This window comes from Ascidiella aspersa, chromosome 8 (genome assembly GCF_963924565.1).
Source record: "Ascidiella aspersa chromosome 8, kaAscAspe10.2, whole genome shotgun sequence".
NCBI classification, from domain to species: Eukaryota; Metazoa; Chordata; class Ascidiacea; order Phlebobranchia; family Ascidiidae; genus Ascidiella; species Ascidiella aspersa.
This window is the reverse complement of record NC_139454.1, coordinates 24,824,398-24,896,207: the sequence shown is the minus strand read 5'-3', so window position 1 is coordinate 24,896,207 and position 71,810 is coordinate 24,824,398. Positions and strand designations below refer to the sequence as shown.

The window sequence follows — 71,810 nt, the reverse complement described above, 5'->3', positions numbered from 1 at the left end:
AAACTAAATCATTCCCCCATCTGTTGGTTCACCCTTGAAAAAAATCCATTGACCCTGAGATGAATCATTCTCCAGTTTAAAAATTACTATTATTGGGCGTAACGCAATAAAATCTAATTTGAATCCTTGTCAACTCAAGTTCTTTGCAAAAACTGCGAATCGCACTTTTGTGAAAACAAATAATTTGGTGAAAGCACAGCAATGGTGAAAAGCGGAATAATCCAACCGCACGCTAAACCTACATCCCTTAGTTGTCTTTTTATATGTTTCAATCGCAAAACGCAGGCCTGAACTATTTTGGACAAACCACCCTGAGCATTGAATGTCACTGCTGAATATCAATAGAAAATTGAAAAAAGGGTGCAGTGCCGCGATAAATAATTTAGTTGCTAAATCAAATTAAAACGAAGTTGCAATCAATAACACTTTGACAAACCATTGTTATGGATTCGCAGTCACATTTTATCTTGCAGTTAGTTACGTTTTTTATTTTAAGGGTATATAACGTATCAATGATAAAACAAATAAAAGCTAGTTTATATCGATGCTAATTGCTCTAAAGCTCGTTTTATAATAGAAACAGCTTGTACGCAGTGGTTCTTAACCTTTGCTAACCTGAACCCACATAATATTCTGCAAGCTTTTGTGGAACCTTAAATTATTTGCTTAGTCTCCATTCCCTTTATTCGCGGAGTCAAGATTTTTGTTTAGGGATGGCAATTACATCTTTCAGGGATTACGTCACACAGTTACGTCATAACGTGACGTCACAAAGTTACATCTAAAGCAGTTTAGGAGTACGCATATCAACAGATTTAGTGTCGATAATTACTTACTTTATTGTTTCTGATAGAAAATACCAATAATTTTTTAAAATGAAATCGCTGGTATTGCTTTAAGTTGACTGCGTTAAAGAGGACGTTCTCACCTAACCCCTGAAACAGAACTGTTGAACCACAGTGGTTCGATCGGAACCTGCTTAAGAAGCACCGTCTTAGAGTGTCCAAATTACATAAACGTTTTTTACGACCTTTAGTAAATAAGATAAATAATAAACGTTCATGACGTAACAGTTATCGCATTAAAACTTTCCGAAAGATGTGAACAATCGTAAACTTTTTGATCACGCTGACAAAAGCAGCATTGCAAGAAACTGTTAAAATCAGCCATAAAGGCCCAGTTACAATCTAAGTAAAAACTTAAAAGTTAAACGAATTACGTACGAGAAAAGAGTTTATTTGAGAAAAAAACTCTTTCACGCTTTTTCTTAAACATATTAGTACTTCAGTTGCACAATAATTGGATCAATAGCAGTAGGTTTCCTAAGTCTAAATAACTGATGACGCCATCTCTTAAAATTACACACCCACCTTGGTCCACCAGAGCCTCCCCTCTAAAAAAACATTTAGGGGGTACGTATTGAAACAGTTTCCGAACCACTGGACTGGCCAAAGGATGTTTTCTAACTTTCCTCAAGCAGCAATCTGTTATCTTTTTTCCAAGGACATCGTGCAGAATTTGCAACCAGTTTGAAATTATTTTTGTGATCCCTTAAATGAAAAAAAGTTTCCGAACCACTGCACTGGCCAACTACTGTCGCATGTTTTCTAACTTTGTTCAAGCAGCAATCTGTAATCTAATTACCAAGGACATCTACTCCGTGCAGTCAAACGACACTCCGATGAAGGTTAATGGTTTTGCGAACCGCAGAGCTCTAAGACAAACTTGCAAGTCGGACGCAAATAGCGCGACGTTGTACGGGTGGAAATCAACTTACGCCTCCCCCCTGGGACATCGCGCGCTCACGACAATCGATTGCCGCCGAAACGCTTGTGACGTCACAATTCCCGGGCGACCAGTCTCGCGATCGTTGTCGCTTTTCGCGCATTTGGACGCTGCGTAGTGACGCAAAGCTGGGGCTACTAGGAGTTTGGTTTTAATATGTTGGCTTATGGTACTGGCAACATATGCCATATTTTTATAAGATTTTTTTTCTTCTGGATTAAAAATAGTATAGTAAAACATAACTAGCCAAACAAACATAAACAGTAAGAATTTTCATCTTTTTTATAGAAAAAAAAAATGGAATTCCTAACAAGTACACTAAAAATGCACTAATGTCCTTTTTTTAAATTATTTTTAAACAAAACAATAAATTTATACAACTTTTCGGTAGCACTATTTGATGTCAAGTCCAAATACTCTTTGGTGACTAGATTTCGTATTACACATTGATTGATGTGTGCACCACAGAAGTGCGGTGCACACATCAATCAGTAATTTCACAATCGAAGGCGTAAAACAACAAAATATAATACACATATTAGAAAATTGTAGTTTCTGAGTATTTTGCTACATAGTAGATAGCGCTATTTTACTTAAACTGATCGATGAAGTACAAAACTACGCAACAAAATTTCATAAACCATTGTCATAAGCCATATTCTTAGTGTTTGGCTATGCAACCAAACACGATAATATTTTCTTTACTTACTCACACTTGTTACTTACTGACTAATTCGGCATATAACGGGTTTCTGCTTAACTGTAGCATTATTACCGAACCTCTAACATGCCAAAAAATATTCCAATAAGCAAACTTTAGGAAAGACAAAACTCACTAAAATGTCCAAAGTTGGTGTTTTTCGTCGAGAATTACAACAGCGCGAGAATTATCAGAGCCTAAATCCTACAAACTCGAAAGTGGGAAAATCCCTGAACTTTGCGTCACAGCCACGCAATTTGACGTCAGCATTAAGCGTAGCTGATTGTACAGTTTGTTACCAGCACGTCTAACCACTACGAATAGGGGGAAAGTGACGGCTGATTGCGTAGCTTAGAAAAAACTGCACACTCACACGATTAAAGTAATGACGGGGAGGACACCAGTGTTGTAAACAAGGCATTTCTAACTGACATTTTAAAGTCCAAGTCAATTCAATTATAGTCCCAATTCATCAGTTGCCCAAGTCCCAGTCAAGTCACGAGAACAAGTCATCTTCAAGTCAAGTCACTGATATAATAAAAGGACAAATAAAATGAAAATCGCTTAACTCGTCCGATTAATATGAGCAACAATAATTTAACTAAAAATAACAAAAAACAATATGTTGCAATCTATCGCTTTACGTGGAAAACTTGAGATAATTAGCTTAATTTTATGATAAAACGTTTAATAAAATCACTTGATGTCAACCAAAGTATTTTGACTTATTAAAGCCCAAGTCAAGTTATTTTACAAAAACGACTCAAGTCAATTGAAAACAATGACTTAAGTGCACTCAACGCAAGTCATTAAGTCTAGTAATTAAAAGGCTTTGCTTTGGCAGAAACCCTACTATTCATACAGATTAGTATGAGCTTTTACTGATAAAGTAATTGTAATAATAATACGCAAATTCCTGTTAAAACTGTAATGTGATTGCGTGTTACTTTCGTAGCCCTTAAATGCATTGGGTTGTTTCCGTCTAACAATCTGACTCTGACTTGGACACTGGTAGATGTTTGACTGCCTGTCTGTATATAAGATATACAGCAAGCGGAAACACCTAATGACTTGTGTATCACATACCAAGCTCATATAAACTGTTGCTATCAGTCATAATTTCAAAAAAATAGCTCCTGTTGTAATTATTTTAGTTCCCAAAGGTTTGGACGTTCTATACAGGTCGCCTTCTTTAAGATAAATGACACTGAACGCTATTTTTTCCGACCCAATCTGTATAAACTTTGTGATGCACTACAAACAGCGTTCTGTGGTATTTACCCTCAAGAAAGCTCGTGTGTAGGGCGTCAAAACATTGAAGAATAAAAATAATGACCAGAGTATCTATTTTGATTAAAGCCGACTTCACACTAAGGTACTAGCTCGCAAGTCATTTCTGCTCAGCCAATGTCAACACACTACGCAAACTGTTCAGAAAACTTTACAGAAGGCGGCAAAAATAGTGCCGGAAAAGCTAATTTGGTCCAACAACTGCAACTGCGTCAAGCTGAGTCGTTATAGCGCCGGGTGACTCCAAACAATCACGTGTTGTGAGTCACCATCTCGGAAACGTTGACGACCAATACGACATATGTTCCTTTGTGCCTTCTCAGCCATTCAAAGTGCGGGGAAATTCCGAGAAACGCTACAAAACTCTCCATTGGGCAAGTCAAGAAAAACTACTCTCACGCGCACAAATTTCACCAGCTTTAGATATTTTAGGTATTGAACTTTGAATGGGTCGGGAACCTATGGCCTTTTTTGTGACGCCATATGGCTCTTTTGAGGAACGAATCTTGCTTGCAGATAAATCTAAGCTATCATTTCTCAGCATGACCTGAATAAAACTGCACGCAGCCAATTTCCTTTGCTTTTGCTTTTTATCACATATAGTAGCATTTTAGTCGCTTTGCGCGAATCCTGTATGTTTTTTGAGACTGTTATCCCGTTTGGGAAATCTCCTAAAATCCAAAAGGTCCTATTTTTTCAACAGAACTTCGTAATCAAAGTTTTGCAAACTTGCCTAATTCATTTTTCGTGTCTATCATATTCTGTCCTTAATAAACGGCCCTGCTCAATTTAGCCTACTATTTTTTTCAACCTATAACTAGATGTTAAAGAAGTATTAGATGGCTCTCATGGAAATACAACCAAGAATATTTGGCTCTTATGGCTCCCTTGGCTAAAAAGGTTCCCGACCGCTGCTATAGATGCTGGCAATCTGCGATCACTTAGCTTTAAATGCTGATAAAATTAGATGCGAAACTGCAGGGCGTTTTTATGCTCATAACACGCGACAGGAAAAACTAAGAGCGAAGGCCTTTCGATCTTAAAAGCGCAAAGTTTCAGTGGCCAAAAAGCAAGACTACCCAATAAAGTCAAGTCACGAACGCCAACAAAATTTAGCTGAGAAATAAAAGGAAGTGATCGACACGAATATAGTTGGTGTATGATGACTGATGAGATCTCGGGGTTATTGTTTGGACTTACTCCAGTTCACACAGTTGCCATTCTAGATTATTTAATCTAGATTTATATGTTTTGATTTGATTCTAGATGTAGCATTATACAATCTAGAATCCAGATGTTAGTTTTTTAGATTAATATGAAAAAATATTGTATGATCTAAATTAGTGTCAGATTCACTATCGAGGATAAATATTTCAGTAATTCTACAAGTTATAATTTTTACAAATTGAAAAATAAATAATTAGGTATAAAATCAAAATTTCAGTACTTGGTCATGTTCAGTAAAATGTTTTTATAAAACAGAAAATCTTAGATCAAAAGCTTCAAACAAGACCCTTTATGCAACTTTATACGGCAATACGCTTTAAATGCAAATTGTTTTGTCTTATTTATTTAATATATTAAAAATTCCTGTTTAGATTGTTGTTTAGATTTCTCTATAATCTAGATGTTTCTAGATGAAATTTATTGTAATTCTAGATCAGGGGTTCTTAAACTGGGGTCCATGGACCCCTTGGGGGTTTTAGTTTTAGGGGGTCCATGAAGGCCAAATTGAAATATTAGTGTATATTTAAGAAGTAATCAGTTTTTCAAATAAAACAGTTTAATTAAAACTAAACGGTTTTGCACTGACTGTATTAAAACTTCATTTCACTTTCACAGTTTTCAGAACGAAATCATCAGATTTATGAAGTTTGTTTGTAATGTGACAACAATTTATGACGTCATTTAAAAAAAAAAATTGCCTATCGTGGTCTACGTGAAGCCAAAAAAACATTTTAGGGGTCCGCGGTAAAAAAAAAAGTTTAAGAACCCCTGTTCTAGATTTTTACCGTAACAAAAAAAATGGCAACTATGGGCCAGTTTCTCCACAGGCTGCATCTAGATTCACCAGATCCGACTACTTTGGGTGGGTTCAAGCCGGATAGTAAAATTCCTTCTTTGATCTTGAAGTAAATAGCTGCTGATATTGTGGTAAACTATAGGATACGACTTAATGATGTCACGCCATTTTACACGCGATAATTATTTCGACAGAAAATGTACTTTTGACCAGCCGTCGACAAAAGTTGCAAATCGATGTTCAATAATACCCAGAAAAATCAAATCAAATGAAGTAATACATACATTGCTTTTTTAGAACGCCGCTCTATAGAACCTAATTTTGAATAAGGCTATTTCTTCATGGTATTAAAATGAATCTTAGCCCAGGTACCTCGGTTTAAATAATTGTTAAACCATCATATAAATTTGGGTGTAAGCTTTGGGTTCAGGTAGTGTCAGGGTTTGTATTTTTAAGTTAATCTACTCCAGCTCTGCAGTCTATTTCTAATTTATGCCCCCTTAACCATAAATGTGATGCGTAATTATTCTATGAGCTCAGTTCAGCCATCCAAGTGTAACTGATCGCCTGCCAGTTCTGTTATTCCTGGATAAGCAATTTAAAACCAAGTTAAGTCTTTTTTCGTCATCATTCTTTCATTTAGTGATTTCTAGAAAAGGTAAGCTGTTGGCTAAAGTACGAAGTTCGTGTATTTATGAGAGCATAAGGTCAATTACGTTGTACTGTAAAGTACCATTTAGTTGTTCAATTATGTGTAGGAAGTTTTACCAAAATATTGCCAATCCAAACATTAAACCACGTTGTAGTTGCATCTATGCTCGAATCTAATTCTACCCTTTCCTTAGCAGTGAAACAAAACGCACCTAAACAACCAAATACTGATCTACTAAAGACCACTCACAAGTACTAAAATTGATATTTCAATCGCAATATAAGTAACTCGACTGTTGGAAAGGCTCACATAAAGTGTTAGTAAACATGTGGCTTGCGCTGGTCGACTTGAAATCCGCACAAACGGAAATGAAAAAGCAAACCACAGAACAGTTGGAAAGCATGCCAAGACTTATAAAGGAAACGAATTCCTTTACCGCGAACGGAATTCAACTTATTCCCAGTGGGGTAAAACAATTTTGATTTCGAAGTAGCATTACGCATGGTGCTGGTATGCCTGTGGAATTTAAACGTTAAAAGCGGGGACTATTACCTTTTAATGTCACGAAACTGCAATTGGTGTTTAAACTGCTAACTTTCCAATAACGCTTGTTCCGAAGGGATTGCATTTTTTCTTGGGTTCTAATTGAAATACGTAGTGGAAATACTAGCAGACCAAAACTGCAGCCATTTCGATCACAAATGTTGTTTTCTGTGTTTTGGTTTCAGCAAAAGGTCAGAAATACCGTCACAAAAACAGCCTGACTGAAGAACCTACTATTTTTGGTAAAACTTCAGCGCTAATATGAACTGAATACGTGTCTCGTCTACATACATTCAAGAAGAAAGTGGCTTAGCGTTATTTTTTTGGATTTATTTGGTTTCCTTTCCATAATTTTTCTTTTCTACAATATGATTTTAATAAGGCCTTTATAATCTCCCGAATCTAATTAACGTAGACCCGAGGGGTCCTCGGACCCAAATTTGCCTTCAGGAAGATTCTGGCTTAGCGCTATTTTTTTTGATTTCTATGCTTTCCTTTTGACAATTCCTTCCTTTTTAATTTTTTTACAATATAATTTTAATAAGGCCTTTCCAAATCTAATTAACGTAACCCCAAGGGGTCCACAGATCCGAGTTTGATAACCACTATATCAACGTTTCTTAAACTGGGGGGCATAAACCCCTTGGGGGTACGTTAACTACTTTAAGGGGGTCCATAGAAGCCTAACTTAAATTATGGTGTAAACTTAGAAATATAAAACGTGTAGAAGAGTTCATAACAGTCCATCTAGCTTGAATGTATATTTATATTTAAGTTAGGATTTAAGAAAAATAACAAAACTGCTTACTTCAGCGCTTTGATCTCGGAGAATGACGATATTTCGTCAAAATTTCTCGAAAATTTCATGAATTTTGAACTTTTGCAGTAGACCACAAGCGCAGAAAGAGATTTGGAAAGACTGTTTTTTTTTTATTATTTTAGTGTCGCGCGGCAAGAATTTCGACAGCTGCTGTGTTGGAACAACTTATAACTAAAGATTACTAGTTTTAAAACATAATTTCTAAAAATCCCATGCCGAACCTGGTTCACGCGAACCCATTTTTAGCTGATCCGCGTTAAGTTTAAGAACTTCTGCTTTATACTATAGGTTCGGACCGACCAAATTGTAGGGCAAGCATGGGTTGCAGTTGATACGAAGCCGATTCTTCGCAGCTAAACTATGGGAATGCATTGCGCCTGTTATAAATTATTAATTACTAAATTGCAGGCCAACTGGAGACGCACTTTGGTGCGAAGTGTGAACAACAAACCTATATTGCCACGCTAAATCATGGGACAGACAACCGTGTTGCTGTGACTTAATTAAAGGACTTGACTTAAGTCACTGTTTTCAATCGACCAAACTTAAAAAATAACTTTACTTGACGTGGACTTAAGTCATTATATAAAAAATAACTTGATCAAAATTGAGTGTTTTCAACGTTTTTTAATAAAACTTTGCAGCGGACCTTCTGTGTATTGACGCACAATTTATTATTCGACCGAACCGGACAGATTGCTTTTTAACTTGCACGTACAACGATTTCATTGCTTTATATTAGGTTTTTGTCACTTTTAATTATAACTTATAATCGTACGGCTAGTTTTATACGTTAACGTTTTATTTTATGCAATTTTTGCACTTGAAGTTGACTTGCTCTCATAATGACTTGGACGGGACTTGATTTGTGCAAATAATGACTTGGACTTGAATTTAACAAGTTTTATTGTAAAAGACTTGAGTTGAACTAATGATATTATTAAAATGGCTTGACCGGGACTTTAGTCATTCAAAAATATGACTTGTTTACAACACTGGTTGAAAAAGGCAGTAAACATGTTACATTGAATAAACAGCATCTTCTGCCATGTGGAGTTTTGCATGGCATCAGTAACAATAAAGAAACAAGAACATAACACTGTGCTCTTGACCGTTTAACCACAGGGAACGCCATCATCCCTTTAAAAATATGTTGGCGCTCCGCACGAGAAAAATGAGCGCGATATGGTTTTTGTGGTTTCTGCTTTATCTCGAATTTCTCGCACGCTCGATTACATCTCAAACTGGGGTTCGCGGTCCTTTTGGGGTCCGCGAGACAATTTTCGGGGTCCGCGAAGCACCTAACAAAAAATCAACACGACGCTCCTGATGAAGAAAACTTTTTGTGCAATAAAATTTTCAGGCAACTTACTTTTTTTTTTAAATTTGCTGAGGGGCCGTTGCGTAATTAAATAAAAGTATAAAAAAAGGCTTCAATATTTCATTTCTTTTATATGGCGAAATGCATATTTAACTTAAAAGTTTTAGACCTTGCTGACTGATTGTTGTTCGAAGCTGTGCGTGTCTCAGGCTGTTAGGCTTCCATATGATAATAATTTTAAATTACGTTAACACGCAGTAGCTATAGTTAAAAAAATAAATCTGTAATTGTCAAAATATCATACAATTGTATAAGCTTAATTAACGACTTACAAAATTAAACTAGCCATTATTAAAAAAATGCATCAACGTTCCACATTTGCGCAGTGGAATTTTTTTATTTTAAGATACGATGTGGTCAAAAATATTCATTTAATAAAGCGAAAGAATCCGGAGAATACAACGAGCATTTGTCGTGCCCAGGGTTTTCTGGAATTGCCGACATCGCCTTCCACTAAAATCCCAATATCTTTTTTAAAACATGCGTTTCCTGTAACTTGGTGTGATTTATTGGTTGGCACGGACAACTTATTATACACTGTAGTCTGCATTAGTTGTCGTTCAACCCACATAATGAGTTTCTATACGTAGTAAGAATCTCAAAGCACATACAGAAGTAGGTCTTGAACGTTTCGAATAACTCTTTATTCATTTCAAACATAGTTTGACCTACTTCTGTATGGGCTTTAATACTCTTATTACGTCTTACTACAACCTCCAACGCTTCAAGCACTGTGTTGGCCGCCTGCGAACATTGTCAGTAAGTTTGCCGATTAAACAGAACAACTTCGAATTTGTCAAATCACAATTTGCAGCCCATATACATGTAACAACTTGCTTCCTTAATTTTTGACAACCTATGTAATACTATGGTTGGGCACTGGTCTTCAACCATAATATTTCGAATAAGCTACCAGTCACTAGAAATTGGCTTGTGCCCTTTAAACCGAAACGTCACATTTGCAAATTGCAACGCACAGACGCCTGTTTTTGCATTTCAACCGTCAACCAAGTTTCAAAACAAAATCAAACCACAGCACATTAAGTCATGCCTGCCAACAAATCGTGATCGACAAAAATGCATACAAACGGGTCTGTAGTTTGTTCTTTCCTGACATTAGGTCTTAAAAACAGATACTAAACTGAATTAGCTCAACAAACGAATTTATTCCAATGTGAGTGTCTTACTAATCGATTACACATACTCTACAAAGCAGCTTGGCTGCTGTGCCTTATTCAAAATAGGTAAACGATTGCAACTCTCTTGTTTACACTTGTTAAAAGCAGCTGCGCTAACCAGAAACATCAGTGTTGTTGAAACAGCTATGCTAGCCAGCCTGCTATTATTATTCAGTTGCTGGCGCCGCTGTTTTGCGGTCATGCCTGAGTAAGTCGGTCACGTTTCACTGAGCGTCGTACCAAAGCGTGACTGTGGACTAGGGTGTCATAAAAAAACATCAATACTTACAGGCCATTCACAGGGTGTTTGCATAAAACTTAATAAATGTTCTATTTCGTGTGTACTTTGTCATTAAACAATATGTGCCCGTTTTAATTTACTTTATAAATCTGGAAGCCTCACTAATTATGCACTTAAATAGATTTGCAGTACACTACTAACATTTAAATCAAAACTGCTATATAAATAAAGTTAAAATACTTCTAAAAAACTTACTATTGCTGTTTTTTTATGCTCGTACAGCTAAAACATAATTTAAATAAAATTAAAATCTTGTGTCATTTTTCAAGAAAAAAAAATCATTCTTGGGAAGGTTTCGACGCGAAGTAAGGCGTTGGTCTAGAATCCTACCACAACAAACATTATTTGGGTTAGGGTGCGGGTTAGCGTTTGGGTTTTGGTAGGTTAAGCAATCTTAATAAAAGTGACACTCGACCCACCCAAACCCAAACACTAACCGTCACCCTTACCAAAATATTGTGCGTTGCTTTACTAATTGTAATGACAAATAGTGCGGTGATAATTACGCCATTAACCTTCATTAATCTTTTGCGGCCAATAAACAGACGCTTTTGGTTTTAAAAGCTCCAGGACGAAATACTACATTTGCCCAAGTTTCAGATACTTAGCAGGTTTAATATTATGTGCACCTTTTTAACTTTTTGGGGGAAATAAGGTATCAAGTTGTCCTACTGTCGTTGCCCGGAAATGTAAGACAATTACTTTTGCAATAAGGTTTATAGTTTACGGGTAAACCAAATTTGAGCACCATATTGCGCCATCCCTGTAACTTTTGTATATAAGCAGGGCTGCGGAGTCGGTTGAAAATAACCCGAGTCCGACTCCGTTCAAAAAAATAAACCCGAGTACGACTCCGTTTGAAAAAATAAACCCGAGTCCTGAGTCCGACTCTTGTCAAATGTGCGATTTTGTCGAGTCCCGAGTCCGGCTACAGCCTGTATTTCACCAATTTAAGTAACTAAAATATCGTGGATATTCAGCAATCCACTTATAAGGGTTTCAAATAATTTATTCACTCACAATAAATGTTTGAAAAATATCCACCATATGCTATTCCACCTTTACAATTTCTATTTGGCGGCCAAATCGATTTTAAAATTTGGTACTGCGCATGCGCATGTCGGACTCGGGTAGTTTTACAAGGTCTTACTCGAGTCCCGAGTCCGACTCCAGCAAAAACAAATCGACTCCTCGATTCCCAGTCCGACTCCAACTCCGCAGCCCTCTATATAAGAAACGTTACTTACCATGTATATTTTACTGCACATTTGTTAAGCGCTGTAAAAAGAAATAAATTTACAGGCAATCATTAGAGAAAAAAGAAGAAAAAACATACAAACCTACCGGCTGCAAATACATATATTAACACTTGCAACTGTAGAATGACTTGGTTAATGTCCGTTATAGACTATATAGAGATAACATTCTTATTTCAGTACTGTAGACTCTGTACCAGTGCTGCGGAGTCGGAGTCGGGACTCGACGGAGTCGGTTTCTTTTGCCGGAGTCGGACTCAGGATTCGGGACTCGAGTAAGACTTCGTAAAACTGCCCAAGTCCCGAGTCCGACGTGCGCATGCGCAGTATCAAATTTTAAAACTGTTAAGGCGGAAAACTGTAAGTTGTAAAAGTGTAATAGCATATGGTGAAATATTTTTAAACCATGTAATGCGGGTGGATCAATTATGACACCAATATGAGTGGATTGCAGAAAATCCACCTTAATTTAGTTGCGTAAATGGGTAAAATACAGGCTGTAGAGTCAGAGCTGGATTCGGGACTCGACAAAATCTTACATTTGGCCGGAGTCGGACTCAGGTGTAATTTTTTGGCCGGAGTGGGACTCAGGTTATTTTTACCCGACTCCGCAGCCCTGCTCTGTACATATAGTGTTCCGCAACCCTTTGCCACTTGAAACAGAATAATAAAGTTAAATTATTCGGCGGCACACCTCTAAAGACATAGAACTTTGTCCAACTTGAGGGAAGTCGACATCACACCAGCGTTGGTTGTAACTTAAAAAAAAATCTCATTATGTCATTAGCCCACCAAGTTTAAATTTTATTAACCATTAAAAATTTCGTTGTCTATTTTTTAAGTTACGTCTGGTATTCAATGCCTTTCGGAAAATTTCGGAAATACCGACCCCTTAAAAATGTTTAAATTTTAGTGTTAGGTTGAACCTGGATTTATAGATACTGTAAAAATAACTGGCTTGTATAGCAATTTTCGGTTACAGCGTACACCAGTTGTGGAGCCCTGCTGTACAGTGTAAGATAATATCAAACACGCCACAGCATTATTTAGGCGAGTCGTGGCCAACTAATCAAAGATCAAGAGTCACATTTCCTACACTTTATTAACCGCAAAGCCATGCTCTGTATTGGCAGAAGGCAAAAATAAATAATTTTGATTTCAAAGTAGCATTACGCATGGTGCTGGTATGCCTGGGAAGTTAAAAACGTTGAAATCAGGAACTAAAGCCTTTTGATTTCACGAAACTGCACTTGGTGTTTAAACTGCTAACTGCTGAATAACGCTTTTAGGGGGTCGATAAAAGCCTAACTTAAATCGTGGTGCAAACTTGGAAATATAAAACGTGTATAAGAGTTCAATTGAAAAAAATGCGTTGGCGCCATCTCCTTAAATGTATTGAGACTTAGTTTCAGTTTTGTTTGACAAAAAACAGTATGTTTCTAAAGATTACTAGTTTTTAAACATAATCTCTAAAAATCCCATGTCGAACCTGGTCCACGCGAACCCATTTTTAGCTGATCCGCGTTAAAAAAAGTTTAAGAACTCCTGCTTTATACTGTAGGTTCGGACCGACCAAATTGTAGGGCAAGCATGGGTTGCAGTTGATCTGATGCCGATTCTTCGCAGCTAAACTATGGGAATGCATTGCGCCTGTTATAAATTATTAATTACTAAATTGCAGGCCAACTGGAGACGCACTTTGGTGCGAAGTGTGAACAACAAACCTATATTGGCACGCTAACTCGTGGGACAACAAGCTGACAACAGTGTTGTTATGACTTAATTAAAGGACTTGACTTAAGTCACTGTTCTCAATCGACCTAACTTCAAAAATGACTTTACTTGATTTGGACGTGAGTCATTATGTTAAATAAATTTGTCAAAATTGAGTCATTAAGTGTATTTTTAACGTTGTAGCGGCTCTTCTGTGTATTGACGCACAATGTTTTATTCTACCGAACCGGACAGATTGCTTTTTAACTTCCACGTACAATGATTTCATTGCTTTATATTAGGTTTTTGTCACTTTTAATTATAACTTATAATCGGACGGCTAGTTTTTATAGTTAAACGTTTTATTTTATGCAATTGTTTTGACTTGAAGTTGACTTGCTTTCATAATGACTTGAATGGGACTTGATTTGTGCAAAGCAGTGGTCGGCAAACTGTGGGCCGCGGCCCAAATGTGGGCCGCAGATCCATTTTTAGTGGGCCGCGAGTTACTTTTGAATAGCTTAGTGTTCTCATGTGGTTGTGGGCCGCGTGATAGCCGTACATCCATTGCACAATGTTTTAAAATTACATGTGGCTAAACGTTTTTATATTGTCTCAGCGTAGTTCAGACCCATGTGCCAAATGTGGTCCTGAGTAGCCTACCTGTCGAACTATGTTTTTTGGCCAACTTTAACTATATGTAAACGCAAAATTGTTTGCGCCCGCGCGTATATTTTTCGTTTTACAGTATCTTTTACATTATGGTGGCAGTCACAGTGTTTTGTCCATCAAGACGCCGTTTAATACTCCACCTTCAAACAAATATTCCGAATCCGCCACTGTTTTCCTAGTAGTTTTAAATAGTGGGCCTTCAATAGCTCTGATAAGTGTACTTTGGGCCGCGACAAAAAAGTTTGCCGACCACTGGTGTAAATAACGACTTGGACTTGAATTTAACAAGCTTTTTTTTGTAAAAGACTTGAGTTGAACTAAAGATATGTTTAAAATGGCTTGCCGGGACTTTAGTCATTAAAAAAATGACTTGTTTACAGCACTGGTTGAAAAGGCAGTAAACATGTTACATTAAATGAACAGCATCTTCTGCCATGTGGAGTTTTGCATGGCATCAGTAACAATAAAGAAACAAGAACACAACGCTGTGCTCTTGACCGTTTAACCACAGGGAACGCCATCATCCCTTTAAAAATATGTTGGCGCTCCGCACGAGAAAAACGAGCGCGATATGGTTTTTGTGGTTTCTGCTTTATCTCGAAATTTTCTCGATTTGTTATTCACGTCAACGTTCCACATTTGCGCAGTGGAATTTTTTTATTTTAAGATACGATGTGGTCAAAAATATTCATTTAATAAAGCGAAAGAATCCGGAGAATACAACGAGCATTTGTCGTGCCCTGGGTTTTCTGGAATTGCCGACATCGCCTTCCACTAAAATCCCAATATCTTTTTTAAAACATGCGTTTCCTGAAAAACAGAAATTCAAGCACCGCAAGTCAATAAAAAAACAACAGCCGACAACAGTTCAAGGGAAGGGCAAAAAGGAAAATAGGTAAGACATATTGTGCACAAAGCCAATTTACAAGGTGATTTGTACAAAGTGCGGTCAACCGGGCCACTGTAAAGCAATTGACCCTTTTAAAAGCGGTGATGATTCATATTACTCCTACTCACAATGCTTCAGGGGTAGGCGCAACTGGCAGCAAGCTCGCGGACTAAAATATTGCTGATTGCCGGTGACCGCCCATGTCTGCCTGTCAAAATCATTTCGCTGACATTAGCGGCGCGTGTCCGTTTCATGCTTGGACTGCATCGCGCGTAATTGGATATGCAGGCGCTTATAGAGATACTTCACTATTGCTGTGATTTATTGGTTGGCACGGACAACTTATTATACACTGTAGTCTGTATTACCTGTCGTTCAACCCACATAATGAGTTTCTATACGTGGTAAGAATCTCAAAGCACATACAGAAGTAGGTCTTGAACGTTACGAATAACTCTTTATTCATTTCAAACATAGTTTGACCTACTTCTGTATGGGCTTTAATATTCTTATTACGTCTTACTACAACCTCCAACGCTTCAAGCACTGTGTTGGCCGCCTGCGAACATTGTCAGTAAGTTTGTCGATTAAACAGAACAACTTCGAATTTGTCAAATCACAATTTGCAGACCATATACATGTACCAAATTGCTTTATCAATTTTTGACAACTGATGTGTTACTGTGTTGTGAACTGGTCTTCAACCATAATATTTCGAATAAGCTACCAGTCACTAGTAATTGGATTGTGCCCTTTAAACCGAAACGTCACATTTGCAAATTGCAACGCACAGACGCCTGTTTTTGCATTTCAACCGTCAACCAAGTTTCAAAACAAAAATCAAACCACAGCACATTAAGTCATGCCTGCCAACAAATCGTGATCGACAAAAATGCATACAAACGGGTCTGTAGTTGTTCTTTCCTGACATTAGGTCTTAAAAACAGATTACTAAACTGAATTAGCTCAACAAACGAATTTATTCAAATGTGAGTGTCTTACTAATCGATTACGCATACTCTACAAAGCAGCTTGGCTGCTGTGCCCTATTCAAAATAGGTAAACGATTGCAACTCTCTTGTTTACACTTGTGAAAAGCAGCTGCGCTAACCAGAAACATCAGTGTTGTTGAAACAGCTATGCTAGCCAGCCTGCTATTATTATTCAGTTGCTGGCGCCACCCGATTCGTGCGTTTATTGGCCATTTAAAAAGATTTACACTCGAGAACAAAGAACGCACTGGCGCAAGCAAATTACGTAACACGGTTGCATGTTGGAAAACACATTTTAAAACGAAGGTTTGGTAACAAAAGGCAATTGCATCGAGTCGAACCAAGTCGGTCACGGTTGGTTGCTCACAAGTGCAACAAGATTATTTCACGTCACGACGTTGACAAATTGGCATTGTGATGTCACAGGCGGGCGGAAGGGGGTGCGAGACAAGTTTCTCGCTTGTTGTGTTGTTTTGGCTGTCTTTGCTTGTTTTCGTATATCCCACTTAAGGCTGAAAGCGATTAAGGCCTTGAAGTGAAACAAACATTTTTGCAAATAACAAAAATAGTAGAAGTACGTGTCAGAATTAACATAAAAAAATTGGCTCTTAAAAAGTTTACACACCGGCTTCAAAAAAGCCGAAATTGTACTTATTTGGAGCATATATTTAAATAGATTTTTGAACTTAGCTATAGTTGTCCCTGCTTACTCAATTTTGTTATTATATGCGCTCGCAGAAAATGTTAAAGGCCTATGTGTTAATCAAATTGTTGGGTTTCATTTATTTCGGATCACCCTGTACATTGACTCAAACAGATATCAATGAGGACCCTTTCAGGCAAAAACTACCGTTTTTTATTGATTTTTTCATTCCCGTTTTATAAGTGACGTATCTTGCTATTTTTAGCTCAACAGCTGCGCGGCCCTATTCAATATTAGCGGAATTATAGAAAGCGCATTATACAGTGTTCGGAGAAACACCGAATACCACGTGCTGCTATAAAACGCAGCATTGTGTAGTCAAACCCACGCAAGGAAAAAAGAGCTCTTTAATTTCGTTTTTAAGTCGGGTATTTTTCGCTCAGTTAGCCTATTTAACACGCTCGCTCGAATTTTAAAGCCAGACGCAAAGTCGACCTTTCGGTGCTATAGCTCAGACCGCGCTTTAACGTTGTGTCGTTATATTTGTTTGTATAGTTGTAATAAAGGCTCGACATGTGCTATACTAAACCTCGTTTGAATTTCGTCGTTAGGTGTGTAACTGTGTTAAGCGTTTTCAGGTCGATGTTTTTTGGGTAAATGTATTACACCCTTAGGTCTTAGATGCACTATGTATGGATAAGCTTGAAAATGAATGTCAAAGCCGAATAGTTCGAGTGATTGGGCACCTTGTTAAATGTTTCGATGCGCACTTGTATCATCAGCAGTTAATGTGATCATGAACAAATGCGCGTCAAAACGTCTTTTGAAGAACTATTTAGCATAGACATTTCATTTTCAAGCTGCATTACAACAGACACTGAAGCGGTTGTCGATTAAATTAGGGTGGCCATTTGCAATCAGCCAGTGTTTATAATCTAGTGATGATTCTCTAAACGTGTCGAGTCGATCTAATTGCCAACAATGGATTGTTGCTCATGTGTGTAGGTGAACAAACCGCAGTTGTTTGATTGTCCTTTAATGCTTATGAAAATAAACTATTCGTTTTACTCGTAGCCATGTAAGCAATCACGTAAAACATAAAAGCACACTATCAGGTTACAGAAACCGATATTATTATGTTATTTATATAATTGCTGTGCAGTATTGATGTTAAGTTTTGGTAGCAATGTTTTGTTGGAGGTGTGCCGCATCCTTTTTTTTGGTTTTTCTTATTGTGTCGTAAGCTGAAAAAGTCTGAGAACACTTCTCTAATGCCGAGCATCAAGTGTTTGTAATCGAGTTTCCCAATAATCTCAATCTGCTAAATGACAAATTGTAGAAAAAAAAAGACCGGATTTTATTATTTTGATTAAATACCAATTACGTTTTGTCAAGCGCTGTTTTAAACTAGATTGTCTGACTAAACTACATTAAACGTACTTTATGTAGTTCAATAATATAAACGAGAATCAGTTTTGTCACCACCTTGTTGTTTTAGGTCGCAAAAAGTGTTATTTCTAACACGAAGGTGAATCTAAATGGGCCTGACAAAACCGGTGAAACTTGCATCGTGTCTTTGCTTCATCTACTCCTTTAAAAATCTCCCCTCGATTATACAAGGACAATCTTCTTTCTTTCTAAAAAACCATTGAATTCTTTCAAAATGACAAAAAGTGTAATAACAAGACATTTGGAATTGCAATTGCACTTTATCATTAAGTGTATTAATATTTGTTAACCCTTTGTACCACGGGCCACCAAACTACAGTAGTTGACCAGATGCGACCCGCGGAGGTAATTTTGTCGACACGCGGCTTATTTGTCTAATGAACATAAAACTCAGTTGAAATGTTGTCGTAGTTTCATAATGGCCACAACAGTTTTATCAAATAGTTATTTATATTTCCCTCTCTTAACGATTAACGAGGTAATAAATTTCGCCTCAAATTTTAAACCTGGTCTGCGTTTCCAGGACTTACATTTATGCGGCCCTTTATTAAAAAATACTTGGTCACCCCTCATCCACGATCGTTAGCACCCATAGTTTTCCAACCACAGCACGCCAAAACAACTTATGTTGACAGGAATAACCTTCCAGGTTTGCCAAATTCATTACCGTCAACTGGTGCTTCGCACGAATATTTTGGGTCTTTCCAGTAGATAACTAATTGACTGTGGAGTCGTGACGAACTTGGCGTTCACATTTTTACTGAGATTTTTTCGCAAACTTTTCGTTTCCACAAGCCTGGTATTTTTTCCCTGTGCGTTCATTTCTGAGAAAAGAAAACCGCAACAGAGTTGTTCGTTAAAATCAGCTTTCACTGTAGCGGTTGTTGTTTGTGTTCTATACCCTTTTCTTATATATTTTCTGCAGTATTTTACTTGGTTAGGATTTATAAAAGTTATTTCTAAGCAAGATTTTAACAAAATGTAGTAAAAATGCGCAAGTAATGCGGAGATATGGATTACTTCAATCCAATTAGCATTTTCTCATTTCTGTTGCATACTTCAAGATTACAGAATTAAACTGTTTGAAACAAAATCAATTGTGACTAATGCCTTTTAAAAATGGCATATTTAAAGTACAGTTTTCGAGCAAACTAATAAGTTTATTTCTTTTTGTTTTTTGTGTTTTGACTCACTTTATATATACCTTTCTGTAAAGTTACAAGTTTATTGCCCTGAAGAAGGTTAACCACATAGGTAATTGAAACGTCGGCGCTGAATACATATTTGTCAAGAACCCTTTTATAATTGAAGTATATTCTCACTGCAAAGATAAGATACCCCCTAACCCCGCCCAATTGAGTTCTATAGCAATGGGAGAACCAATATAAAGTTGCTCACCTCTGTTTGAACCGGAACTCGAACGCACACGCACACGCACACGCTCACGCTCACGCTCACGCTCACGCTCACGCTCACGCTCACGCTCACGCTCACGCTCACGCTCACGCACACGCTCTCGCTCATTTGCAGTTCAATTATTCATTCCAGCTGGTGAGAGCTACATGGTAAAACTCTCGTACCTCTATAATCCTGTCAGCTTATTACGGGTCAATGCACGGGTCAATGCATTGCAAGGACGTGTTTGAGGTAGTTCGATTTGACTCAGAATTGTTTTGCAGGGAATTGTAAATCAGTGTGGCATGTTTCCTTTAATTGAAGCTGTGGCCATTTTAACGGTTGCTTTTAATAAGACTCCATGTGAAGGGTATTTTAGTTAGTAATAGTTTTACTTTATGCAATATCCAGCTTAACAACTGCCTGATTATGTGCGCTGTTTTTTTATTAAGAGTAGTAAGCTTTGCATTGAAAAAACAATCACAAAAAATGGTCAATGTATATTGTTTTGCAATATGTATAAATCTATTTAAAGCACAAAATAATTGCAAGCTCAAATTTCTTTACAGCTGTGATATTTAAAAGAGTAATTTCGCTCTACCCAATGTATGAGACTTAAATGTGATTCTTTGCAAAACCTACAATAATGTCTAAAGTGATTACTGCTGCTCTGTTTGTTATTGTTTTGGGAGTCTTCAAAGAAATATCAGCTCAAAGTAAGTCAAACAATTTTACGTATACCGATTGCTTATTCCAAAACTTTCTCACTCACATTCTTTTATAGTGAAATGATTTACATACATTCAGTAATAACAACTAATACAGATAGCACATTTTAATTTCCCAGCAGGCAATCAACGAGTTGTGTAAAAATGTAGGCCATATTTAAAATCAGCTAGGGACAGTTTAAAGATAATTTCGACCTGTTGCGAGTGCAATGATTTGCAAACATATCACACACGGTAAATGTGGTGGAACCAGGGCTGCATTATGAAGGGAGGCATCGGTACGGATATGATAGCAAATTGACATATGACTTTCAGTTAAGGTTTACGATCCACAGCCTATTCCTTATTTTACTTATCTATTTTACTTTAAAATATAGTAACGTTTACAACTGAAGTTTACTAAACATTTTAGTTCTAAAGAAACATTTGGTATACAACTGACAAAATATATTTTCATTTTTAAATTGTTTTAATTTTGTTTAGTTAAAAGACGTCATTTGGTATTAAATCTAAACTTTTTGCCGGAAATACCAGGTATCGGTATGGCGATATAACATGACATCTTGTACAACCCTAATTAGCAACATTATCAACAAATCAATGTTTTTCGTGCAGAAAATTGCACCGCCATGCCGAATCGTACCATCAATGTGTATCGGGGATGGCCGTACCTGCTCAACTGTGACGATTTCATGACCTTTGTACAAGCAAAACTGGAGGACGATTATTCCCAGTCACCTAATACGACGGTTAGAGTAAGCTATATACGAGACATATATCTCGACTCGCTACTCTCTGAACCTGTTTAGCTCAGTTGGTAGAGCGACGGTCCCGGTATGGCCGAAGGTCGTGAGTTCGAACCTCACCACTGGCTATAGTTGTTTTTCTAGCCCGCCTTGCTTGCATCCTTGATCGACAGATTCGGTGAGTCTGCAATGGCTTTCGGTGTACTAATTATACCTAAGCCGCAATCGTTGGTCAAAAAGCAGCTTCAGAAGGGCTACATCGCTGATGTTAACACACACATATGTGTGTGCATGTTTCATTGAATACCAGACATAAGTAGACAATTTTCGTTCAGGCCAAGTCAATTTGGTTAAATATTTTAAATTAGTACAATTAATTTAATTTTTTAAATTAATACGATTTTCTTGTATGCTAGGGATTAGCAAACTTTTGAAAGTGTAACTGAAGGATGGGCGTTTGCCGGTCGGATGTAAAATTTTGTATTGACGTTATTTGGCTTGATTATCATAAAAAGAATAAAAATATTGTTAAGTATCTTAAATTAATACAATGAAATTTGTCTGGGAAGCGCAAAGCGATTTAATTATTCCTGTAATCTAGGGATTACCAAACTTTTAAAGGATCAGATATCTAAAGGATGGACGACAGCCGGTCTGATATATAATTTTGTATTGACGTCATTTGACTTGATTATTATAAAAAAGAATAGAAAAAATAAAAAAGTGTTTATCAAAATTTAATTTTTTAAATTAATTTAACAATGCACAAGGCGATTTAACTATTCTTGTATGCTAGGGATTACCAAACTTAAAAAAAAAAATTTGTATTGACGTTATTTGACTTGATTATTATAAAAAGAATAAAAAATATTTACCAAATTATATATGTAAACGTTATGAAACTTTCTTTTTAAAATATCCAAAAATTTAGCTTAGTTTTGCATTTGACAAACATTCCTGTGACCAAACTATTGGGAAATATCCAGCTACCAGGAAGAATGAAACCGGCAGGTCGAATTTGGCGGGCCCTAGTTTGGTGAAACTTGTTCGAATGGATTTTTTTTATTTAAAAAAAATAGATTTCCCAAAAAAATAATTTATCAATTTTTTTCTCTACTTTAGTGTGAGTTGATTGACCTTCAAACTGGAAAGTATGTCCTTAACGTATCAGACGTCTACTCGGACTACTTTTAATTTACTCAAGTATATAGGTTAATGTACGACTCCACTATAGCTCTAATGGTGCAACTTTGATTGAGTTATATGACGTAGTATTGTGACGTCATCTTATTTCCTAAGCAAATCTTATCGCTATTTGTTAAATGAGCACAGGGCTGCACGACTTAGAAGAAAAATAAATTATGTTAAATTCACAAATTTGCATAATTAAACGTAGATTATCATTTAAAAGAACTAAGAAATTAAGTTTCCCAAAAAAGATATTTATCATATTTATTCTTGTTTAGTGTCAGTTTATTGACCTTCAAACTGGAAAGTATGTCCTTAACGTATCAGACGTCTACTCGGATTTCGATTACATCATGTCTGCTCATTATACGAAGGACATCAACGTCAACTCCAGCTATCAAGTGATAGTGGTAGGGTTTAACATTTATAAATCTAGTAAACCATTTTTATTGAGCTTCTAGCATTTTGTGTCTTTCAATTGCAATCTCCGGTTATTTATCTCAATTTGTGCACGTACAAACATTAGCTTACTATATTTCCAGTTTTTGTTATTTTTAGTTGTGTTTGTGGTCACAATCAGACGAGATTGCCCATTGTAATAGTTAAACGTTTAATTCTTATGACAAGGACTTGCTTGGAATTGACTTGCTCTAATTATGACCTGACAATTAAAGTGACTTGACTTGGACTTAGGTTTGTTAAAATAAGGCATTTTAAGACTTAAAAATTTTTTAAATTTTATAAGAAATTTGTTAAAATATACTATTTATTATATATTTGATATAAAATTTCTATGATTTGTATATTATTTTGTCCTTTTACAAAAATAACATAAATTTGTTCTTTATTATACCTAACTAAAACACACACATTTTCTTTAAATTGAATGATCAAAAAGATTCACATATAACTCTGAGAATTGCACAAAAATTAATGGGAACAATTTTCAACTCCCTTTCACTTTCAACACTTTTGATTGCTGCTTTTACCATTTGGTCATTTAAAAAAAAATAATTCGTAAAAAATCCGAAAATAGCTTAAAAATTTTCAAATGTATTTCATTTTTACCGCAAATTATATGTAAAATCTAACACAGTGCTTATTAAATTTTTTGGTTTTGTTCACCCCTAGCATCTTTCTCCACATTTCATTCACCCTTGGCTCATCATATGATAAAACTATCTCGTCTATATATAACAGAACAAAATGATTTTGGTTGTAATCATCCTTTCTGACGGTTCACCGTTATTCACCCCTTTTGGTTGGTTCACCCCTGCAAGAATTTTGATTCACCCTGGGGTGAACCACTTGATTAAGAAACACTGACTTACATACAGAATACGGCTTTATTGCGACCTTTTGATTTTAGGCGCAGGCACCAACGCGGGCTCTGGCTATAACGTTATATCAGTACCTCTTATAATAACGGTGTGTAATGGTTTCAATAGGACGTTTTGGACGATGTCTGTCAGACAACAGTCGTCCAATTCAACGTCAGTGACCTTCCCAGACAAACTTGCCAAGAGGCCCTTGCAAGTGATGTTACATTCTCAAATAAAAGAACCTTAAATCAGCAATCCGCCTTGTCCTGTGATTGTAAGTAACTATAAAAAGACTAGTGTGTTGACGTTATAGAGCTGAGATAAAAGTAGAACAATTTTCTTTTTTAGAGATGATTTTATATAGGTATGTCATAAGGTTAAAAACATGCACGTCAGCTATTAAGCGCAGGTATAATAATGCGAAGATAGTAATAATGGCTAAGTGAGTAAATGAAACGTTTAAATATAAGAATCATCACTTCCCTTGTTGAGCTTATTAGGTGTAAGTTGGCTGTATAATCGTAAAAATATATTCTTGAGCGTTTCAAATGCAATGTTTTGGCATCGGATCAGACCGAGATATATTTTCACCAAACACCATCAGCCATTGAACCTAATGGTTAAGATCCCTAATGTCTACCTACATTATTTTTCCAAAAGTTCCAGCGATAGGTATTCTCACTCGGACGCGTGTATCAAATATTGTGAGACATTTCTAGTCATTTGCAAATAAACAAAACTGGAACAACTGTAAACAACGTAGGAAGGTATAAATGGATTTATTCCATTCTAATCTTACACAAAAAAGTTGTAACAGTTGAGCAAAAATCAGATTCTTAAAGATTCACAAATATCTCTCGACACCCTTGAGCATTAGAAATGGCATCCCAGGGGGTCACGGCACCCCGGTTAAAAACCACTTCCCTAACTTTTTCCACTTGATTTTTCTTGATTGTGAAAAGCTGAAAACGTTATTTCACCTGTTTGTGTCACGCTTTCAGCTCCGAGCAACGCAAAAGTTTACCTCCAAACCCAGCACAACTTTACCTCCTACTGGCTCTACAACTGCTCCCGGAACCTTCCAAACAACACGATCACTCTGCCGAGCAGCAGTTCTCCATTTCACCAGGTGTGCCACGCTAAAATCATATTCAAAACACATCATGGTGGAACAACTCGCAAAGCGATAATGTAGAACTAAAATGGTTTCAATGCTTATCGAAAATCATGGCTGTCGCTTTTGATAAACTGATATTGCTTTTCTAAAAAAAATCATACCGAGTAGTTTTCCAGAAACATACTCTAAGGCTGCTTTCTTAGGGTCCTGAATAAATTCTTAACTTAGAAGTAAATTACAATGTAAACCTAGTATACAAGTTTCCCAAAGTACGAGTAAAGAACAATGTAAAATATAAATATTTTAAACCTAGCTATAGTAGAGTTCTATTTTTTTTTCAAGTGGCATCGTCAGTTCCTTAATTTTGAATGAAAGGAACTGACGATGCCACTTGGCGAAATATATTTTCCTTTTAAACTAAAAGTCTGATCCTGTTTTTACTCATGTTTTTAACTGTGTGTTTTACTTGTTAATATTCGATTATATATTTGCGCTAATGCTAGAGGGTCTTTATCGTTCCAGCTAACTCTTCCATCCACTGGGCTGAATCATGCGGGAGTGTACACGTGCGTAGTCGAGTATAACGGAATGACGCGCTACGTTATTTATCAGGACGTCTGCGTACGACGTAAGTCTTCAACGTAAAATAGTAGAATGTAGAATCCATAGGAAAAACAACCCAGGAATGCTCTGCAATAAATTACACACAAAAACAAAAGTTTATCACAACACAAACTTTCTATCTTCCGGTAATTCAACAACTATAAGAGGTTACATTGAATAACACCTCAACATATATTGGATCCAATATTTGATGAAATCTTTTATTGATAAATAAATGATGTTTAGTTTTGATCTAATCTGGCCGATGTAGACTTACTTAGATAACCTGACGCCTCAAACGATACTGAAATACCAGGAGAAAATAAGAAGTCCTGCCACCAGACCTGAATAACAGGATTTATTTTAGCTTTCAAATATTAGATTACAATTAAAATGAACATTTCAGTTTTTTAATTCGGTTACAATTATATCATTTTTGTTTTCTCCACTTAGATTAGAAATTAGAAATTAGAATTACCGAATTCTCGAATGCCACAATTTAAACTAGAATTCCATTTAAATATTCACAATCAATTTCTAATAAATTTCAATTGATTCTCATAAGAGTGACAATGGGTTATATTTATTTGCTAATTTGTATATGTTTTCTTTTCACTGTCAAAATTACCAACAAGTCGTTTCAACTAAAGATTATTGAATTCAAATTCCCTGTTATGACTGAGAAATAAAAAGTGCTGTTGGACAAAGTAGCATTCTTAGTAAAATAAAAATTAAATTAGAACTAGAATTAAAGCACACAAGCACATCACCAATTAGATTAGAATTGGCAGCATTTCCCTCTAATTCATTTCCATTTAGTTGGCGAGGCAGTTGTTTTATTACTAGCCATAAATTTTTTAACATATCCCAAACATGTGTAACAGATCTATAAATAAAACTAATGTGTCTTGCATCCCATAAACGACAATCAAACCAAAGTGAATGCAACCTAACAATACTAAGTACACGAAATAACATCGTTTTTACAATATTTTTGTCAAGCATTACTGCATTGTTAATCGGTAAGGGTTTATTTTAGGATACTAAATTTATTCTTACATCGCTATCTACTGAAAATAAGGAAACCAATATTTACATTTAGCCATTATCTGGTTTGTTTCCATTAGAATTAAAGCCCACAAGCAAACCACCAATTATATTAGAATTAGAATTGACAGCATTTCGCTGTAATTGATTTGCATTTAGTTGGCGAGGCATTGAACAAGCCGTTAGTTTCCTGCAAGAAGCCGCAGTACAAAGTGACCTTGGGAGAGAACGTGACCTTGGAATGCGAGGCTGATTTTGGACCGGGGTCAATCAAGTCAGTCGATTCAGTGTGGACCAGGGTAAGATGGATTATAATTGTTATCAAATGTTGTTAGGGTCAAAAAAGCCACCAGTTTTTAATGACTTTACTTGTTTTTTGAAAAAAAAGAAGCTAAATGTGGATTTTTTTTAAATATTTTTTTGTAAAATTTGATTAGTTTCTCGCCCAAATATGTATTAGAATCGGGCAAGTTTATATCCATTTTTTTTATTAACACACAGTCATGTAATATAACTTGATTACAACACTTTAGTTGTTTAAAAAAAACTAGACTTCGACTTAAGTTATTGAGGTGTTTTTATCATTTTTGGTAATTTGGTTAATTTCTCACCCCAAATCGCTCAGAATCGAGCAAGTTTATACCAACGTTATAAATTCAACATTTTTAAATATGAGTGCTTTTCTAAGTTGACTTGCTATGACAATGACTTTGACTGGGCCTAACGTTCTATTTTTCGCAAAAGTTTGACTGTCACATGAATCAATTCAAAATGACTTTATTAGAACATTGATTGTTATAATTATGAAAAGCATACTGTCGTTGTTCGACTTAAATTTATCCTAATACAGTATGTATTCAAGTTTTAAGATTGCATGTTTCCAATCATTTATCTTCACTGGTGTTTTTCTTGAAGCAATCTTGATTATTATTTTACCGCAGAGCGAAGATTCATTTAAATGTTTCAGTCGGTCGCTTAAACCAGCCAATGGCGACTTCAACCATTTCTGCAGGTATATTAACAAAAAAATGTATTAGAAGCTGTTCATTTTGCTTTTAATCGTTATGTTGAAGAAACAAAGTATAACAAACGTTTTCTGGCGATTTGAATTTAGGATTAGTATATTTTCGTACATACCTAGTGCATTCATTACTTTGGTATCGGATCGGCACCGATATCGCCCTTGTATCGGACGAGTAACGATACTACTACTTGGCATCGCGTATCGGCTACGATACGATATTATCGGACATCCCTAGTACTTGGTGCTTTTAGCTTATAGCGATGTCTATGTTTTCATACACTATTGCCGATGTGACCATATAGGTTAATTCGAGCTTCACCGCAGTAGAGTTGGTTCTAACTTTGTTCTCTAGATTTGACATTTTTCATGATCTACATAGTTTTGATACACCTAAAAAATGTATGTATTTCAACAAATATATTAATAAAAATAATTCCACTAATAAACAAGAAATAGTTTGTATTTCGCTTCTTTTTAATTCCCAGCCAGGGAAGGGCGAACAGTAGCAGCAAGTGCTTCAAGACGTCGCGCGATTACGATCCAGAGGACCTCGCCATTCAAGCAAAAGTTCCACTCTATCTTCATTTGGTGTGAGTATAGGAGAGGCTTTTAATACGAAGTCGACGGTTGTGTGCTTGTGTGTGTGTGTGCTTGTGTGTGCGTGTGCACGAGTGTGTGTTAGTCTGCGTTTGAGTGTAATTGTTAGTCGGTGTGTGTGAATGAGAGTTTCAGTGTGTGTAAGAGAGTGTAAGTGTAAGTGCGAGTGTAATTGTTGGTCAATGTGTGTAAGTGTGAGCATGTGTAAAAGAGTGTGGGTGTGTGTTTGAGTGTCTGTGATTGTCTGTGTGTGTGAGAAAGTGTGAGTGTGAGTTTGGGTAAGAGAGTATGATTGTGAGTGTCAGTATGTGTAGGAGTGTGTGAATGTGTTTTAGAGAGTGTAAGTGTGAGTGTGAATGCTTGTTCAAGTGCATGTGTAGGTGTGAGTGTTAGCCTGAGTGTGTGTATGTATGAGTGCCAGTGTTCATGTGTGAGCGTAAGCGATTGCGAGTGTGAGTGCTTGTTCGAGTGCACGCGTGAGTGTGTGGTTGTGAAGATGGGTGTTGGCGTGCGTGTGAAGACGTGATTGTGCGTTTATGATGTTTCAGTCATGTATGACGATTCAAAACAGCGTTGTCGAAATAGATAAATGTTTCACAATTAAAGTTTTACTGTCGAGAGAAATTTATTTTTTAGGTAGATTATTCTTAGGATTTGCCTATAGTGCTAAAAATATTTTTTATCCTGAATATCATTTGTAGTTATCAGTTTCTAAATATCACATAATTAAGAAGTTTTTCGTTCTGACTCCGTCGAGTGTGAGTGTGAGTGTGAGTGTGAGTGTGAGTGAGAGTGAGAGTGGGAGTGGGAGTGGGAGTGGGAGTGGGAGTGAGAGTGAGAGTGAGAGTGAGAGTGAGAGTGAGAGTGGGAGTGGGAGTGGGAGTGGGAGTGGGGGGAGTGGGAGTGGGAGTGGGAGTGAGTGCGAGTGCACCGATTTCTGAATTGTGACATAACTTTCCCACCACAAATGTCCTGGGTCCGCCTCTAAATGAGCATACTTAATGCAACTATATGGTCTATTGAATAAAAACTTGCAAGCAATTGAATAAAAACTTGCAATTAATTCAAGAGAAACCCTTCTATACGCCAATACTGTCTGTTTTAATTTGGTACAGAAAAAAAATTTATAATTTTCTAAACATCACATAAGTTTTCGTTCTAACTCCGTCACATCCCCGTTTTATTCTCGACCAGAAACGTGAATGAGAGTGACATCGGCGTTTACATGATCCGCGTGAAGACGCCGTGGAGCGGCTACGTTAACCGCACGTTGGCGGTAGAGCTGCGGCAGGAGGAGGTTCTTGAGAACCGGGCAGTGGTGGTCGGAACGGCCGTCGGATGCGTCGTCTTCCTTATTGTTCTGCTCCTGGTCCTTATCTTCTTCCGATTCTACGTGGCGCTCTTCTTCAAGTCCTGTTGTGGAGCTTACGCGGCAGGTATGTGGTGGACGACGCGTTTAGATCAGTGCTGAAAGTACAATTCATAAAGTATTTTACAAGGTCTCTAGTTAAGGTTCTGGAAAAAAAATAGTTTTTTGGCAAATTCTTGCCTTTCTTTTTTGTAATTCCTATTTGTTGCTTAATTTCACATATTGTGTTCAAATTTATGGTTTGTAATGTGTGCTGCTTCTGCTAGGTATTGTCCTAATATTAATATTGCACGGGAGACTGTAGTACTAGACTCTAGTTTAGCACAAAAGACATATATTTAAAGCATAAAGGGTAGTTTTTTCCGGGTCATTAACAACGCAATTGCTACTATGTTAAACAGTTAAGTTACTTCAAGTTGGTAAAACCAGGGATAAAAATCGCTACGTTGAATTTTGAAATATGTCTTAACTACCCGAAATAATTTAATATCGGATCGGCACCGATACCAGTCTAGTATCGGACGAGTAGCGACTTGGTATTGGACTCGTCTCTTAAGTCTGTTTGAAGACCCGTTTGTAATTTGCGGTACTAACATTGATTTCCGTACTCAGGTCGCATCAGTTTTTCGATTTGCCAACCAAATTTATGGCGTTTGTTGCACGAGTTGTGTTGTAAAAGGATTACCGTAAATGTAAACTTTGCTTTTCTACGTTAACATTCTACATTATTTAGAGTGGCAGCCCTGCCCTTTAGACAGCACAGAGTGTCCAAGCCCGCTGTGTAATATACACACCTCTGTTGAATCTTCTCAAGTCGCCACTCGACTTTCCCGAGATCTCACAAATCCCAAACGAACAAAGACGGAAATCCCGTCTTGATACTCATTGTAGTTTTTTTTATCTTGTAGTCATATCTTACTTGCTGAATCTGTCAAAACCTTGATGCAAAAGTTTGAAGCAATTTTTGGCTTCAATTTATTTTAGTTTGATAATCTGGTAATAGTCCACAGGCTCCCAAATGGCTTTCAGCGCCGTGAGAAAGTTCATTGTTGCCGAGTCGGGTCACCACTCGATTCACCTGGGATCCGACTCGTTTCAGTGAATTGACTGACACCAGGTCACATAATGCCGTGATTCACGGGCCTGCGGCACTATTAAAAATATTCTGCCTAACATTGCAGCGGTTCTCACCCAGTGGGCCATGGCTCACTGGTGGGCGATGGAAACTTTTGAGGTGGGCCACAGACGAATTTATACTAAATTTAAATGTTCAGTTTCATTGGTGTCCCAATACTTAATGTTACAGGTATAATGGCACGGGGAGGAATTGAGTCGGAATTTAAATGAAACCTAAATTTATTGTTCAAAAGCAAGTACCTCACTAATGCACGGTTGAATAAATAATCTGTTTGGATATATGCTCCGCTAGTTTTGTTCATAAAAATGAATTGGGCCACAGAATACTTTGTGCAACAAAAATGAGCCTCGAAAGAAAAACGGTCGAGAACCATTGCTAGAGCCATTTAAGAAAAACGGATGCCATGTGTTTAAAGTCTTAATTAGGTCAAAAAATCCCCGTCCAACCTTTGTCGTATGCATTTGTTCTGACCATTAGTGTAAGCTAATTAACCAAAAATGACGCATTTTCGAGCAGACGACAAGCAGTTCGGGGTGTTTCTATCGTATCACTTCTCAACCGAGATCGACACCTTCGCCAAAAAGCAGGTTCAGGAAGCCTGGACTTCTGTGCGTGAACAATTACAAGCGCTCGGCTTCTCAATATACGACGAAAACAGGGACGGGAGCGAATCGTGTAAGTTGCAGTTAGATTTATATAAACCAGCCTTTCTGAACCTGGAGTAACTCTACCCCAGGGGGTAAATTTTCTCCTTTTAGGGGGTAAATCCAAGGATAGGCATTCAAGCAGCCGTCACATTGAATATAACTGGTGTAATTTGTTACTTTCGTTTTTTTAATAAATAAGCACCACTTTATATATTGGGGGTAAATTTGATATTCAAAATACAGCTCCTCTGGTAATTGTAATTATTAACCAACGTTTCGGCAACCTATGCAAGTCGCCTTCGTCAGGGTGAATGACACTGAACGCTCGTACAATAAATGGGAAACATACAAAGGAAAAAATGCAAGAAAAAAATATTTTGATTTGTATTACGGTGGCATATATCCAGTAATACATTAAGCTAGTGGTTGTCAACCTTTCATGAGTCTTGGCTCCGGGTCTTCACTCAAGACTTTGGCGCCGTAAATGGGTCATTTTTTCATACCTGCATTTATAGAGAGGTTTCAGATTATGCTTGAAAAAGAAAAATAGGCAAAAATGATTTGAATTGGGCCACTATTGAGGTCTGACCAACGAGAATTATTTCATTAAACATTGATTGTTTGAAATTAACTATTTTACAATTGGTGCCCTAAGCACGTGCTTATTTTGCACAGTGGTTATTTCAAAATTCTAAACAGTTATTGTCTAGATTGTCATTTTGTATATGGTGTTGTTTTGCAGCAGTTCTATTATTATAATATAATTTAAGTAGGATAATTTTGTACCATTTGATGCACCATTCTGGTCATTATATTTTTGACTTTACACAGTTTGAGGTACAATCGAGAAAGCCATCAATGCCAACATCTGTTTTGGAAATAAACCTTGACAATTTATATTTCAGTTCGTAGCAGCGGAACAGTAAGTCTTATGGAGCAATGTCACAAGGTTATCGTGATCCTTACCGCCGAATTCGTGAACGATAACTGGAGCAGATTCCAACTGCAGCAGGTTTACAACACGTTGTTTTATTCGATAAAATCGACATTTTGCTATTTACAGAGGTTTCGGAAATATCTCATGCCATCATCAGTGTAAAAATACAGGTCTTGTATTTTTAGGTTGTTTTAATTCTCTGTCTTCTGTTTACGGGCGGTACAGAAAGAACAAATCTTAAATCAGACAAGAAATTGTTTTTCGAACAGTTTTGATTGAACATTACAGATTAACACGGAGACCTTGTTGACAGACTCCAACTCAGCCTTTTTTATTTTTACCCTTGTGTTACCCTAAAAACGATCTACATGTGTCGCGAACCTTATAAAAAACAAAAGCAAATTATATATTAGCCAAAAAACAAAGTTAAATTTTGGATCGTTTTTGATATTTTTTTGTAGCCTTAAACTATTTTTGACTTAGTGAAATTGTTTAATCCGTTATTAATAATGTAATGGCGAATGAAAATCAAATCATAATTTGCGGTATTTTTCTTAATATTCAAACAATATGTAATTGAGACGTTTTTCGAAATCTTTTTCCCGGAACGTTAGTCTAACTCAGCGAACAGTTAGCCAAGGCTAGCGAGGTTACTTCGTCGGGTCGCTGCCTAATGACCTCAACAAAAGCAACATACGGTTTTAAGGTTTGCAAATACAGGTTCAATTTTATCAAATTTGGAGTAGTCGACATTTTCATAAAGCTCATAATAGAAAAAAGGGTTCCTATAAAGTAGAAATGTGACTAAATGATGCACGAATTTATAAAAACGTCTGAACAGAAGGGTGCAAAGCTTTTGCCTTTGATCCATTTTACGTCTAAGAAAAACTCCAATCGACAGTGTTGTCCTATTGCGCTTCCACTCATAGACGCCGAACATGGATGTGCAGAGCGTTTTTAGACGCCATGAATTTTTAATAAAACAAGTTATAAATAACTGTACAAAATAATTCGTGTAGCACAGTTTATCCAATTCCTGAATTCGCGTAGAGGCAAGAGCCATAGAATCTCAAAACTATGCCATTTTTTTGTTTCAAAGAATTGTTACGTTTTGCACATTTTAACAGAAACTTTTTAACGCCCTTAAATTTAAAAAGTTTGGCGCCTATGCTTCCACCAAAGAGTTGATGCTTTTAACTCAATAACCACGTTCCGTTTTCCATTTAAAGGGTTTTAAGAAAATGATCGAATCTGGCTCGAAACTCATCTTCATTTTGACTCCTGGAATGAAGGAATACATCAAACAACAATCGAGCAAGGATGACGCGTACAGGATGATCCACAGATCTGTGAAGGTGTGTTTAGCAGCGTTATAATTTTGACCGCACTTAAGTCACTGCTTCCAAATGACTTGACTTGTCTTGAGTCGTTTAGACAAATGACTTGGGTTGAAGTAAAGTTTTTCCCTTGGGTTCAAAATAAAGCGGAATTAGTATAAAAATATTACCGGACAGGTTTACTAAGTGTTTTAGTTAAGCAATTGAAATTGTTTTGCTCCATTTATGACTTTACTGGGACTTGACTTTAATTTTTTTTTTTTTGAAGACTAGACCTGGACAAAAGTTATGTTGCAAATTACCTGTCTGAGTTGTAAGTCATTTCTTAACCGATTAACTCTTCTGGTGTGATTGTTTTACACTTTCTCATACTGCTAAATAGGCTGAATAAACAAACCAAATCGGTAACATTAAAAGGATATCGGTTTTGGGATTAATCTCACGAACCAACTTCTTTGTTTGAATTTTGTTTCGACCCTTTCCAGCTCAACCACTCGATCACGTGGCCCTGTGACGTCACGTGTGACGCAAAGCGCTTTCGCCGCGAGCTCGAGTACGCGATGCCCAAGCTGAGGAGGGGAAAGTCCCCGGAAAACCTCATGACCCCATTGATCGGGGCGCACCCAAACGAGGTCGACCGACTGGTCAGCGACGTAACGGTTTTCACCGGCATAAGTAACGGTAAGTGTATGACGGTGTCCTTTGTAAAGCAGAGACTGGCAAAACTAAGAGTGTTTTTTTTCTCTGTGTTGAACGCAGTTTTGTAACCAACTCGTCCAAAATCAGTCGTGAACAACTTAAGTCCGAATCAAGTTGGTTTTCAACAGATAGTAACGGCTTTAACCGACATAAGTAACGGTAATGCAAAATATGTTATCGACTCTCGCAAAGCGAAAAAACGTCTTAAAATAAGTTTTACAAAACAAAAGCTCCAATTTAAAGAAACAGTCAAAATGCTACCTACTTACGTATGGACTTTTAATGAAAATCAAAACAGAAATTTCGTCAAAACATAAAAATCATTTTGATTATTATTATTTTAAAAGAAATAATTTTTGTGATGTTTAGGGGGTGTGTGTGGAAAACATGAAAATATAATGAATAATTAAGCAGGTTTTAATTCAGCTTTTATTAGTAGTTACGGCCTTTCAGGGTAAAATGTAGGAGCTGGCGACTGCCCGCAGCGCCTCTAGTGGCAGAAAGCATCCCATTGTACATTGGCCAAGTGCTTGAATAAAAAGTAAAAATGTAGACTGTAGAGACGCATCATAACTGACGTGAACTAGAACGCACAGATTATTAAAGAGTAAAAACCAGTAAAAATATTGCACATATCAAACAGAGACTCGCGAAAGGCGGAAAAAAGTCTCAGATCTTAAAAGTACACGAAAATCCACTCCCAATGCTACAAGCTTTGTGGATTCATTTTGGTTCCAATCATCAAATTGACGAATTGGGGAAAGTGTTGCACTTGCACATTTTTTTGTAGTTTTACAGAGTTGCCAAAAACTCTCAAGTGTTGGTGAAACACAAGGAAAAATGTGTCGCACTAAGTTTTTAATGTGGGTTGTTCAAATTGAAACATAAATAGTAAAATAACATTGTGTGATGCTTCGCGTTGAAGCTTAAAAATGCCCAACAAAGAATTTGTCGAAGCAGACTTGGGTTTGTTGTCTAAAACTTTACTGTTATAATGTTCGGTTAAAACAAGCACTCAGCCCAATCGGCATGCAACGAAAACGTGGATGGTATAACTGGCAATTCACATTAGAACATCTTCAATGATATCACGGTGTCCTTTCTAAAGCAGAGAAGACTGGCCTGGAAAAACTAAGAGTGTTTTTTTCTGTGTTGTAAACAAGTCATTTGAATAAGTCCAAATCAGTCGCGAACAAATTAAGTCTCAATCAACTTGCTTTTCAACAAATCGTAAGTCAGATCGAAATTCATCAGTTTGCCAAATAATATCCATTCCAAGTCCAAGTCATTCAATGCAGGTCAAATTCAATTCAAGCATTTTGCATCTGAAAGAAATGTCGCACTTATAAAATGGTTGATCACGTTTAACATTCAGCAATTAACCATAATAAACATCTAAAACGAAAAAAATTGCCAGTTAATTTTCTACATTTAATAATACTTTTTTTTATTAAATAATTGTAAATGAACTCATTTAACTTAAATATATACATTTTACGTCAACAACTTAAATCAAGTAATTTACCGAAATAAACTTAAATTTATCAACTCATTTCAAACAATGACTTAAATGCACTTTTAGTCAATTGCATTGACTTGAGTCATTGCAAAACTGGTTAACTACGCCTTAGGCAAAACCATTCCTTCCACAATTTCGCGCATAACATTTGTTCATCTGGGTTTATTATAAATATTGCACTGCGACCTCGTGCTATTGAAGATTCTAGAAATTTATAGCCGCGGATCAGCCTTCCCTCTTTAAGAAAAATTTATATTTCGTTAGTGCGCCATTGAGTAGATATAGAAGTAACCATATGGGTTATTTTTGTACAAATGCCTGCATATTTCTCTAATTTTTGCACAGACTGATGCTAACCTTTTCTCTAGTGCTTAATTTTTTTATATCAGTTTTCGCAAACGAAATGACTAATTTAACGTAGGTTGCTGCCAGTGTGCATTTGCTAAGATAGAATTCTTAAAACTATGTAAATAATTTGTTTAAAATTCTTACTATGTGCCCGGTAAGGTTTATAATATAAAAAAAACATAATATGCAATCAATAAACTGCTGTTAATTGGACTATGTCACTATACTCTTTAACAGAAACAGTTGTTTCTAAATATGGAACAAATATATCATGTTCGACTTTGCTTGAAATGTTTCGATTTTGTAAAAATATAGTTCAATCTAAAACCGATACAGTAAGATGTCAATCTTTGTAAATGGCCGTATTTGACATATTTCAAATAGAGGAATCAGGTGGCACTGTATGCTAATGTGTCTATTTACAGTAACATTTCAGTTATTAGTGTCTTTAACCTTTGCGTTAATTTATTTAAACTGTTTTAGAACCAACAAGTCCAGCGAATGTCTGACTCGCGAACAACTTGGGAAATGTTCGCGAAAGTTCGCGTGCACCAAAAGTTTCGGATTTGCGCCTTCTTGATGTCGCTCGTCAGATTTTTGCCTATCTTCTGCAAAGTTCAATTGTAAACGTTTTGTTGCTTTGTTGATGCAGTTGCTTTCCGACAAAACTTTATCGCTTTGAAAAAAACTACTTACGTCAAATCTTTCGAAAAAGTTGTCCCCATTTTTTTTTATTTCATTTTCTACAAAGTGAGCTGCTGAATGCCCAATTTTGCCAGCGAATTGAAACACGCTGCTCATTTTTAGCGCTATTTTAAATGTTTGCTTTCCAACTACTAAACTCAAAATTAATTGCTACTTACATAAATGTATAAGATGTAACGAAAATGCACGTGTTTGCACAAAAATATTGTCTCATAAAATTCGTTGTTCTTTTTTGACTTTAAACCCAACACAAAGTAGAGTTTTATAGGTGTTATATAACCGACAAATCAACCCCAATGTTAAATATGAAAAGGTTTGCCTGTACTAACACTTACACATACACTTTCTTCACTATCGTATGCCACTTCCATGCAACACATTTGTCGCCTCTGTATTCCCGAGAGAACCACACAAAATCTGTTTTGCCCCTTTTTACGTTTGTATTGCTTTCTTCGCATTTCTGTTTCTTCAAATCTTGGCTTCAATAAATCGCAAAGTTCAACTGCCTAAATGTCGTGTTTTATTGCCCCACTTTATCTTAGTTTTAAATTCCGACGCAGTGTCTAGATTTCACCAAGTTAAGAAAGTATAGATGTATCAGAGAGGTCGTTTCTAACAACTATCCAACGGACACAACGCTTTTTAAAGCAAGATTTATGGATCAAAGGCAGCTATTATAATAAACTTAATACATCAATCAAAAGCAGGCCATTATGGTAGATTCTGCTAAGGTTTGCCTTGTTTTTCTCATTTTAAACTGGAATATGGCATAATTTTAAGAACGAAAAAATCAAGTGAAATTTTAGTCTTTTATATTGTTTTAAATTTATAATGTTTTGATGAAATGACTTTTTTAGTCAATGCTGCAGATTTTGTGTGAGAACCACCCTGCACTAGTTTGCACCAGACTAATGTCAATTTGTAGATGGGTTTGTGTTATCCTTTTTTGAAAGCAATCATTTTTATAAAAATTTATCAAACTTTTTTAACAACCAAAATTTCAATATTGAGCAAATCTTGTCATTTATAAAAAATAAAGAAATGCCCTTTCTTGGGATTTTAGTGAAATTCTTCTTTATCTAACAACACCACGAAAAAATATTTACTGTGATTCTTTAGAAGCATGTCACCTTTAACTAATTTATGGAACAATTTAATTAAAACAGGTTTAGGAGTCGTAACGCTTTATTAAGAAATTTTTTAGCTTTGGCACTGATTGCTAAAGTTGGCATTGGAAAGAATAATCTCAAATATTGTCAAGCGTTAATGTACTCCTTTCGTCGAACAAAAATCTACGTTTTTGCACGCCATGATGGTCAAATCGATTAAGTCCGTGATTTTAAAACTGGACCTTGAACTTACTGGGGTTCGTGAAACAAGTTCAAGAGATAGCGAGGAAGTCTGTATATATACTTTAGAATTAGATATTTTTAAAATCGTTAAAAAAAGAAAACAACACCATAGCCTTGCCAAATTTTCAACTTTTACCGAAAAACTTTTTTGCTTTAAATTGACCCAAATTCTTGATCAAACCAGTTTAAGGCGGTTCTAACCGGTTTTTGTCGAAAAATCCGGTTGATTCCCAACGAAAATTGGATATTTTTAAAATCGTCAAAAATTTAAAAAACACCAAGGGTATTGCTTTGCCAAATTTTCAAATTTTACCGAAAAACTTTTTTGCTTCAAATTGACCCAAATTCTTGATCAAACCAGTTCAAGGCGGTTCTAACCGGTTTTTGTCGAAAAATCCGGTTAATTCCCTACGAAAATTGGATATTTCTAAAATCGTCCCTGCGGACGCACAGGCCTTAAGTCCGCTCTCTCGACTTCGCCTTCCTCCGGGACTCTTTGACGCAGAATTCTGCCGAATCGTTGCGAACCGACTTCGAAGAACTGCGGGGGAATTTCCCAGTAATTTTTTACAAGCGTGGCTGCTTATTTAGCTTAAACTGGCTAAGATGAAAGGCCGAGGGGAGATCGGTTAAGGGTACATGTTAGGAGTAGAAGTTAGGGTGGGGCAGTGGCGTATCCAGGGGGGGGGGCTTCGGACCCCCCTTTTCGTAAGTGACTTTATCGTTTTTTGTTCGTTTTTGTCAGGGTTTACCTCACCGTCCGAAGCTGCGTGTTTTTTCAGTGTAATTGGGTCACACGTCTTAAGCCAAAGCCAAACCAAAATCAAACGCAAAAGGCCTTTGTCGGTTCTTGTTTGGTCGACCGTAAACGCAAGATAGTTTTTCTCTTTCGCCTTTGTTATTCGTTCGGGTTGGCTGATCAGCAAGTGTGTGTTCGACAATTGATAACAGTCAATCAAGCGGTCTCTCTAATTCATCGGGCCCGCTGCCTCTTCGACAAACTATACACGAGTCCATTTACTTTTTGACTATTTTAACTACATAAGTGCGAAAAATTTTCGCGCTTGGCGCGACTGTTTTTTCTATGTCCGTTTTTCACGGTTGGATGCTGTATTTTGAACTAGATCAGCGCTTCTCTACCGTTGCGCCGTGGAAGGCTGCCAATTACGTCGCGGACAAACCGAAAACGTATTAAAAAATAATGGTCTTATGTATATTTTTTTTTTTCGGCAATGTAATAAAAACTTGCAAGAAATTTAAAAGAAATGCCGGTATTCCCTCCAAAAAAAATCGCGCTCGCTACGCTAGCCAGGTGTGCACTCAGTTAAAAAGGTTAAAATCACTTAACTAGATTAACTATTTAAGTGGCATTTTTGCAGATGTTGCGCTAATCAAACAACACCGGCGATCTTCGTTTAGTATTGCAGGTGGCGAAAGACAATTTAGCGTAGTCCCGTAAATGGATTTACCAAAATCGATCACACATGGTTCACGGTCTTGTTTTCGATTTACTCATGAAGTTAACGATTGTACACCACGCGGTTTCGCAGCTGGCGCCTGGCAGAAGTGTCGGCGACGCACGTGTTCGCTTTGCGTATTGCCTGTTTCGGATATTACTTATGACGTCATTAGAATCGCTATTTTATTAAATGCATTCTTTTTTATTCAATTCTAAATTGCTCCTCAGGCAAAAATTTTTTTATTAAAAGTGTTTACAAAACCTATACCGGTACAGGAAATTGTCATCCGGACCCTGCATAGATTTAATATGGCGAACCGTCGGTACGTTTAATAAAAAAAATCAGTCAGAACAAGTTTACAAACGCTGGTAGCAACAATATATTCATCTCTTTATTAATTTTGTTAATTGTAATTTTAATGTGATAGAAAAGGGTACATTTTCTTTGTAAAGTTTACATCAATCTGGCTCTAAAATTATGTTAGTGGTGTAAATAAAGAACTTAAACTTGTAATCCAACGGGATTTGCTTTATTTTTTAAAAGTGAAAGGTTGAATGCATTGCCAATTGTAAAATATTCTTTTCTCTTAAATTACACAAATGTAAAATCAAGTTTTCTCCAAAATTACAAAGATGTAAAATATTCTTTTCTCTAAAATTACACAGATATAAAATATTCTTTTCTCTAAAATTGCACAAATGTAAAATCAAGTTTTCTCCAAAATTACACAGATATAAAATATTCTTTTCTCTAAAATTACACAGATATAAAATATTCTTTTCTCTAAAATTGCACAAATGTAAAATCAAGTTTTCTCCAAAATTACAAAGATGTAAAATCAACTTTTCTTCGAATCCACACAGATGTAAAATAAACATTCTCCAAAATTCCACCTTCTGTTTCTTGCAGCACACTTCCACCTCCATATCTTCAACGTATCTGCAGGAGGGCCAGTCACAGCGTGGAAATATCCACTTTCACTTCTTTCCCGCCGATGAAAAGTTGCTTTCCGTTCCACTTGACTCGTTTTCCCAGCTTTTCCGCCTCGGCTGCCATTTGGCCGAGTTTTTTCCGCTTCCGTCGTTGCATTTCCGTTAAATCTTCTTCCACCTTTAACTCGGCTGGGAGGGATTTCCGTCGATGGAAAACCCGGTTTTTGTCTTTCCAACGGACGAACTTCACCAAAACCGGCCTATAAAAGAAAAACGTCTTTTCTGTCAGAATTTTCCTAATCCATCTTGGATTTCAAGGCAACAAAGCAAAAAAATAATGTTATAAATGCAAACCTTTGAGTTAAATAAAAGGAAATTTTAAAAAATACCCGCCGAAATACGCAAAACAATTGGATTCGTCTGTAAATCTTTGTGCTTTATCGGTGTTAATACACAAGAAGCTTCTAAATTCTGAAATTATTTCAATGAGTTCGACATTTAATTTTTCTAACCGACAAGATCAATATGCCGCTGATTATTCTCCTCCTCAAAACCAATGTTTCTCAGGTTATAGGTTGTTGTTTAATTTGTTTCGGCCGCCGCCTGACTTATTCACATTGCTATTTGTTAGGAGTGATTATGAGAAAGTATTCCTACAATTTGAGAAAACTTCGTGTGCAATACACAGACTTTGCTCATACTAATTGAATTTGATTTTAATATTGCTACTTGTTTCGTGTTTTCTTCACTAAAAAAAGTTCAGTGAATATAAGTGGTCACCAAACTTCGTTGTTATGCTAACGTTTGGTTGTAGGGTTGCTGTGAAAAAATGTCTATAAACAATGCTTTAAAGCAGGTTTCACCAAACGTTTTACATAAAGCGTAGTACTATTGAAACAATCACCAATAGCTGGCCAGATATTTAGATTTTGGGCCGAAAATTATTACCTTGATTATCTAAACTTTAAAAAACAATATATATTTAAAATAAACGCTGATGAGCTGTATGATATTGGCCCTCTGTTTAACTTTTAATCACAATTTGGCCTTGAATTGAATTCGACAACCCTTTAGCTGTATTTTATTATCAGAACAAGACTCCCTGTCTAAAACCTTGAATTACTCCTGTAGATAAAACAACGAAAACGATTTTTGGAGGCAGCAACGCTTGGTCAAGTCTTTCTCAACCGGAGCTTTAATCGGTACTGAATTAGTAAAATGACATTAAAAAAGTTAGATTAAGGTTGGTTTCAATTTCAATAGGTATAGTATAGTGCCGATAGGTATAGTATTTTGAGATTTTTTTTTAAGGAATCTAATTTTTACTCAACTGGTAAGTCTCTTGATACAACTATTTGCCAACGATTAAAGACCATTATATATCAAAGACATTTCCTACATTTTTTAAGTTGATTGTGTTGTTCCAGTTCTATTTATAGCGACATTTCAGTAAAGTACTCAACAAAAATTCCTGCTGGTGTGCCGCAAATCTATTTATTACATTCGAGGGGTGCCGTAAGGTGAGCCATAAAAGGTTGAGAATCACTGGCGTAGTCAAATACCTCGGGTTAGTTCCGTTTTCCTTGATGCGATAGGCGTACTCCACGTCTTTTACACCCAAGTCGATGCCCATGTGCTCTCCAATAAGTCCGCGAACCGTGTCCGCGATTTCCGCTTTTCCGTCCTTTTCATCCGTGGATTCCTCAATTCCGCAAAGTAGCAGGTTGTGGCGCTTCGAGTACTGGACCAGCTGCTCCAGGTGGCTGTCCATACCACGCACCGAAGTACCAGTTCTGTTAACCTCCTCGATAAACCTTTCCTGCATTTCTCCGATTTGCACCTGCTCGCTCTCTAGCGACCTCACGCGGACCAGCATTCCGTCAATCTGAAATCGATTTTTTTTTTCAATTCTCTTTGCAGTGTTGTTGTAATGACTTAAGCATGTAACTTGACTGATTTGATCTAAGTCACGGTTTTTCAAATTACTTGTAAGTTTTTTTTTTAAATTGCTCGTAAGTTTCGGGAAAAATGACTTGACTTGACTTAAGCCATTTTCAAAATCAGTTTGAAAATGTTTTTTTTAGGCATATTTCATTATAAAATTTGAGTTATTTATATTTATCTAAAGTTTTGTAGGTAAAACATGTTGCTTACAAGACTTAGCTTGTTATTTATTTGGCAAATTAAGGCAACATTGGTGACATGAGTATACTTGTTTGTGAGACAAATAACGTAACTTAAACTCGTATTTTATGTTACTGGTAATGTGACTTGCTATTATAAATAGACTTGACTTTAAAATAAAAATCCTCTATGTGGGTAAACTCAAGGGGTTTCATGTGGATAAATTCAAGGGTATTTGGACAGGTTTCCAAAATGTTGTTAAGTATTGATTACATCATTTTGTTAACTATTCATTGCAGGTCATATTTTGTTATTAGCTGAAAAAATATATATTTCAAATCCATCAAGATTTTGGTTCAAATATTTTAAATGTTGAAAAACCAAAGCGAATAACTTTCAAATGTTTCAAACTAGTAGACCTCGACTGACAACATTGGTCTAATTAGGCCTTAAGATAAGTAGGTTGCAAGTTAAGGTTGCCACTTTGCACAAATTAGGCACAAGCAACTTTTCCTTTTAACATAGTAAAGTTATGTTATTCTCAATTCTACCCACTTCTGACCTATGTCACTAATTGCAATATATAAGGTATTTCTTCCAAAATATGTTCATTATTTATGTCCTACCTGGGCATTCAAGGAGTATTGTTTGTCGGAAATGAACAGCACGATGAGTGCATATCCCACCAAGAGATAAACAACCGCTGGAATTTTGTTGAAAAATCGTCGAACAATTGTGATCATTTCTCATTTTATCACGTCATTCTACATCGGAATATAATCCAGAAAGTATTTAATTCAACAAATATGCTGCAAAATGGCCAAGCAGGATATGTTTAAAGCAAAATCATAATAACGAAATAAAACTAATCCCTTCAGACGCTGGCAAGAATTGGTTACTTAAACAATTCGTAAACTAATTTAGGCGTTCTTGTTAGTATGAAAAATAAATAAATAAACAACTATTTAAAATTATCTTTCATGAAAGAACACAAAGCACAGTTTCAATTTTTCTGAATATTTTTAGGTCCCTATAAATTGCTTACTGAAAAGATGAACATAACAGATTTGGTTAAATTCACAATTTTCCAATATAAAAGCCTACCGACACTGAATAACTTTTCGTGCCTTTCAAGTTAGACTCCTTCAATAAAAACTTACTAACTGATGCTGTATGGAATGCTTGAGTGCGTGTCTGACTAACCAAGACTATACAAGTGCCGCGGGCAAAATGTCGTAGTATAACCGGCGGACGTCAATTAACCACCACCTATACGGAACACAAGACATTACCTGTCAATACATCAGTGGTTCTCAACCGAGGTGCCATTTATAATGCCCAAGGGTGCCGAGAGATATTTGAGAATCTTTAGGAATCTGATTTTTGCTCAACTCTTACAACATTTTGTGTTAGATTAGAGTGGGATAAATCCAATTAAAACTTTATACGCTTTACAGAGTTGATGTGTGTTGTTCCAGTTCCGTTTATTGTAACATTCTAGTGAATTACCTCTTGTGGGGTGCCGGAATCTATTTATTATTTCTGAGGGGTGCAGCAAGCCATAAAAAGTTGAGAACCACTGCAATAGATGTACGCTTGCAAGTTGAGTTACAATAAAAATCGCGATAAAAGCACTGAAACCTAACACAAAGTGTTGACCAATAAGTTAAGAACAATAAAGAAAAACAAGCCAGAGCATGGAAGTTTTCATTGTTGTGACCCTTAAAACCTTAAAGAACTTTAGTTATATCTATTTTTAAATAATATAAAGTTGTGGCATGCAATCAGCTAAACTACTGTATACACAAAACTAAAATGATGTAATAATTTACTTTGAAGTTTATTAGACCCTCGGTTTTGCAGGCTTCCTAATATTTCTGAAGCCAGTCAAAGTTATGAAAATTGTACACCTCTGCAATGATTAGACAACAGAGGGATTTTAACAGCAATAAAAAAATGAAACCTTCTAAGATGGGTGCCTTGTACCTTTTTGCTTAATTTATTTTTCGAAACTGCTTTCAAGACTAATTGTATAATCACAAAACGCCTATAATGCATTTACAATTATATTTTATCGGTTGCGAGCGGATGGTTAACCTACCTTTGCCCTTTGGTGTAAAGTTTGAAAAGTAATGCATGTTCAATTGTTCATACTGGAAGTTCCTGATTGTTGAGTCAGTTAAAAATATATTTTGATATTTGATTTCCGGCGATTGATGTTTTATTATTTTTTCTACCCATCGACGATAAATGCAAGGTACGCAAAAGTGTAAAGTACATCGTGTCACCCGATTACGGAAAGAAAAATAAACAGCCTTAAATCAGAAGTGGCTATATACAAAGAGACTTACCCTTCTAGTTTAGCAATATATTAGAGCAGTGTTTCTTAACCTTTTTTACTTGGGGGCGCACCTAGAGACGTATGAAAACGTGGCGGCGCACCTTGCGAGCGAAGCGAACGCGACATTTTTGAGGTGTACCGATATTTCTGTTAAATTGCCTGTATTTTTTATTATATGGGTTTTATAGTTACATATCTTTAAAGGGACTTCCAGTATTTGAGACTGAAAACGTTATTTTGTCCAATAAAGTCTTATTCAGATTAATTTTGGACTTATTTCGGCAAGTTTTTCCTTTCGCTCGCGGCGCTCCTAGCAACCTTCCATGGCGCCCAGTGGGCCGCGGCGCACCGGTTGAGAAACGCTGTATTAGAGACTAAATTTGCGAAGTAAAACATTGCGAGGAAATAATTATATAAACACAATTACGATATTTGCTAGGGTATAATTATATAAAGCACAATTACGCACATAGCAAGAGACAATACATACATTTATGTCTTCATTAAAATACATGAGTATAAACAAAGCGTTGTGTAATTACCGAAATGACCATGTGTTGAATATAGAACGTAAAAAAGGTTTTAAAAATGATAAAAAGTTCATACAATTACACCTCGATTGTTTGTATAAGGTCAACATACCTGAAATACATAAAGCGAGATAAATGGACCGATTAATCATTATAAAAAATTACACTTAAAATGCGAGTAAGACACCTCCGGGAAAGTCGCGGCGCACCTGGCATGGTTTCCCGAATTTAGAGCATACAAGCATGGATTAGAGTCAGCAGCATTTTGCTTAATTCGTCAAATTCAACAACTATAGCATAACGCTTATATGTTTGCCTGGTATATGTTTTTGCCTTTAGTTGCAATTATATTGCCCTGAAGAAGATTGCCCGAATAGCTGGTCGAAATGTTGGCGCTAGAAAAATGCCGAAAAAGCAATTGTACAATTGGTAACGCGTACAGTGGTCCAAATCCGGTCGCGGTCCTTACGTTACATAAGCACAAAGGTTAGAGTACAGCTACAGCTCAAAAAGCTTCATTCAGCTATAGACTATCTTCAAGCACAACAAATTACAAATGCAAAGGCCCAAGACGGCGGCCAGCACTCCAGTAATAAATAAGCAGGCGCTTGAGGTGGGTTTGGCAATAGAGACCTTTCTTCCTGCTCGCAAGGGGTAGAACAGCCTTTCTTTCTGCGTCATTATCGTTGCCCGTGCTTCGGTCCATTTACCCGGGCCCTTTAATCTGTACTGGTAGGAAGAACAACCTTCGAACAATACCTGGAAGGAAACATATGATAAGACCTACAAGGCAAGATTATCTAAAGCATAAAAACCTGTAAAACCATTAAGACAAATGAAACAGTAAATTCAAATACGCCGTAATATCTGCGGCCGAATCAGAGCTTAATCGTCTAAATAAGATCTAAAAAGCAACAATACATAAGCAGAAATAACTATAATACCATGGCATTAAGACAACCGACTTAATAAAGTCAAATAAGCAGTGATATCCATGACAGAATGAGCATAGTTTGAATAAGACCTAAACCTGTAGAAATATGTCCTAATATATTCATCGGTATAGGCCGAAGGCATTAATGGCTAAAATAACGCCTAAAACTGTACGTAAAGGTTATGGGACGATCAGGGCCATGGGTTTGGCACCAGACGTTTTGGTGCTGGCGTTTGGATGCCCTAGTTTGAACGACGCAGTTAGGGCGTCGCTGTTTTGGCACCGGATTTTCGGACCTGTTTCGGGTGTTCTTGTTGGGTAATGGGTGGGGTTGTCTGATTGTGGCTATTTGTGGCCCATTCCGACGGATTTTACACTCATTTCGGTATAGACGGTATAACGACTATTAAGTATTAGTTATTTTGGTCTTATTCCGACGTTGATGTTGTTCTTATTTCGGTCTTATGCCTGAAGCCACCTGAAAAGTATGTTCTTTTCTTTTTTTTTTTTGGGGGGGGGGGATTACACACCTCATGGTCAAGAAAATGTTCGTTAACACCCAATATAAAATGACTGTTGCTATAAAAACGCTGGGGGACTTTACTTCGATTTTATATGCAGTATGTGTTGTAATTTCTTATATCTGAAGTGAATTTCGGTCGTTAATATACAATTTAATTTTACAGTTTGATCTTATATTTGAAGAATAAATATAATTTTAGCTGAGCAGAACAACTAACGCCGGAACTCATTAACCTAAATAAATATTGATACCATTAAAAGTAACAATATCAAAAACGTTATAGACTGGTTAAACTGGCTTAAAATGGTCGTGGATATATTTGTAAGAAAAATATAAATCATAGAAAAAATAAAAATAAATTTGTGATGTTTCGAAAGCCCTTTTTGAATCGCAAAAATACAAGTTTCTCAATTCAGCATAATTTATCAAGTAGTTTGGATCTTTTGCGTTCCCAGGCCCCTTACGAAAACGCTACCATCAGGCCACAATACATCAATACAAAACCTTCGTTACTTCCAATATATGATATTTCAACACAAAATATTTTCAACAATTAAATGACATTAAAAACAATAAAATAAAGGTTTTTGGACTAAATGATTTTTTTTATAACACACATAAAATTACGGTTATTCTCTTGTTTATTTAAAATCACCATATCATGTGATTAGCGTTATCAAACAGTTGTCAATTTTCAAGCAGAATCCCTCGTAAAACTAAATCTCAGTGTGTTTTATCGTAGTACCAACTAAGTTTAACTGACCTTGTATGCGAGCAATGGGTCAGTTAACAGAAGCGAGCAAATGTTGGGTCGAACTCCAATCTCTTGGGCAATTTCATCCATGTACTGAATATAGTCAACCTGGCAAACGAAAAATATAAGTTTACCAATTCTAATTTACGCCCTTACAACTTAATAGTTTTTCGAAATAAATTCTAAAATGTTTGTGTAGACTTTGTTTAATAAGATCGGGGGAGGGGCACGGACGTCAAGTTTGAAATGCTTAGGGTGCTTCGACAAAAGTCGGCGTCTACGAGGGGGGGGGTATATAATTCACAAAACGAACCATCGGTATTTTAAGGATGATATCAGGAGATAGGGTAGATTACATTAAAAAACATTTTTTTTTAATTTGAAGAATTAACTTTTTTTTATTTTAGCTGAAAGACTCATTTTAGTTGAAAGAAGGTTTTTAGCTGAGTAACTAGAGTAACCACGGGTAACCACCGCCTAAAAATAATACTAACCTGAACAGTGTGTCTTGGTGAATCGTAATAACGCCTTCTTCTTTTCGCTGACCTTATTTCAATTTGTCTTTCCATAACTTGACTTGAAGGAAGTTTGCAAACCCCTGAAAACAAGAAGTTATAGTAGCCATAAATACAAAAAATTATTTTAGGTGTTTTCTATATTAAAAAGGTGGTTTTGTGTGTGACACTTTTCGGTAATGGCTTTAGATTCAAACAGTTTTGCTCAATTTTCTCTGACAAACATGATTAATGTAGACCTAGTTCGAATATCAAAGCCCATATAGCAGTGCCAGTCAGCAACATTTTGAACGTTTTCGAATATCACTTAATTAATTTTCAACAAAGAAATAAATGCTGAAATGATTAAAGAAATAATCAAGGCGTTTGAATTGTTATCTACACACTACACTTCCATATTAGCTTTGGTATGCCTGCTATATCTAACTAAAAATCAAACTAATATACCCCAAAAAATAAATTAAATTAAAAATTAAGAAAATCACTTAAGATAAATGTGAAATGTGAAAGACATTCCTCATTCAAATATGTCTTTATTGTGTATTTATCTTTAAAAAAAAATAAACATCTTTCAAAGTAGAACGCATAATAACTCCATGACAACTTACAAGCCAATAATTTAAGCAATACCTTTAATAACCCTTGTAACCCATCTGCATTGAATTTCAGATATGGGAACTGTTGAGCCGTGTGGTTGTACACCTCCCACTGAGGCAAGAGTCCCCTTCTCAAGACTTGGTGGCCACACAAACTTGTAAAGCTTCATGTTGTTGCTGTCCGGCTAAAGTAAAACATAACAATTATTGAACAAATCTTTATAACAAATCGCGCTATAGGCAGAGTTTTAATGATTTGAGTAAATCACTAAAAAATTAGAAAAAAATTAGGTTGTATTTTATTTTTGCACATAAAACAATTTTCTTGCTCATTTTTTTTTTTAGTTGAATTATTGCTTATCGGACCAGTTTCCCATTAACATTTTATTTTTTACGACAAGGACTTGACTGAAATTGAATTACTGTAATTATGTTCTGACTGGAACTTGACTTGTTATTCATTTTAAAAGGACTTGAATTATTTCAAATGACTTATTATACAACACTGGCTAAAAGTATTAGTGAGCGGCCCTTTTTAGGTCTCAAAATGAACAATAGTTTTAGAAAGACCATAAAAAAGTATAACGGTGAAAATAACGGCCCAAATAGACGTAAAAAGCGACATGCTTTATTATTCAAACGTTTCGGCAAATGCTCATGCCATCATCAGTGATATGAAGGCCACATCAGTTACATCCGTTTATATACACAAGTCGCATAAAGGAATGATAAAAGGTGCGAAACAAGCGTCGCAAAATCGATAGATAAAAAGGTGCGCAGAAGTGTAAGCCACCTGCGTCTGACGAAACAGGTGCAGAGCAACTACGACATAAAATATATTGTTATTTTTGGGCCGTTATTTTCACCATTAAACTTATGAACAGATCCGTATATAGTGTTCCAAAATATAACAAAGTAAGTTTACACCAATTAAGATTTTAAACCTTCAACTATCATAAAGAAAGCACAAAATAAATTTCATATTTACGTCGATTAAAGACCTGTCCAGAAACGGAAAGGAGAATTTGTACCCGGTTGCAAAAATTACGATGTCTATTTTCTCAAAGGTGTCATCTTCAAAAGTAACTCCTGTTTCAGTGAATTCTTTCACATTTCCTTTGATGGTGAGCGATCCATTTATTATACGATTGGGAAGCTCATCATTCACCATTGCTATCTAAATATTTTTTGTTTGACAAACACGAAAAAGGTTATCATTTGTCAAAAAAACACTTTAAAGGGCTATATCAGTGCTCTTTAACTTGTCTGTATATATCAGTGCTTTTCAACTGGTACACTTTTAATAAACCATTAATATTTGACATTTCAGGATATAAAATTTTGTTTGAATGCTGTTGTATTACATGCAGTAGTACTATGTGAGTCAGTGAGTGTATATTTGATTTTTAAAACTATTATTTTTAGTTGTTTATATAACTAATAAACTTATTATTATTGTATGGAAAAAAAGTGTTTGCAAAACTTTATGCTGAAAAATATTTGGAATAAGGAGAGATGCAAAGTAAAACCTGTTGAAACTTTTTGTGCTTTGGCAGTATTCCAAACATTTCATGATCAAATTGCTTGTTTAGCTGAGCTTCGATTGCTGAATTGACAATGTTTACTGGAAGCAACCCCAATTTCCACTTCCTAAATCTGGAACAACAAAGGCTGTTGTTTAAAAACAAAAATACTGTGCTTTTGATTTCTTTGCTACCTGTATTTATTTCTATGCTTAGTTTAGAAAAATGCTTAAAACTGTAAACACACTCTATCATCAGACATAAAATAATTTCTGATATATACTTACTCATGGCTTCAGTCAAAATAGATAAGAATCCACATTTCAGTATGATTGAAAAGGAAAAAAAAAGAACATCTTTGGTGCCACATTTATAAAACAAATTTAAACTTGCTCTTTAACATTTGGAGAGTTTAGTTAGAAATGCAACATTTTATTTTAGTAATTGCAAAACAATCCAATGTATTTATTGGAATACAAGTGTAAAAAAGTTTATCAGTTTAGAACTGAGTTTGCTTTATTTATAGCGGAGTGTTCTCATCCAGCAATAATACTGCTGGATGAGCAACACTTTATATGATTTATTATTAAAATAACTATTAATTTACCCATTTGTTGAATTGAAAATATTTTGCCTGGCTGGACACACTAACTTTATAATTCCAGCTAACATACCTGTTGCTTAGTAGGATGTCATTTGGCAAGCCTCTATCTCCAATCCTGGTCACAACCCAAGTTCCCCTTCTTGTGCTGAGAAACACCTACAATGTGTGCAAGAAAAACTTAACAAATGCATTCTATTCATTTCTATATTTTTACTTTTTTAGCGAATCTATTTATTTCTCTTATTTTGTTCTTTTTCACATTTGTAGTTTAAATTGGCATTTTTTTAGTTTTATCATTTAGGCAAGCATTTCACAACAATTGCCCTCCGCCCCAAGGGGCAGCAAAACAGTATTCAGGGGGCCACAAGCATATAATATTATCATTGTTAGCCTGTTACGATTATACTTTTTTTTATTATGACAACATATTTTTCTTAAATGCACAAAAGAGAGCCCACAAAAGGGTTCATGAGCCATATAAAGTTAAAACAATACTGCTTTAGGCACTGCTAAATGCATTTATAGAAAAAATGTTAATATGTTCAACAGCATAAAAATAAATCACAAGCTCAGTGACAATCAAAAAGTTTTATTGTACCTTCTTACTGACTCTGCTCAGTTCTACCGAAATGTCCCCGCCAGAGTTTCCAGTGCCGACCACTAAAACATTTTTGCCTTCAAAACCCTTTTCGTGGCGATATGAAACGCTGTGTAGAAACCTGCCCTTGAAGTTGTGAATTCCTAGAAGCAATGGGATAGAGCTGCATAAATTAAAAAAGTTAATACATTTTTTTATTGATACTACAGTTTATTACGTTTACACACTCTATTTTTTCAGCTTTCTGAGAATTTTGGTAGGTACTTATGTATTAGGTTAAAATGCTGAACAGTATAGTTCTTTTTATTCAAAATTTATTTTTTATTTTTTCAATTTCCTTATTTACACTTTTAGCTTCCGATGTTAACTTACAAATTCAGTTACATATGCAGCTTTTGGCGTTAGTTTAGAATCCTACCACATTTCATCTGGGAGTTTATATGGCTAACAATATTTAGGTTAGGGTGAGTGTTAGCGTTTGGGTTTGAGTGGGTCGAGTATTATTATTATATGTATTCTTACATAGTAAAGCCTTCCTTGCAATTTAAAGTTTGACAATTCGTTTCAGGTAGTTTTAAAATAGATGTAGATCTACAGGATAAGTGACATGAACTGCAACCCCATTGACTATAAGTAGTTGGTGCTCCTAAAAAAAAAAAAAAAGTGTTATTATACACTTGGTCCACCCTTACCCGAACCCTCCACCTAACCCAAACAATGTGCGTTGCGGCACATTTTTTGGGTTAACTTCCCTGTACAAAACTGAGGGAGCGCAAAGTAGTCTGCATTTACACTAAATTTTGATTATTTCGAATACGAAACTGGGATTTGTAGACTCTCGTTTTGCTTGTAATTTTCTACCTTTAAAAGTGTGGATTGGAAGGTTTGGCACAGCATGGTGGCCCACAGCAATTATCACTCCATCAAATATTTCCGTTTTCTTTTCAAAGCTTTTAATATTTCTAGATTTTACACTCCTGCAAAACAAAAAGGATTGCTAATTTGATGTTGAGAAACATAATGACCTGAAAATAAAATGCTCCAGAATTATAAAAGGCTTTTACTTGAATTAGATATTAGTTTTAGTAATATATTTTTTAATTTGTGATCTTCAATAGACATATATTCCTAGAAGTGGCTATTTGAACCTGGGCGAGCTTGGCGCGCCGGAATGGGCTTTGGGCAATATCTCCAAAAGTTATGACGATATAAACTTGAAATTTTTACACAGTCCTTGTATTGCCTACACCTTTCCAGCAATCAAACTTTTGGCAAAAAATATTGAAAAAAAATTAATACTCAAACATATGAATATTAATATTCAGCGATATTAACCCTTAACTGTTGAGCCAACAAGTTCAAATTTTAGCGATATAAACTAGGAGGCACCACCTTCAAAATGAGCCATAAATGATGTTTAAATTCATTCAGAGCGGGTGTTTACTTCTTCTTCGAAAATTCATAACTGCCCAAGCTCGAAAAATGTCCTTCGTAATTAATGTGCGCAAAAAGCAATTAGGCAATACAAGGACTGTGTAAAAATTTCAAGTTTATATCGTCATAACTTTTGGATATATTGCCCAAAGCCCATTACGCCGCGCCAAGTTCGGCCCAGGTGCTATTTGACCGGATCCCTGTTTCACGCTTGCACCAATACGCGATTTAGTTATTGATTTTGGTTAGGTTTGAGGTGAGCGTCTGGGTTTTGTATATTTTCAATCATTAATTTGGAAATTGATCTAAATTACTTTGTTAGCCGGTAAATAGCCTCATGAGGTGCCCAATCACTCTTTTACGTTTACACCCATTACTGATTATTTGTCAATTTGATTTAATTTGCTGTCCGTGATGGGGTGCTGGTGCATAGCCTTTTCCTATAATCCCATATTGAATTCCCGGCGCTGGTCTAGAATCCTACCACAACGAAACACCATTTGGGTTAGGGTGCGGGTTAGCGTTTGGGTTAAGGTGGGTCAAGTATTATTATTAAACAAAAAATATAATAATATTTGACCCACCCACACCCGAACGCTAACCCGCACCCTAACTCAAATTCTGTGCGTTGATTTTAGAACTGTGGTAGGATTCTAGACCAGCGCCGAATTCCCTAAATGCATAACTAACAGTAGATGATTAGTGGTTTAAACACTGAACTGAATGCCGAAATATAATATATGTATTGTTTGAAATGCTTACCGTCATTTTCGCCTCATAGTCCATTACTTAAGCTGTATATCGTGTTGTAGTTTCAAAAGTTGAGAATGCGTTTGATTTTTTAGGTTTGAAATTACTATTTTCGTACTACACGGGAGTTTACCACTAGGGAGATTCCCACTAGGGAGAAAAAAAAACATAGAAAAAACGCTTAAAGTTTCAAGGGTGCATTTGGTATTTGCGTAAGAAACCGTTGTTGTCCCCTATTTTAGTTGAGATTTTAAAAAAAATTTGTTTTAAATAATTTATGCAAAAGTAGTTCTTATTTTCTGGTAAATGTTTTATGCCATCTTTTAACGCAGGCCTAAATACCATTAAGCTACTTATTAACACTGCAGATTAAAGATGGGTCGGTCAATGGAGAAAGGTATTTGGTTAGCACAACTAAAAAGCATCATGCTTTGCTTCTGTAGAGTACATGAATATTTACCGACTAAGAGCTTTTGTGTTTACTGTAAGTTTTATGATGTATTTGCTTATGTGAGAGAATTATTCTATGCGAAGCAACTCTAACTCACGTCCAAGTGTTAAATGCTAAATGGCCTGTTCTGCCATTATCTCTGCAGTCAGCAGTTGGATTGTCTGTAGCTATTTAAGACCGCATTCCGCTTGTAAACTAACTTCTTCTCAGTTATCGACTTGTGCTGTTGACAGCTTTGATATTTGCAAGTAGCATCTCCTATATGCGAACTTGTTCCGCCGACTATAGTTTGAACTGGTTGTTCGCTTATCAGCTAATACAGGGGTGGGCAATTATTTTTAGCCGCGGGCCGGATGAGAATCCTAAAATGTTGTAGCGGGCCGGATCAAAAATAGGATATAAAATACATGCAATACGCGCGAAGCGCGAAAAAATTGCGACTATATATATATATATATATGTTTTAAAATGCAAACTTTACTTTAGATTTAGCACAGACAAAAAAATGTACAGTACATTGCTTGATGTATTGGCGTTTATCAAGATATAGGGTGCGTTGACCCAAAAGTTAGGATTAAAATACATGAAAATTACGTACAAAAAAAACTACAATGTTTTTTCTTCTTTTTAAAGCTTTAAGATACCGATGTGTTACCTGCGGTACAACGGCCTTATTGCAAAGACTATATAAATCGGGAGAAACACACAACATGGTGTTAACTAAATTAGGTTGACAAAATGTAAATCGGTATATTTTAGAGTTTAGCGTTCATATTTTTAAGACAAAATACTTTTGACGCGCAAAACATATATAAATATTAGGCTAAGTTTATTAAACTTTCGTTGGAGAGAGTGCCACAGTGCAAAGGCCGCTATTTTTCTGTAAAATTGTCAAAAATCGTGTAAAACAAACGAGAAAAACAAAAAAGATCCGTGCCGTCTTACCTAGCCTATGTATTTTAAGGAAAATAAGCCGCGGGCCGGATTAAACTGCTTGGCGGCCCGCGGGCCGTATGTTGCCCAGGTCTGAGGTAATACAATTATAATCACCAGAAGTATTGTGGTCGGCTAACGAGTTAACGCATGCCACTTAAAATTGGAGTCAGGAGTTCAACAAACTAAACTCTTGCCCCACACTTCGTCTAATGATTCGTCATAATTATTCATTTATCAAGCAACTTAAAAAAAAAGTTGCCAAATATATCACCTAACCTTATATTACAGTTTTTAAATAGGTTTTAAACTTACAGGTACGGTAAGAGAATTTATGATAAAAATACCAAGGCCGGCATACCTAGATCGTATGTTCTATTTCAAAAACTTTGCAAACATCTTACCAACGGCCAGTTTGAAGATAGTCGTCTGCAAATTCGCAAGAAACAACTTCTGTGTGAAACGAGATGTGGTTCTTTAAATCGAACCTAAAAAAATAAATTTGTTAAACAAGGTTCTGTTTTTTTACAATAAAAGTTAGTTGTTGTGTTAAATTTAAAAGTTGACATTAATAAACACTTTGTATATTACGTAAGTTTGGTAATATATAGATTAATATTCAGATTTTACAGTTTTTAATTTGCTCAATTGAAAAGCCCGAGTAGAATGAATGACGTGACCTCATAAAGTAATATATGTGTGAATACCAATAGATCACCAGCTATATCCACTGCTCGGCTTCAAGGCAAAAACACGAAGCATTGTACCCCAGCTTGAAGCTAAACAGTATAGGCAGATGGGATGCAACACAGCAATATTTACATGAACTTTTATCGCGTGAAACCGCTTTAACACAATTTTCGTGTAGCTTTTGACTAACCAGGTCGGCCTATAATAGCCTATAGCTCCTACTTTTGTTACTTTTTATACATGTATTTTTAGTTTAATGTCTTAGTGTGCAGCTTTCTGTACGCGGTGCTTAACATGTTTAAGTGTCTGCAAAAGGTTGCTCGGCCAGTATATTGGCCTAAATGAGATTGATAAAGATTTACTTTTCGCAATACATTCGGAGGTATTGCATGACCAGCGAATGATGCATGAAGTTCGGATATTCCTTCGGTATTGGAAAGTCCGAAAACGCCATCATTTCTTTGCTCGTATTGATGGTTGTGGATTTATAGACACAAGCGCCGCTCTTCGAACTTTCCTCGTATCGCCACAAGCCTATACAATAGTTCAGGGGTTATTTAGCTTTTTTTAACGCGGTTCTCTAAAGAAGTTTTGGTAGCCGTGGACCACTGTTGTAATGACTTAAGTCAATGACTTCACTTTAGTGTCACTGTTTTTAAATGACTTGACTTAAGTCTTTCGGACAGAGGACTTGACTTGAATTGCTCATAATCGTACGAGTTTAAAAATTCCAATAGTTTAACGTTTTATTTTTACGACAAGGACGTGACTTGAAATTGACTTGCTCTAACTATGACTTGACTGGGACTTGAGTTATTTTACAAATGACTTGACTGGGACTTAATTACTTTCAAAATGACTTGGACAAAGGTTGATGACGTTTTAGACACGACGTCATGAAACCAGTAGACCGGAGAAAACTGCTTTCATGTCCAACAAATGTGAAACTGAAAGAGTCTAAAACCATTCAAAGAGAAGGCGTTTTTATTAAACTCTTTTGTTTCCGTTGTCAAATAGGCGTCAAAATTCCATTAGGCCTTAATGGACCCTTTAAATCTATAGTCCACGCACCACCAAGCAGTTAAATGACCCCAGTTTAAGAACCCCTGCTATAGTTTTATAGACAGGATTTTTATTACGCCAAGATTCGGGTTTTTTTGGAGAATATAACTTATTTTAGGCAAGAAAGGCTACGGGACAATCTAATTTTGATTATTTTTTATAACTTTACAGATCTTCCCTTTGAAATTCCGTGACATATTTTTCCGAAATTTAAATAGGGCCAACTTAGCTTTTGGAAAGGGGACACATCACATAAAACGTCGAAAACCCTTGGCCTTTAAGTAGCTTAAACTGTTAAAATAATTATATGGTCTGTTACGTCCCAAAAGGTTAGTCACAGAAGATTTTTAGAGAGTGTCACACATTAAGACAATTGAATAATGGCTTCATACGACCTAACTCCTAACATAATATTTTACGTATGTAGGCTAATTCAATAAAAATAGAAAAGTGTCCACCGGCGAAAGCCTGGAAAACAAAAATGATGCAATCATGCAAAAAAATATGTTATAATTATGTAAGGCTGTCTTTTTGGGATTTTCTCAGGTGTACAAGCAAGTTCGTCTTGAGTCTATGCATAAGTTTGCAACGCAAATTGTGCTCACGGAAAGCTATAGGTTATCCTTTAACTTACCGCCAATGTCATGACTCCTTTCGTAACAGAATGGTATAATGCCCTCGTCCAGACAACATTTGATAGCAGTAAGGCCGCTTGCCCCGGCTCCTATGATAAGTACCCTTTTGTTCTCCATAATTGAAAAGCACATAAAAAAACCCTAAAATGAACTAAATTTATTTCTTTTTTGTCGGCGCCTCTCCTTAACGGTTGTAAATTTTTAATTAAAATGTATTATTTTGCTACATGTTTTAAAGTAACTCAAGCTATAATACCTTAAGTTCGTTCTATATCAGTGCTCGTTAACCCGTGTACACGTGGCACTCTAGGGTGAGCCAAAATATGCATGGGTGCACCAGTACAAAAAGGCAAAAAAAAATCGAAACACGTTTTTCAAACTACAGGATAATGTTGATACATTTTCAGATGTTGCATACCAATTGTTAAAAAAATATTTATCGTTAGATTTTATAGCATTTACAAAGCCTTTCCAAGCCGCTGTTTTCGCCTTTCGGTGATATTTGCTTTGGTTTTTGCTCAGAAGTTTGTTTGTTCACTTTTTTAGTATTCTACATTTTTAGTATTGTCTTTATTATCACCGTATGTTAGTCAAACTGGTTGCTAGCGTGTTGCCAAAGTAGGCTACTAAGTTAATGATTTTTCGCCACAAACACAACAGAAAAAAAATAGACAAAGCGCTAAACGTTTTAACCATCAAAAAAACCCTTCATTTCTAATCAGATCACCAAGCCAACCCACCAAAAATTACGCTTTCCTAACACTTTTAGCTTCCAGTACATAAGGCGACTGATCACAACTAAGTCAAACATGCGAGACCTGTCGATAGTTATAAGCTTATATACTTGATTGTGCCGTACGGCGGGCGACGCATATATAAGCCATCGGAAACATTTACTACAAGGCATCTGAGTTATAAACAAAAGCGTCAAAAACGTGACGTTGGCACGTCAATTTGGCTTTGTTATTGTGACGCAACAGATTTCCTGCCACGCATTTCTGACGTTTGGAACGTAATCTGTAGAGCAGTGTTTCTCAACCTTTTGTGGCTAGCGGCGCCCCTCAGAAATAATAAATAGATTGCAGCACCCCTATCAGATTTTTCTGTAGGTAATTTACTAGAATCTCACAATAAACGGAACTGGAACAACACACACCAACTCTACACAACGTAGGAATTTATATTTTATTCCACCCTGATCTTACACAAAAGTTATAAGAGTTGAGCAAAAATTAGATACCTTAAGATTCTCAAATATCTCTCGACACCCTAAAGCATTAGGATTGGCATCCCAGGGTGCCGCGGTACTCGGGTTAAGAACCACTGCAGTAGAGGCCTCGGTAATAGCGAAACTCTGCCAGCAGCCCATGGTTTGCGTACGAGCTCGCAGTCGCTAAACACTACAGCTATTTCCGACAGCATTTAAGTGCCCAAGCAGTGCGAATTCCGGCATAAGCCAAGAAGGTCACCACGTCCTGTCAATCGGGCTGTTCATTTGCCATTCAGGCATAGGAGCATGCATATTAATGCCACAAGCACAAGAGTTGGGCCTTTCACTTCCTGGCATTTACCGTGACATGGCGAGGCTTACGCCAGTGCTTCTCAAACTTTTTTAGTTTTGTTCACCCCTAGCATCTATCTCCAGATTTCATTCACCCTTGTCTTATGATATGATAAAACTATCTCATCTATGTAACAGCACAAAATGACTTGGGTTGTTTCGAATTTTGTTAAGATAAACTCAAACTAAGTTTTACCATTTCAAACCTATAATTTATCGAGTCCAGAAATATAAAGCTACAAAAGCACAAAACACAGTCACCAATTTTTGTAAATATACACTCAGTGCGAACCAACTTCACTATTACAATGGGCAAAACAACACCAAAAAAACAGTTTAGTAGTCGATTTACTGCAGAGCTATCATCCATTTCTGACGGATCACCCTTATTCACCCCTTTTGGTTGGTTCACCCCTGCAAAAATTTTGTTCACCCTGGGGTGAACCGTTCACCTGTTTAAGAAACACTGGCTTACGCAATCATAAAAGCCGTTATTTATTGAGCTGTATAGGAAATAACACAGCTGAAAACTTGTCACACGGGTAATAAAAATACAGAGCACTTCACAACAAACGAGAAACAAACATTTAACGACCAGTCTATTACTTGCCATGAGTTGTAGAACATCATTCAGGAAGGCAAAGTCCTGGCGTAATTACATCGATAAATTGTACGAGGATAAATGAGTAAAGAGATAAGCAAACAATTGTCATTAGCAATGCCAAACGAAACCGTTACGGGATTAACTTAAAGCAGGGGTTCTTAACCAGGATTACGTGTACCCCTTGGTGGTACGAAGCACCAAAGCAGGGGATACGACATGCAGTGTGAAATTATGCGCTATTTGGGCATATTTGTGAAGAATGCGTAACAAGTACGAAAAGCAACAACAAAAGCCAAAAAATGACTAGTTGTTTGCGTGTTGTAAGTATTGTTAAACTTACAAGACTGTACTTATTGCATGCATTCAACACATAAGTGATAAATACATTGATTTCAAATTGTTACAACTTTATTTACTTCTGTCGGACATCGTAGGGGATACGAGAAAATTTCATGAAAGTTCAAAGGGTATAAGCGCTAAAAAGGTTAAGAAACACTGACTTAAAGCGATATAATAAACAAATCCCAGGCTGAGCATCTTTTTGAAACAAAGCAACATGTTCACAACTGTAAAATACAGGAGAATAGATTCAACATTTCAATAGGTCTTATTAATTCAAGCATTGTTAGAAAGGTTTTAAGGCCTGTTAACCCACTACAAGCCGGACTCATCAAAATAGTATTTTTATTTATTGTAATTGTTTCCAGATAATTTGCTAAAACAGCCCTAAAAGTCAACACCAATAAAAAAAATAAAAAAAGTAAAACAGTTCGCCCGCCAGGTGAAAAAATATAACCATGTGTTTAAGAACATGAATACCGTACAACACATTTCTTAATCGAGCCGGTTCAAAACATAGAATAAAAAACAAGTTTTTTTAAATACATCTCCATGTGGCGATACCCTTTTTGAAATCATGTTAGTTCTTAATGACGATCTGTTTTATTGCAGTATGGAAGTATCTTTTCTCGTAATCGCTCTTAAAGAACAGCGCACGATTAAAATAAAATAATTATGGGCTTTCTGTTCTATAAAAACATGAACATTAGGAAGACATGAATGCGCTTAATTGGGATATAACATTTCCATGGAAAGTGCAAAGAATAAAGGTCAAAGTCCAAATATGTCAAATATGTTTCAATGGGAAAGGATTAGGCCTTCATTTGAATAGAGAAAACATGAATAGGTAATGCACAGTTATAATCTGTCACGTTGCAACCTAACTGACTTAATACCGGGAATCTATTGGCTTGGGATGAAAGGATCCAACAACTACCTTTCATTTATTCACAATAAAATTAGATAAAATCGGGTTTGTTTAATAAGATTGTGTGTAATTGGCGCTTGGAAACTAAAACCATTGCATTTCGATAAAAATAGAAATTGTTTAAGAATTAAAAATAGAGCAAATAAACAATTCAGAAATCCGATATGAATCGAAATTAGTGTAATCAGGTGGCACTATATGAAGACAAATAGTGTTTGAATTCTCGACAAGCTTTCGCACAACCGTGCTTCATCAGGTCAAAGTAGAAATGACACCTGATTGTCCTATATAGAATTAGACAAATACAGCCATATACAAAGAACTAAAATTAGCGGCACACTGCAAATCGCACCGTTAACATTCCAACCAAAAGGCCGTGTGTAGAGTATATTGGTGTAATAGCTTAGACTGACTTCACCTGTCGTTAGAAATAGGTTTAATTGTTTTATGGCGTTTTCGTTTCGTTGTGGATTTTTAACGAAGGGTTAATGACATAGAGCTCGTTAACAATATAAAAAACTTTATGTTTTGGCTTTAGGCCCTGTTACGACTTTGTGCTTGAATACCTTTGTAGCAATGATGCAAATTACCTTCTGAATTAGCGACTCACTTCAGCTAAACGGCGCGAATTATTTTGTAAGTAGCATCTGCTGTATGCCTTGTTCTATTAATTGAATCTCGACGCTTCGTTGTCAGTAAATACAAATTCAGCAATACTTGTGCTTGGTTCGACATATAACCCGAATGATTGAAGTCACATCATGAGCGTCAACTAGAACTACCGTCTATCGATTGAACAATTTTTTTACAAACAACTTGAGTACCACACGGACCCCAGAACAAGCTACAGGGGTCGGGAACCTATTCCTCGCGAGTTATATTTAACGCTTTTTATGAAAGAATCTTGCTTGCAGGTAAAGCTAAGCTATCATTTCACAGCATGATCTGAAAAGAATTGCAAGTGGTCAAGACCGCTTTACTAACTTTATATTTCATTTTTTAATACACACAGGAGCAAATTTTCGGCTCTTCGCGCGAATCTCTTTATATACCCCTGCCTAAAAAGCATAACATAGTCGGGGCACTTTCGGTATATTTACATTGAAAAATACCATACCTTGCACAAAAAAAGGACACAATTTACAAACGATTTGCAAGGTTCATATTTGTGCACTCCGAAGTTTTGTGCACTCAACAACGACATGTCGACAAGATTTTAATGGAACTGGAATAAGGATTCCTTCGTTGAGCCTAAAAAACGACAAAGTCGGCGTACTTCGAAATTCTGCAACTCAACTTATTATTTCCGGCGACGTAAAAAAATGTGGATGGTAAATTGGTGCAAATTTATTTTAGGTTAACACAGCGGTTCCCAAACTGGGGTCCGCGGACCAACTGTGGTCCGTACAGCAGTTTCAGAGAAACATTATATATTTTTTTGTCAACCGGTTCTGGCACAAAAGTCATATTTTTCGGCAAATAAACTGAGCAGCGGGCGTAGGCTGTAACACTGTCTGTGTCACAAAAGGAAATGATAAAAACAACAAAAATGAAAAGTTAAGTAAATTAAAATTAAATGATGAAACTATCTGTTTTTCACCAATAAAACTAGCCTGTGCAACAAGGTAAATGTTGTTTCTCGGTGAAATTAGCTATACATTTTGTAACCAGCTGGTGTACATTTACCACGTGATGAGTAAAAAATAGAACGTGCACATTTTGAAAAAAACACGTGAGCTACTTGGATCTTAAAAATCGGTGTATCAGATAAGATGCAAAAATATATCGACAGTATAACCAGTAATGCTGTTAACCGCTTTGCTGATCTCAAAAAATTTCGTGGGGCGGTTTCTATAGAACCGGTGCAAAACGACTGAATCCCACCACTGATTATATCTGTCCCAATATTTTTCTTTATTTATGCTTTTTTATTTGATAATATAGCGTGTTTTATAATGTCTCTTGTGACATCATAAAGCATTTATATTTCTGTACTACCTGCTATGATATATCAACGAAAAATCGTACTAGTTAGAAAGTTGTTAATACGAAAGAATTGTGACTGCACTAGTGTACTACAAGATACATGGGTTAACTGACCCTTACATTTTTATAGGGCCGCGAAATATCAAAATAGTTGCAACGGGTCAACCAAGATTGGGAACCGTTGGGTTAACACAGTGGTTCTCAACCGGGGTGCCGCGTCACCCTTGGGTGCCAGATCTAATGATTGTTGCTAAACTCTTACAACTTTTGTGTAAGATTATTGTTGAATAAATTCAGTTATATCTTCCTACGTTGTGTAGAGTTGATGTGTATTGTTCCAGCTCAGTTTATTGTGACATTCAGTGAATTACCTAGGGAAAAATCTTGTAGGGTGCCGAAATCTATTTGTTATTTCCGAGCGTTGCCGCTAGCCCTAAAAGGTTGAGAACCACTGGACTAAAGGTGATAAGCATAATCTGAGAAAAGGCCAAAGTTAGTCGGAACGATCCGGAACAGCTTTCGGACAAAAAATTGCTTCCTGGACGGCTTGCTGCTAAAACAATTTTTACATGTTCGCCGTAAAGCTACAAGCACAGTTTTTTCACTAATGTTCTAAAAGAAACAACAGTCAAATGCCCTGGCAGTTTTATAGGGCCGCGAAATCAAAATAATTGCATTGGGTAAACCAAGATTGGAAACCGTTGGGTTCACATTTGTCCCAATTTGTAATTCCAAAGCACCAAGCCATTTTTTCTCTGTAACGAGTAATGCTGAACGGAATGTACGCCAGCCGCTTTTCGCTGTGTCACCTTTCCCGTTACGCTTGGGGTCAAAAGGTAGCTACTCCCAGAAACCCGACCCGCCTTTTGTTATCGGAGGTTCGGTGAATACAAGAGAGCAAGAGCTTTTTTCTTTATTTGTGAGAGGCCCAGTGTTTTTTCTTTTTTGTGAGTGGACCAGTGTTTTTTCTTTTTTATGAGTGGCCCAGTGTTTTTTCTTTTTTGTAAGTGGCCCAGTGTTTTTTTCTTTTTTATGAGTGGCCCAGTGTTTTTTCTTTTTTGTGAGTGGCCCAGTGTTTTTTTGTGAGTGACCCGGTGACCTAAGGATAGGCCTGACAGTGGAATTTGTCGTTCTACTGCGACGGTTGAAACTACACGGGTGACAAATCGCCTAAATTCATGCTGAACCAACGGTGCACAAAGAAAAACGCTTGCCTAACGTTTACGGGTACAGCTGTCGTTGATAGAAATGCCCCGTTTTCAAGAATTGTGGCTTCGTAATGTTTACGCTTTGCCAATTTTTACATCGATTGGTTTTCTTTCTTGAGCAAAACTCTGCCACTATACATCACTATCAAATGACGAGTACGCTAACAAGTTAAATTTGAGGATCAAACCTTAAGTAAACTACTAGAACGGTTTTACCTGCCTTTACACACCCTATAGCATACAGTAATTAATGAAGGATTGAAGTGTAGTTCCAAGGTTTTAAACTACGAGTTTTACATCTAGACCTGCTTTTAAGCGCTGTTAGATTAATAATTATATTGCTATTTTTTACTTTTTATCATTGACCTATAGACCAGTGGTTATGTACACGTTGCACTATAGTGGTATGCTAGCACCTTTCAAGTCAGGAACAAATTGTAACAGACACCTACCGTAAATCTAATTTGGTTGCGACCTACGTAAGTTTGAATTTCTAATATCTGCAGTTAGCCTAAAAAGCAAGTTTTTTAATCATTTTTCACTTTTATAAACTCATATAAATTCGATGCTAAAGGGTTTCTTTTGAAATTACTGGTTTACGCAGTGACAATCAACGTCAACCAAGTCTTAGGCAGCCAGAAAAAAACTGAGAACCACTGCTACCAGTAATAAGTGTGGTTTGCGATGTTTCTATATGCGTCGCTATCTTCTTGTGGCATTAAATGTGGTAATATCCACATTTGGATGACTAAAATCGTGGTATAGCAAATAGAAAAAAAACGCAAGCCTTAATTCAGTTCCGATCAATCTTTCTTCAATCAAAGTTAAACAGAAAGAACTTCTGCTTAAATTTGCATTACACCTGGCATACTTGAAATCTTTTAAGGCTTTTACGTTGCTGGTTTTAGCAAACTTTAACACAAAGTGGAGTAACCTATTAAATGAAGTCGTTGGGGTATTTTAATGCCACACCATAAACGAGAAATGAAAAACACAATTTCCTAACAAATCATTTATCAAAAAAATAGTCTATTTGACGATTACACGTATACGAACAGTATTTAGCGCACCACAGTTGTAGCAACGGATTAAGTAATCTTAACACCGTATTTCGATTTCTTCGATTGAAGAAGCGATGTCGCAAGACAAAAGGGTGCGTTCTTTTACCGAATGTGTACATAAGGTCGCTAAGCGAGGTGTAACGCTCTTCTCCAACAATGCCGAGCCGTTTCTCTTTCGAGGCCGAGTCATTCTTCAACCACGTGCGGTCACGTGTGTTAACCCATGATGGCAACGTATATAGAGCTGCCCGTGCGGATCCGACGCCCAAAGGGGGCTGCGGCATCTTTTGAGTGTGGTGGGTTTGCGCGAACTAGGTCAGTTCAAACCACAGTGAATGACAACCTGTGTTAGCTATAGTGTGCCTCGAGAGATTTCAAGGAAAAAGTATGTATTTGTAACAAACATTTTTGAAATAGTGTTCGTATGAAGTCCAAGATTTTAGGTAAGGTCCCTATCTGTAAAAGACGTCGAGATATATTTACATTTATTGCACTTTAGTTTTTTTCGGTTTGCAATTTGTAGGTATTACAGGTTAGCTGTTTAGTTGCAATTAATGTGTTTTGCAAATTCCTCAAAAAAGGGCATTGATTTGCCCAAACGGGCCTGCGGCATCTTTTGACGGTTGTAGGTTTTCGCGGACGAGATCAGGCGTTTGCAAAGCGGCAGTTTAAGCCGCAGTCATTCTCAACCTGTGTATGCTAGTGTGCCTAAAGCAAGGGTACTTAAATTGGGGTCTATGTACCCCTCGGGGATACTTGAACCAGTTTAAGGGGTTCATGAAGATTTAATGGATATATTAGTGTGTATTTAATAACTAATCAATTTATAAAAAAGAGTTTATTTAAAAATAAAACGTTTGGTCACTGAATGCATTTCGACCCAATTTTACTTAAACATTTTTCGACCAAAGATAGATAGATTTATTTTTTTGGAACCGAACAGCAAGAACGCAGTACAAGTTAAAAGTTCTGAAGTGTTTGTATAATTTAAGACGTAATTTTTCGAAATTTCTTGCCTACCATGGTCCATGCGCAAAATAAATCCGAGGTCCGTGTAACAAAAAATAAGAACCCCTTGCCTAGAAGGGTAGGGAGATTAAGTAACAACTTTTTCTAATTTAAGAAAAAAAACCTTTAAGCTGTTAAAAATTCGCACTGATCATCTATCTGAAACCCAAACATTCTTGATATAGTGTTCGTATAATGTCTTTTTAGGTATGCTCCTTAACATTTAGAAACGTTGAGACAAATTTCAATATATTACACTGTAGGTTTTGTTAGTTTGCCTTTACTGGCTGCAGGTTTGATGTTTATTTTGCATCAAATGGATTTTGTATTTGCAAATTCCTTGAAAATAGTGCCATGTGTTGCACTACGGCGTATGATTAGAACTTTTAGTTTGGAAACAACTATATAAGATCACTTTGAATACCAGCAACAAAAACACTTAGAACAACACAAGAATTTTCTTTCAAACCAGTGTTGTTATGACAAAAAGTAGAAAAACACCTTCAATATAGCTCAAGCCATACCAGGAAATTGACTAATTTTGATACGCCCTGTAAACCACTGGCGTTAAAGTTATATCGGGATGTAACGCTATCTGATTTAATTTAGCGGGACAAATAAACTTTCCGATTTAATTTATAATCTGATTTTACCTGAAACAAACAGCATTACTTCTCGATTCAAATACCGTCCGGTTTGGGTTAAATGGGATAGTAAATTTTTCCGATTTAAAACTGTCTAATTTAACTTAAATCGAAAAAAATTACACTATTACAATACGATTTAACCTAAATCGGACAAAAATGTTGTCCTTATAAGCGAAATATTTTTCCCAATAGCGCCCCGTATTGTTTAAGGTCAAAAATACCTCATTATGTATTGCTCCGTGCATAAAGTTTGCTTATAGTGGCGCGTTCAAGCAAAACGCTGTTAAAAAGTTTAGTTGTGCGGAATCGCGTTAAAATTCGTCCGTGGATCGTTTAGTCTGTAGGCCTACTTCGTATCTCTTTAAATCACCGTTGCGGAATATGAGGGTTGTAGTGACTTCTTAATAACGTAGGAGCATAGATTTTTCTTCGACGTAGAAATTAGGCTAAACACGTAATACAGCTGTTTTAAGTAAACTATTATTAGCTCTGAAGTTTGCTTAAGAACATACTCTAATCTACCTATGTCAAGGAATAGTGTTTGCCCAAGCTATTGTGTACACCAGTATTGTTCAGCCATATCACCTTACCTTTGTAGGCCGCAATCCTACCACACACGCTAAAAAGTGTTTACCTTTTCCTCCGTAGTCATTGTGCAGCCATTTCGCCATGTCATCTTTCCCTTATTGATTGGCAACGCTGTTGTTGATGTCTCTCTATATATTTTTTATTGGGCGCCGAGCAACAATATAATCACATCTTCGGTTTCAGTAAATTTTTTTCTGATATTAAATGCTTGTAGATAATATTCAGGGTGGGCTAAACGTAGACTTACAATTATTCCACAGCATTGGCTTGGAAGAAGAGGCAGCATTGAAATGGCCACCATGCTCACCTGACCTGACACCAATGAAATTCTTTTTGGGGGGATGTTGTAAGAACAAGGTGTATGAGAAGAACCCAAAAACCATAAATTTACTTTTAGACCCAAACCCTACTTTTTTATCACTGTAAGCCTACTGTTGGCCCACTCTGTATACATTTTCTGCCAGTGTCAAATATACTTTTTTTTATTCTCTAGTTAAATAATTTATCAATATAGACAACTTAAAGATTTCAAAGGGTTCTTGTTTTATCGACTTTCTTTTACTTGGTAATTTGATTAACCTGGTGGATCAAATTACCAAACTAAAGTACTTTGCTGCAAAATGGTTGAAGTCTTTGTCGGCTTTAATTGCTACTTACTTCTGTATGGGCTTTGATATTTTTATTGTGGTAATAAAATACACTTTTTTAACAGCCTTATCCGATTTGCAGCTTAAAAAAGTAGAAATATGTCATGTAAAGAGAAATCGTCTTGCAACAATAAACACCAGTATGTGTCCTGGGTGGACGGAATAAAAGAGGCGAGGATGCAAGAAAAGGAACCCACACAGTTCGTCAAGAAGGCTGGCCGAAGTGTTTACTACGCCGGTATGTACAAGAAATCGTTAGAAACCGGGCTGTGGAGTCGGACCCGGGATCCAGGATTCGATTTTTTGGCTGGGTGAATCGTCGTCGTAAAGGCCCGTTTACAGTCCAGCTGCACTAAGCTGAGCTGGGCGTAAAATTGTTAACACTACAGCTGCACTAAGCTAAGCAAAGCGTAATTTGCATTTAAATTCTATTGTTTCGAGCTTTTCACGTTTTGCTAAACTCAAGCTCAGTGCAGCTATAGCAAAACGTTAGGCTTTTGAGCGATTTTTACGCCCAGTGCAGCTCAGCGCAGCTGTGGTGTAAACGGGCCTTAGACTATACAAGGGTCCCGAGTCCGACGGGCGCAGAAGCAAATTCGGTGTAATTTTATGGATCGTTTGTGAATACACATTGTATATATGTACATTTCAGTTGCTGAATGTTGATCACCATGAAATGAGGTTGTATGTACGAACAGGAAGCAACAGGCAACGGTGGCATGGTCGTTTCTCGACCAGCTTTCCTCTGAGCCTGTGTATTTAACGGTCCTGGCATGACCGAGGTCGTGAGTTCGAACCTCACCGCTGACTAGTTGTGTTTCTAATTGCCTTGCTTGCTTGCACTATAATCCTGATCAGACTGACTGATTCGTTAAGCCTTTACGAAAGCATCGTGTACTATAAAATGTGTGCCCCTGTCGTTGGCGAGTAGGACTCCAGAAGGGCTTGAACACAGAATACACAATATGTATATGTACATCATATCGGTCGTATTTACAACCTTATGAGTTTGATACTGTAAACTGTATACCGAGTATCAACCCTATTTTGATTAAGTGAAAGGGTGGAAACACATGGCTGTAGAGTCTATTCAGCCAGTTTTAGACTCGCTAAATGAGTTGATTTTCCATGCCCCAGTCGGACTCGCGTTTATCTTTTCGGCTGAATTCGGTGCCGACTGCATAGCCCTGTTGAGAATTAAAAGTGCTCTTCCTAAGTTTACAAGAGCGGTTTTGGGGTAACTTTCGTCTGTCAGACATAAATTACTATTTTAATGAGTTGAGAATGTTTTCTTATATAAAAAAACAACAATATTTATATATATTGCTTAAAATCGCATTGGTAACTGCTGCTGTGATATGCTAACTGGTGAAATATTTTCGTGCAGATTGCAACAATTGGTGGTTCGGTGCAATGCTTGGGATCCCCCTTTCAATGACAATCGTTGGTTAGTGGATTTATTTATTTTTTATTTTTTTACAAATATATGAATTATTTAATATATAATCCTAATAAAGTTTAATAGAAAAACTGTTATGACAAAACATTTTTTCCAGGATGGGAGCGTCTTATAGCATCTTACAACAAATTAAACAAACTAAAGTTCTGTTTTTTTTACCCCACCGGACTAACAAAACAAATTAAACTAAATTCTGTCTAGGTGCAACAAACCTTGAAAACTGTCCGGTTAATCGAATGATTCCCATTTGGATGATTGTGTCTGGTTCAGCCACTATGTTGTGGCTCTTCTTGTCTTTGCTGGACAAGATCATCAACAAATGCCAGAAGCCTGACAAGGATTCGGAGGACGGACAGAGCTTTCGTGGTCTCATGTCTTTAATCGGAGTCTTTCAATTCGCTTGGCTAATCACTGGTATGTAACGAAATTCAAGGTTTAAAGCTAGAATAGCCAGTGTTGTTATAAACTAGGCCAATGACTTGATTTTAGCTTTAACTTTAGTTATTGCTTGTAAATTACTTTATTTTAGTGCACTTTATTCAGTGCTTTTAAGTAACTGGCCTTGCCCTAATACTTTATTTCTACAAACTTCTCTTGGGCGATTTTTCCACACGATTTTGGTATATTTGCTTCATTCTTCGCGTAAAACAGTTCGCTTGTTTTTGTTTTAGTTCGGTTTTGCAAGGCAACGTGCTAGAGATGAACACATTTTTGATATTTTTAAGTTTAAACATTTAGTTTTAAAGATACTTACTTAAATGTGAAGTGACTTGTTATAACGGTGATTGCAAAAAACTTGAATTGAATAAGTAATGAATTGGATTCGAACTTTAAACTAACTATGATTTGGAGACTTGACTTCTGATTTTGGAGACTTGACTTCTTTCTTATACTTATAGTTGTTGTAATGATAGAAAAACTAATCACAAATTCATTGATTCCACTAACATTTCTTTGTTTCAATGTAGGTAGTGTCTGGGTCTATCCACAATACCGTCCTGACACAAACGCGGAGAGTGCAAATTATTGCAAGAGCAATCTCTACTACTATGCCTTCTCGATGATTACAATAGCCTACATCATCATGTTTCTCTTCTTCTGCGGTTGCTGCGCTTTCTGCGCCAAAATCAAACCCACAGAAAATCAGCCGACTGACGTGGAGGCCCGTTAAAACAAAGAAATCGGACGCCATTTTTTGTCTCCGCCTGTTAAAGAAAGATACCAAATTCGTAGTTAACTTTAACCATAGATCTCAATTGTTAACACACATATGTGTGTACACGTTCATTGAATAACTTTAACCCAAATAGCTTTTTTACCTGTTTTTTTAACACCAAACAAAATGTTATCGTTTGTGCTTTAAAACCATTACAAGACGTTCTTTGAAAATGTAACGTGTAATTCATAGTTTACCTACATTCCCCCTTCGTTAATAATTCGCTTTCAACGTTACAATAAACTGTATGAACTCGTAATTCTTCCGTGCTGTTCTGTTATAATTTCTTTAAACTTCGGGTCGTTTATCGAATTCGAAAATAAGCACAACGTTTTGAAACATGTTAACCGCTAACCTCAACTCTGAACGTTTTGCAATATAAAAGTGCCCTCTGGTTTGCATAGTGTACGTTCGATTTCTGCTTTCCCTGGAAAAATACATCTGTTCCACTTCGTAAAATCGCGTTTTATGCGCCAGGCTTACAACGTGCTTACACTTTTTCCAGTTTACACTTTTCTGCAAAAAAATAAATTGATTGCTGTTTGTGCTTTAAGAGGGATCGTTAAGAGTGCGTTGTTGACCTGGGCAACGTTGGCAGGTAATTTTAACGCTGGTACTTTTTCATGTTTGTCCTCATCGATTTTTTTTACTAATGGCCAGTCAAAATTCTAATTTTTTAGCTGTCTAGGTCAAGTTTCAAAACAAGTCGATTTAAGTCATTGGCCTTTTAAACATTTGCTACACTACATCAAAAACTATACACGGTTATGAGAAGAAATAAAGAGGCAATTACCGTACATCAAACAAACCGGTTTGCCTGTACAAAGTGGATGAAAACTGGGTCAATTTCATTACAATTATGTTTACTTCATACACAGGTTTAAGGTACTAAATTGAACATTAAGTGAAGCACTTAAGTTAGTCATTTACTTAAGTCATTAGAACGCTAGATGTTGGTAAGCACATTTTTATCTCCACGTATATTGTTTCTAAATTTATGATACATCTCTTTAAAGTTCCTAATAGCCAAAATTAGTTTCGCAAGACGAGTGAAAACGTTTAGA

At 36.4% G+C, this 71,810-nt stretch overlaps 5 protein-coding genes across 5 annotated transcripts; 3 read left to right on the top strand and 2 right to left on the bottom strand.

The window, feature by feature from the left end:
• Positions 1-22,592: 22,592 nt before the first annotated feature.
• LOC146137015 (uncharacterized) lies at positions 22,593-31,286 on the top strand. Its single transcript, XM_083396319.1, has 9 exons — positions 22,593-22,754; positions 23,793-23,940; positions 24,668-24,795; positions 25,306-25,411; positions 26,593-26,732; positions 27,375-27,445; positions 27,943-28,047; positions 29,249-29,490; positions 31,078-31,286. Exons 1-9 carry the CDS (start codon positions 22,698-22,700, stop codon positions 31,284-31,286), a joined length of 1,206 nt encoding a protein of 401 aa, XP_083252445.1. The 5' UTR covers positions 22,593-22,697.
• A 773-nt stretch (positions 31,287-32,059) lies between these two features.
• On the top strand, positions 32,060-34,249 carry LOC146137014 (uncharacterized). The gene is made up of 4 exons (XM_083396318.1): positions 32,060-32,220; positions 33,375-33,500; positions 33,968-34,163; positions 34,242-34,249. Exons 1-4 carry the CDS (start codon positions 32,140-32,142, stop codon positions 34,247-34,249), a joined length of 411 nt encoding a protein of 136 aa, XP_083252444.1. The 5' UTR covers positions 32,060-32,139.
• Positions 34,250-40,485: 6,236 nt separating this feature from the next.
• On the bottom strand, positions 40,486-43,383 carry LOC146137013 (uncharacterized). Its single transcript, XM_083395952.1, has 3 exons — positions 43,248-43,383; positions 42,060-42,382; positions 40,486-40,757 (listed from the first exon to the last, which is right to left on the bottom strand). Exons 1-3 carry the CDS (start codon positions 43,362-43,364, stop codon positions 40,520-40,522), a joined length of 678 nt encoding a protein of 225 aa, XP_083252078.1. The 5' UTR covers positions 43,365-43,383; the 3' UTR covers positions 40,486-40,519.
• A 2,628-nt stretch (positions 43,384-46,011) lies between these two features.
• LOC146137012 (flavin-containing monooxygenase 5-like) lies at positions 46,012-57,611 on the bottom strand. The gene is made up of 12 exons (XM_083396317.1): positions 57,494-57,611; positions 56,160-56,331; positions 55,512-55,595; positions 52,401-52,516; positions 51,540-51,682; positions 51,012-51,097; positions 50,344-50,470; positions 49,803-49,991; positions 48,849-48,999; positions 48,198-48,301; positions 47,713-47,811; positions 46,012-46,251 (listed from the first exon to the last, which is right to left on the bottom strand). The coding sequence occupies exons 1-12, from the start codon at positions 57,609-57,611 to the stop codon at positions 46,012-46,014; spliced, it is 1,629 nt and encodes a 542-aa protein (XP_083252443.1).
• Positions 57,612-65,464: 7,853 nt separating this feature from the next.
• On the top strand, positions 65,465-71,299 carry LOC146137011 (transmembrane protein 272-like). Its single transcript, XM_083395418.1, has 4 exons — positions 65,465-68,309; positions 69,459-69,518; positions 69,732-69,944; positions 70,499-71,299. The coding sequence occupies exons 1-4, from the start codon at positions 68,171-68,173 to the stop codon at positions 70,699-70,701; spliced, it is 615 nt and encodes a 204-aa protein (XP_083251544.1). The 5' UTR covers positions 65,465-68,170; the 3' UTR covers positions 70,702-71,299.
• Positions 71,300-71,810: the final 511 nt, after the last annotated feature.

Coding starts and splice junctions, on each gene's coding strand:
- LOC146137015 (XM_083396319.1), top strand. CDS start 22,698: ATGTCTGCTCATTATACGAAGGACATCAACGTCAACTCCAGCTATCAA. Junction 23,941..24,667: donor ATCCGCCTTGTCCTGTGATT/GTAAGTAACTAT, acceptor TCACGCTTTCAG/CTCCGAGCAACGCAAAAGTT. Junction 29,491..31,077: donor TTGTGGAGCTTACGCGGCAG/GTATGTGGTGGA, acceptor ATTTTCGAGCAG/ACGACAAGCAGTTCGGGGTG.
- LOC146137014 (XM_083396318.1), top strand. CDS start 32,140: ATGGAGCAATGTCACAAGGTTATCGTGATCCTTACCGCCGAATTCGTG. Junction 32,221..33,374: donor GCAGATTCCAACTGCAGCAG/GTTTACAACACG, acceptor TTCCATTTAAAG/GGTTTTAAGAAAATGATCGA. Junction 33,501..33,967: donor TGATCCACAGATCTGTGAAG/GTGTGTTTAGCA, acceptor GACCCTTTCCAG/CTCAACCACTCGATCACGTG.
- LOC146137013 (XM_083395952.1), bottom strand. CDS start 43,364: ATGATCACAATTGTTCGACGATTTTTCAACAAAATTCCAGCGGTTGTT. Junction 42,383..43,247: donor AATACTCCTTGAATGCCCAG/GTAGGACATAAA, acceptor AATCGATTTCAG/ATTGACGGAATGCTGGTCCG. Junction 40,758..42,059: donor GAAAACGGAACTAACCCGAG/GTATTTGACTAC, acceptor TTTCTTTTATAG/GCCGGTTTTGGTGAAGTTCG.
- LOC146137012 (XM_083396317.1), bottom strand. CDS start 57,611: ATGGAGAACAAAAGGGTACTTATCATAGGAGCCGGGGCAAGCGGCCTT. Junction 49,992..50,343: donor AGCACAAAAAGTTTCAACAG/GTTTTACTTTGC, acceptor AAAAATATTTAG/ATAGCAATGGTGAATGATGA. Junction 49,000..49,802: donor TGGACAGGTCTTTAATCGAC/GTAAATATGAAA, acceptor GTTTTACTTTAG/CCGGACAGCAACAACATGAA.
- LOC146137011 (XM_083395418.1), top strand. CDS start 68,171: ATGTCATGTAAAGAGAAATCGTCTTGCAACAATAAACACCAGTATGTG. Junction 68,310..69,458: donor CCGAAGTGTTTACTACGCCG/GTATGTACAAGA, acceptor ATTTTCGTGCAG/ATTGCAACAATTGGTGGTTC. Junction 69,519..69,731: donor CCTTTCAATGACAATCGTTG/GTTAGTGGATTT, acceptor AATTCTGTCTAG/GTGCAACAAACCTTGAAAAC.